This window comes from Chenopodium quinoa, unplaced genomic scaffold (genome assembly GCF_001683475.1).
Source record: "Chenopodium quinoa cultivar QQ74 unplaced genomic scaffold, ASM168347v1, whole genome shotgun sequence".
NCBI lineage: Eukaryota > Viridiplantae > Streptophyta > Magnoliopsida > Caryophyllales > Amaranthaceae > Chenopodium > Chenopodium quinoa.
The window spans coordinates 19,010-91,098 of NW_018743942.1; the positions used below are offsets into that span (position 1 = coordinate 19,010).

General features: G+C 38.1%; 2 protein-coding genes across 2 annotated transcripts; one reads left to right on the forward strand and one right to left on the reverse strand.

Moving 5' to 3' along the window:
• The first annotated feature begins 9,409 nt into the window (after nucleotides 1–9,409).
• Nucleotides 9,410–11,131, forward strand: LOC110688868 (F-box/LRR-repeat protein 13-like). Its single transcript, XM_021865627.1, has 2 exons — nucleotides 9,410–10,573; nucleotides 10,662–11,131. Exons 1-2 carry the CDS (start codon nucleotides 9,697–9,699, stop codon nucleotides 11,129–11,131), a joined length of 1,347 nt encoding a protein of 448 aa, XP_021721319.1. The 5' UTR covers nucleotides 9,410–9,696.
• Nucleotides 11,132–34,972: 23,841 nt separating this feature from the next.
• On the reverse strand, nucleotides 34,973–47,543 carry LOC110688800 (probable zinc metalloprotease EGY1, chloroplastic). Its single transcript, XM_021865556.1, has 10 exons — nucleotides 46,474–47,543; nucleotides 45,319–45,783; nucleotides 45,093–45,233; nucleotides 44,472–44,573; nucleotides 37,938–38,149; nucleotides 37,294–37,344; nucleotides 36,922–36,991; nucleotides 35,554–35,622; nucleotides 35,424–35,474; nucleotides 34,973–35,347 (listed from the first exon to the last, which is right to left on the reverse strand). Exons 1-10 carry the CDS (start codon nucleotides 46,852–46,854, stop codon nucleotides 35,189–35,191), a joined length of 1,701 nt encoding a protein of 566 aa, XP_021721248.1. The 5' UTR covers nucleotides 46,855–47,543; the 3' UTR covers nucleotides 34,973–35,188.
• Between the last annotated feature and the right edge of the window lie 24,546 nt (nucleotides 47,544–72,089).

Consider the following 72,089-nt stretch of genomic DNA (forward strand, 5'->3'; position numbering starts at 1 on the left):
CCGAGCCCAGCCCGAGCCTGACCCGCACCCAGCCCACAGCCAGCCCGCACCTGCTGTTGCTGTGGCGTGGTGCGGCTGCGGCTGCTGCCGTGGCGCGGCGCGGATGCTGCTGTGCCTGGCCGTGGCTGCAGCACGGTGTGCCGGCTCGTCTTGCCCCTAGCATTCAGATGCTCGGGGCACTCCGATGCTAGGGTATTTTCGAGAATATTGTTGATTTATTATTATTTTGCGTGTCTCGTCTTTTATTATTTAGACTCGACTTCCGACGATCGGTTTCAACGCTCTAAGCTCGAATTACCGACGTCTAATTATTTAACACTCGGGCGACGAATTAATCTCTTCCGAATTAATTTGTCGAGTTGGTTCGCATATATTTGCTTGGGTGTGACCCGAAGGGTTCAGTCAAGATTAAGCTGTAATATTAATTATATTAATATTACTGATCGGAAGCGGCCTCCACCCAGGCATTCCGATCACTTGACCTTACTGAATATATTAGCTTTCTAATAATTCTGAACCCGCTATCAGAATAATACACTTGTTCGAAGGACACTATTCCTTTCAAAGAGAACGGTAATGCTTGCTCCTACCAAGAGGTGGTACGGACTCATCACTAGATTCCACATACTCATGTCGCTTCTTTGGGTATGAAAAAGGTACTTGGGCATTTAAGAAGTACATTTGGTCATTAGGTCCAAAGGTTCGATCTTTTGGGATCGTAGGAATTTTCACATTTTTCCTCCTAGGTTCTGATCGAGGATAGATAGGTCGTTAAGCTACTACCCTAACCAAATTAATCATTTATAATACCTAAACCTACACTAAACTAGTTAGTGGCAATTAAAGGGTCGAACCACTAGGGAAGCACGCTAATTTAACATGAAATATCACTAATGCAAGAGTGAAAAGGGGATTGTTTTTGTTGGCTTTGTTGAGTAGAACACTAAAACTACAAGTAAGCAAGAAAATGATGATTAAAATCAGTAGAAAATGACGCTAGGGATACGGAGGTGTCCAATATGATTAGAAAAAGGAGAATAATGGTGACTATCATGAAATATATGCCAAAGAACACGAGATTCTACCTAAACAATTCATTCTCATGCAATAGTCTAGGCAATCAATGAAAGAGGTCTACACTAATAAGGATCATTCTCATGCATCCTATTAGTTACAATCAAATCAAAAGAATAAAGAAGCACAATCCATAAAAAACTCCACTTTAATAACTCATTCTCATGCAATCATTAAAATAGAGATGACCCTAGTCTAGTTCAAATCACTTTCATGCATTTAAACTAGAAAACATCAAATAGTGTGCAACAATACTCCCAAGCTAATAAAAATCATGTCTTTCATCAATATATGGCATAAGTTCAATCCAACCATCATCATTCATCGAATATCAAATCATATCTTCCACCCCCTTCCCCTAGATAAAAGTTTAGCCTAGAGAAGGGAGATTAAACATAATATCAAAACTAGAAATAAACCCAAGAAACTCAAAACAAAACATGATTAAAATATATGAAATCAATAACAACTAGATAAGCTAATAAGATTGACAAGATTAAGTAACAATAAAACAAATAATAAAACTAAAGTAAAGGAGAAGGGATTACTAAAGAAAGGATTAATGAAAGATGAAAACTTGAATTCTTGCTTGATTGATGGAAGATTAAAACTTGAGCAAAGTTGAATACAATAAAGGAAGCTTTAATAACAATCTATTTTCTCTCTAGATTAGGCTAATGTTCTCCAAATTAAAACTAAGTTAATCCCCAAAAATTACATCAAAACGTTCTAAGATGGGACTTATATAGTCCGTACAGAGCCAGCTGAAAAAAGGAGAGGTCCGATCGAACAAAGGGAAGGTTCTGCCGGACTACAGGGTAGGTTCGGCCGAACCATGGGTAGGTTCGGTCGAACCTCCCTAATCCTGGTTTGGTTGAACTTCTGTGGTTCGACCACTCCTGCAAAATTGCCAAATTGCATCTTGTCCCTGCCTCGACGTTCGGTCGAACCACTGAGCAGGTTCGGCCACACCTTGGTTCGGCCACACCTTCAGGAGGTTCGACCGAACCTCTTCTGAATCATGCTTCCTTCAGCTTCCCTTGAGCTTAGCTTCCTCCTCTTGAAAATCCCGATGGTTCCTACAAAGCATAAGCATGGAAATCACAATAAAAACAAAGCGAGAAGACTAAGAAAAGGGAAGATAAAGGAGAAAAGAAAAGAGGAAGCAAAACTAAGTAAAAATGCTTAGAAAAAGGACCAAACAAGTGCAAATGAGGGGAGAATTCTTGGAGAAAAAGGATAAAAGAGTGGCATAAATGCCACTCATCAGGTTCATACTTGCGCTCCACATAGTGCAAGTCCCTCTTAAGGCTAGACATGGTTGCCAACCATTTCCCTTCATGATGATGCTTCTCATTCCACATTGTTCCATCTTCCTTGATCACATCCCCATATTTGTCAAAAAGAGGTTGGTATTTCTCAATTCTAGGCAAATGGGCCAAGGCTAGAAGAACCATCCAAGGTTGTTGGGTCAAGACTTCCTCACCATCCTTCTCATAAAGGGTCAAGGCCAAAATAAAAATTCCAGTCATGAACTCACTAACTGAGACTCCACTATCTTTCAAGTAATGCATGTTAAAATATTGGTGTCTCATTGGATCAATCATTTTCATCTATTTCACACATACATGCAAAACAATTAATTAAGTGTCAAATCACACAAACAATCCAATTCAAAATCCATTTGCAATAAGCATTTCATAACTCAACCAAACATAACTCAAGATTACCCAACCATGGGTAATAACTCAAAAATTCGGACCTCTAGACCACACTCTAAGGTGTTTTAACACCAACTTTAATGCACACATAATCGCATACTCAAGTTTCAAACAATTTCAATTCTTTTTATTTTCAAAAATAATATATATGTACTTGAATCAAGATTAAAGGACGGTCGAGCCCACATCTCCCAAGAAAGTTACCTACGACGTTGAGGCGAGCCTTTCCTAGACAGAGAGTCGTACCCATTTGTAGACACCCATTTGTGTCTCCCCAAAACCAAACTCAGTGATGAGTGCCTTTCACGTCGAATCATAATCGAATGAAACGAAAGTGTGGAAAGGTCTAGTGTTGCGGACAGTTTCTTTTCTTTTCTCTTCTCCCTGTTTTTGAAAACTTTATTATAAGAAAACAGTCAATCCAGTTTGGTTGGTCCATGATATGGGTCTAATAGTGGTGTAGTTGGATGGGGCTTGCAAAGACCTTTCCAATGATATATTATAAGCCCAATTCCGATGAATATTGAGGAAGTTATGACCAATTTACTAAACTGGGCCCGGTTTGAGTTTTAAGTACAGCCCAATGATCTAGGGGAGGGCCTAATATGATTTATCATTCCTAATGTAATTAGGAATGGTTTTGGTCTTCTAGAACATTATATAAGGTTTTATCATTCTTAATTCAATTAGGATTCTTTAGAGTTTTAATTAGATCAAATAGCATTTTCGACTGAAATTATATTATTTTATCTTCCAGTACGGAATTTTTATCAGAATTTCAAAAACGCGTTAAAAGCCGGTTTGGCGTCCAACCCCAGGCCTTGGCGCCTGGAACCAGGATTGGCGCCAGACGCCAGCCATTGGCGCCTGGCGCTAGCCACTGGTCCTGGCGCCAATGAGCCAGGGCTGGCGCCAAATTGGTTCTGTGGTCTTCAGACTCTGTTTTGATAAATTATCTTTTTTTTGGCTGATTTTCTCTATAAATATCGTATCAAAACTCCGTTTTCATTCACGGAATGTCAACACGAATACACCAACTATCTACACTAACTCTCATCAAGATTTTCTTGATTATTCTCTCTCTCTCTCTTTTTCTAAACTAGCCTTTTCTCAAATAAATAATTCCGCATTCATTAGATCTAGAAACACCTAGCCATATTCGAAGTTTCCTTCGCCCTAAACGTGAAAAGTTTTTAATTTCTGAGGGTTTGGTCCCAAATCTCTCTTTCAATTATTTAATTTAATTGCTTTGTTTATTATTTTTCTTGAAGTTACTAACGTGTGTATTTTGTTATTAGAAAGAGGTACGAGGCATCCAAGTAAGTACTTTAATGGTTTAAATGATATTATGATGTAGAAATCATGTTTAGATTGTTATGATTCCTAGTATCATGTCTAGGGTAACTTTAATATCAAGTATGATTAAAAGTACGATGCTTCCTATATTCTTCCTAATACTTATTCATGTTAGTATCATGTTAGGGTTAAAGATTTGATTTTTATTGTTTAGTGACATGCTAGGGTTTGTTATTAATCTTGTTAGTATCATGCCTAGGATCTTGCTATGCTTTAACATGATTATAATTGTTATAATTTATAATTATTTAATTTATGATGATATTATTATTATTATTATAATTATTATTAATGATATTGATTATTTATTATGTTTCTTGATATGCTATTTATTATTTATTGCTTGATCACCTTTATTGCATGTTTAAAGGGAATTTGGTATTTGTAATCACGCTTAATAAAATTATTAATAATCTTGTTTAGGGTTAATTGTGATTATAATTCAAGTGATTGCCAATAATAGATTTGTATGTGCATTAATATTCAACCAACATAGATTAAACAGGTTTAGGGTTAATCATATCGATTGCATGTTAATCAGAAAGCGCACATGAATACGAGCATAATAAAGTAGAGGCCTATTATTAGGGCAGGTTCAATCTCTTTTAGGTTGGATTTGTACCATCATCCCTGAACCCTTATTTGGTTCATGACCTTATGGAGTTGACGATCTCTTGGATCGTTAAGGGGTGTAACCTTCACCTCGTGAACGGTTTACAAGTTCCTTAAAAACTTGTTGGCGACTCTTTTGCTCTATCTTCTTCTCTTTTGGACGCCACCGTACTTTAGTGTATGATCACAGTGGGGTTCAAGTTAGTGGTATTTTAAAGGCTTGAAACTATTCCCTACACCATTATAGGCCTCCATAGAGAACTCAAGAATCCTTTTTCTCCTTCATCTTTCCACAAATAAGAAAATAGTTTTTTTTTTTTTAAAAAAAATAAAATAAAAGTAAGGCTTTTAACTCACACACAAATGCGAAACTCTATCTATCCTATATGCCCTCTTAAGTCTACCCACAATTTTAATTACTATTCCAATTTTAATCTTTTTAGGACCTTGAAAACTGATACCACTTTGTAACACCCCCAAATCTCCCTCTACGGAAATACTAGTATGATACGTATAATTATACCGTAGAGATAGACTTAGGCGTATTACCGCCGCGTGATTAAGCAAGGCTACTCAACTTACTCAAAATAGCAATACTTTGCAGCGGAAACTTCAATACTCTTCTTTATTAATAATAACCATAATAGTAACCAATGTTATGAGTACTCCAAATAGATACAAGACCAAATTCCTAGTTTAGTGAAAACCAATTCCTCATATTAAAATCAATTCCTCTCCCAAGTGTGCACACCCCCCAAACTAGTTTCCTTATGTTACAAGGCTATTCTTGAGGAAAGACCCGGTCATACAAAGTCCAAGGCCTTATCAATAAACCAAATCCGCATAATGGGATTACTAACATGCTTATGAAAACAATAAATCCATGATTCAATAAATCCTCTTTTAAATCCAATAATTCAACCTTTAATGAAAACAATCCAAACTCCTTTTCAATAAATCCAACTTGCTTTCAAATCAATCCTTTTTAAACATGAATAATAAATTAATTAATCAAAACATGTTATAAAAATCAATACTCCAATTCAATCATTAAAACCAATCCTTTAAACATACTTTTAATTCATAAACCATAATTCAATTCAATTTAATTCAATTCATCATAAAATGGGTGATTCTTGAGCCTAACCACAAGGATTTTTTGAGAGGAACAACTTTTTGTGAAACGTCACTACCCTAAAAACTGACCAGAAGTTCTCGAAAATTGGCTTCAAAGATGAACAGGATGATTTGTGTAAAATTGAGGAGAAGAAAAGAAGAGAATTGGTGTGAAGAATGTGAGAGGTATGAAGGGATATTTATAGGCTAGTATGAGCATGAATTATGGTAGAAAAATTTAGGAAGAATTATGGTAATTAGGGTTTAAGAGATTACTTGGAGAAGTGAGCAAAGATTTAAGGAAAGTTTTGATATTTGAAGGGATTGTGTATAATTGAATATGGAAGGTATGTATGTCATGAAAAATATTTAAGAAAATTGGGATTTCTTGGGGAATAATTAAGAAGAATGAATGGCAAGAAAATATAATGATTGGATATCACAAAGATGGAGAATTAGAATTATGGAAAATAGGAGATTTTAAGAAGATAATTAAAAATACAAATTACCAAAATATTTTCCCAAAATCTTCATGGGATGGCCGAAATTTTTGAGCTTTCCTAAGCTCATATTTTCGGCCCTCCTATTTAGTATTTAGGAATATATTTTGCTAGTTTTAAGGAATTAAAAATAATTGTGTAAATAATATTTATTATAATAAATAATTAAATAATAAAATACCAAATATTCACCAAATAATTTAACTAAATAAAAATCAGATTTTCACATAGGAAAATCCGAAATTATTAGCTAATTAATTGGGATTTTTGGACCTAATAAAATATAGCTTTTGCCTTAATTAAAATATCTGAAATATCTAAATAATCCGGTTTTTAAAATAGGATAAATGGATAATAAATCTTATCCAAATTAATAATTTGTTTTTAAAATACTTTTGGCGCCAAAATTCAAATATCATTTTTGCTCCAAGAATTAAATAGTAAGTTGAATTACTAAAATACCCTTTTTAGAAAATAATAATTAATTAGGAAAATATATATGAAAATACGGGGTATTACATTACCTCCTACGTACTATTGCCAATTGGTTTTAGAATGGAAGCTCCAAAAGCCTTGTTTGTGGACCAAACTCTCATCCTCCTTATTCGGGTTGCCCAGACCCATTTCATGTTGTTTCAAAATTTAACATGGTATCAGAGCCCAGGTTGCGGGTCTCTTCTAAACTGGATATTTAATCGCTACTGGATAAGGATTTACCTTGACAAGATGTCCAGCCCCTAAGAGGATTAGTATGGAAGCTCCAAAAGCCTTATTTGTAGACCAAACTCTCCTGCTCCTTATTCGGATTGCCCAGGCCCATTTCATATTGTTTCAAAATTTAACATTGTCTGGTAGGTTCATGGATGATCATATTGATCAAACACCCTTAGAAAATGGACTCGAGAAATTCAATAATGACATATTCATGGGGAATAAAAAGAATTAGGAGATTGGATGGTGAAATTGCAATTGACATGATTTTGCTAAGCTTAGGTTCAAGGTCAATTGATGATGTATTTGAACTACCTTCTTTGGTTATGCCAAATACCAAGGTTAATACTTCTTCCAACACAATTAAACTCGACATACATGCTAATGCACCTAAACTCCTTCGTGTATCTTACTTTTTCAAATAAAAAAAATTGTCAATGTACTAATTTCACTTTAGACATATACGATTAAGGCCCTATTTGGTAATTATCTTGTAGCTGATTGTATTACCTGATTTGACTAGCTGGCCGGTTATATTAGCTGGTTTGACTAGTTGGTTATAATTAGTTGATTGTATAAAAGTGTTTGGTAAATAGCTATTAATTGTTAGCTTTTTTAGTATATTTAAGAGACAAAAAGCTAAATGCTCAATAAAATAATTTTAAAAAGCTTTTATAATGAGATTTTTTTAAAAACCCTAGGAGCGGAATATCCAATAGTTCAGGTACAAACCTATGGGGCATCTTTTTCCCTAGCTTTTTGAGCCCAAAAAGCTCTTTTAATAAGTTATTTACCAAACACCCAAATTAGTTTGTTTAATAGGACAAATATTTAATTGGGCAAAATAAGCTAAAAACTCTATAAAAAGCTCTTTACCAAACAAGACCTAAATCTTCTTCGTCTTTGCCTTGAACGCCTTAATCCCATTAGAGGGATCGGCTACATGAACCTTTTTTTTTTTCGACTACATGAACCTTTTTTTTTCCGATTTGTTTATGTCACAAATTTAGTTGTTAATTGTGCAAACATATTTTTTAGGAGTATAAATATCTACACTATTCTTAAGAGCTTAAAAAAAAAAGTAATTATGGAGTGACATTAATGAGGACAAATAAATTAGAGGGTATAATTATCCAAATAATATTCATAAGAGTTATCTAAAATGTTTTACTCCAGCAACCAACATTGCCATCCTTTTGGTCAATGTATTGGAGAGGAGTCTTATTTACCGTCATACACAACTAACAAAAAGAGTAAATACAACATGATATCCAACACTTGGTATTTATATACTCCGTGATTGTCATTTGATAAACAAACTAGTTATTGGCCCGGGCGATGCACCGGATCATTATAAATATATTACTTTAGTCGAAGTTTGTTTGTCAGTGAAAGCTTAAGTGACGTTTATTTTTTTTATATGATAGCTTAAGTTGTGTGTTGTTTGTATGAGCTGATTTCATTATTAAAATAACGGTTTGACTTAAAAAAATACTTTTTTTTTTTTGCATTTAAATAAAATCTCTATAAATTTGATGTCAAAATTATAATACTCCATAATGCACAAAAATCTTTTACTGTATAACTACAATTTTTAATATCTTACAAACTTTATTATTGTGTAATTATTAAGGATCGGAGTTACATTTCAAGGGAAATTTATATAAGGTGTTATGCATATGAAGAGGTTATCAATTAAATTAAACATTAATACATGGCTAATGTATGAAGTTTTTCAATTATTAATGGTCTTATATGATTTGGTAATACAGCATATACCAAATGGCAAAATCGGTGACACATGGCAAAATAGCATGTCTTGCCATGAGTTTTAATAATATATATTGATATATTGATATATTGATTATTATATTTATCTCTATGATTAACACAGACCCACTCTTTAAGGCCATGTTCTCTTGCTTAATTTCAGTTCAGTTCAGCTCCAATCAGTTTAGTTTAGTTTAATTTATTTCCTAATTTCCTTCTGTCATATACGAAGTATAATTTATTTCAGCTCTAATAAGTTTAGTTCATTAAATCAGAATAAACCCTATTATTTTGTTTCAATAGGAAGAAATCGAAGGAAAAGAAAAGAAGAGAAATGGAGGGAGACAAAATCTTTTATTTAGGTAAAAGATTGGGGGAAGAAAGGGGAAGGAGAGGGGGGGATCCATTTTCCCTTTCTCTATAATAACCATAATCTCTCCAAAATTAGAGGGAAAATGGAGCTCACCTCCCCCTCCCTTTCTTTTCCCTTCCCTTCCTCCATTTTCCCTTCCTTCTTTGCTATCCAAACAAAGCGTAAGTCTTTGTACCTTCCAAAAAAAAAAGGACCCACTCTTTATTCAAATAATTCTTTCTACTCATGAAAATTAATGGGTGATTTGGTTTCTAAAGTAAAAAATCCTACTGTAAAATCTTAAAAGCCAATATAGTGAGTAAAAAGCGGGATTTTTGGCTCCCACTTCCTCATTTTGGTGCCAAAAATCCAAAAATTTCCCTCCCAAAATCCCCTCCTATTTAACTATTCAAGGGTCACACTATTCTCAATTTCTCACTAACCTACAAGGCTACAATTGACCTATGCAACTCCAGTAAAAATAATGGCCAAACACCAGCGTAAAGAAGACCGTCTGAGTTCACTTCCCGACGCAATTCTCATCAACATACTCTCTCTTCTCCCAACCAACACCGCCGCTTCCACCTCCGTCTTATCCCACCGATGGCGCTACCTTTGGACCGGCGTCACTCGCCTTGATCTCATCCTTGATGATGCACCAAACCTCACTGACTTCCTCAGCAACATCCTACTACAACTAACATCCCCGAAACTCCACTCTTTCAAAATCGAGTTCGATTCGGGTGCCTTCTTACATGATGATGATGACCCTGATGCTGATGCTGTAGAGTCCTGCTTTCATCATATTTGCTGCCGAAATGTCGAACAGTTCATTTTCATTGACACACGTGTAGAGGAAGGGCACTTTCGAACGCCTGATTCCTTTCTTAGTTGTCAATCTTTAGTAGATTTGCATTTGTTTGGTCCGCTTAAATTTGATTATAAAAGTACTCAGTTTTACCTTCCGAATTTGAAGAAGCTTTCCCTGATTAACCTTTCAAATGTGCCTGATTGGGTTTGGTCTTTGCATACATTTGTCCCGTTCTTACAAGATTTAACTCTGGTGTTTGAGACGACGTCTAGACTACCGCCTAATGTAGTTTCTCCTCTGAATTTGCATTTCCTCAATTTGAAGTCGTTGACGCTAGCTTTAATTCCTGGTTTTATTCAGGTTTCTATTGATGCACCTGAAATAACACATCTTGTTATTAGTGGTTGTGTTTTACCTTATACCTTTCGTCGTATTCCAACTGAATTAATCAAAGCGTGTATTGAATTGAGGAGGGAGGATAAGGAAGAAGATGAGAATGATTACGCAGAGGATTTTAACTGGTTTTCTGAATTTTTCAGAGGAATGTCTAGTATTACCAACCTTGGGATTGTAGTGTTCAGGAGTATTAATATATTCTCTGTCTTGAATTTAAATCCACCCATGTTTTTTTAATGTAGTCCGCCTTGAGGTGACTTTGGATGGGTCTAATTTTAGTGGGAATGATTTGTTGGTTTCGCTGCAATGCTTCCCTAACTTACAGCATCTTTGGGTGAAATTTGATGTGATGGGTTTTATTGACGAACTGGTGCAGACAATGTGGCGCTCACCTTATATTGTACCAAGCTGTCTAGTTAATAAGCTCGAGATGATAAAGATAATTGGACTACCACTTAGTGGGATTGCTGCTGGGCTCATGTTGCTGAGGTACATTCTATGCAATGCAAAAGTTTTGCGAAAGCTTTACTTTGGTGCTTGGTTTGATGAACATTCTCAAGCACAAGAACTCTGGAAGGAACGTAAGTTCTGTAAGTCCTTGTTTAAGCTCCCAAGGTGCTCGCCGACTTCTAAGGTTGTGTTTTCGGGAAGGTTTATTACATCATCAAGTAATACTTTCAAGAAAGGAAAGCTTACTTGTAAAATGACCTAGCCAGCTTCATTGACTATATTCTTCCAACATTAAAGGATGCATTTTGTTCGGCAGGTACTCACAACTAAATTTCATTTTGAATTTGCTTTGATTAATTTCGATTGGTTTATGCTTACAACCACTTCTCAATGTGTTGGATTTGTGTCAATTGTTAAAATGTTAGCTTGCTATGAAATTGTAATTTTGCTTTTCTTCTAGTTTCGGTTCTTTTGCATCTCTATATTTTTTATATGGTTATGTTATATTTTCATTCTTGAATTTTTTCGTTTTATGCATGTCAATTTTAGATGGTACAAACATAAAATGCGATGATTTGTGTTTGTTGTCACTCAAGCCTTATAACTTGTCGTAACAATTGAGGGTCTTAAAGCCACAGATATGTGTTAAAAGTTTGCTTCAAATTAGATTAGAAAGGATGAAAAATAGTAGTCAGTAGACAGAGTTTGCTATACAACATATGCTCTACATGTACTCTCTACATAGTTTGAGCTACAATGAATGTTGATGATAAAGCTTTAGTAACTAACTAGTATTAGTTGGACTCAAAGGGGCTTGTTGAAACTTCTATCTCAAAAAATAAATAACCATTTAACGAATTCTGTGAAGCCAAGCCAGAGTATAAGGAAGTATTAGATTTTGATACGATTTGCAATTTTCAATCTAAATTGTTAAATATGACATGGTTATGGCATGCTCTATAGTCTATACTAGTCAGTTAATGGATGCAAAAGAGTATGAAGTTTTAGAATGTTGTTCAAAAAGATGTATCCATCTTTAGTGTTTTTAATTGGCATGTGAGTATTGATTAGGGGATTTTTATCCTCCAATCACCGTCTGACAAGTGGACCAACCAGGTTCCGCCACGTGTCCTTCACGAAGGCCAACAGGAGCCTGCCACGTGTCAATCACAGATACGTCCTCTACGGACCAATTTAGACACGCCACGTGTCCACCCATGCCAAATGGGAAAACCGGCCATCAAGGCCCAATCCAGTCTAGAGGCCCGATCAGCCCTAGGTTTACCTTAAACCTTGAGAGTGGCACGCTTCTCAAGGCTATAAATACTCAATTAATCCTCATTAATTAAGCAGTAAATCCAGGAATCAAGAAATCAAGCAGAGAAGAACAGAAATATTACGGAACACCAACAACCGGCTAATCTCGCTAACGACGCAGATTACCAACACTAAGCACTCTCACCTAGAGAGATCTTATTACTTTAATTTCCGTATTAATTACTCCTTAATCAGGTACTAACTTGACCGTTGGAGGCGGAGCTCTCAGGAGTCTCCGTTATTTTGCAGGTACAGGCGTCCGGTTCCAGTCTCGGAATTGTAACTCTCCCGCAGGACATCAGAAAACCCCGAAACATTTGGCGCCGTCTGTGGGGAGAGTACTTCAGAGATGGTATCCAAGTCTGTACCGACTCCAGAAGAGAGGCGTCCCCTAGACGACCCTCAAGTTCAGTCGGACCATGATACCGAAAGTGAATTTGAAGTTGAAACTCATACAGCTCCAGACGGGACCCTAAGGGCCCGACGTACCCGTCATACCGAAAGGAGGGAACGAGAGCATCTTCAAACAGGAAGCGAGCCAGCAGGCGCACCGCTTGCTCGGCAACAGCCGACTGATGGGTCTGCTCCCATCACAAGGAACGAACTCATGACCTTCATGAGGGACTTCAAGGGAGAGATTCAAGAGTTGATCAACAAAAAACCGCCTGCTTCAGTCAAAGAGCAGTCGGCCAAGAAACCTTCCACTTCACTGAAGAGGAAGCCAGTTCAAGGGCGAGAGGCGACTCCCCATCCTAAATCCAAGAAGCGGGAGCCACCTGCTCTTGATTTTACAAAACTCCGTTATCCTACGGGAAATAGGAAACCGGTTCGTCATATTCAGGCGGACGGGTCAAAGCAAACGTTCACAGATGCTCGGCTCCTGCTAGAGCAGAAGAAGAGTGACCGATTATCAGAGTCGGCTTCTACTTCAAATTTTCAAGACAGTTTGCGAAATGCCTCGATGAGGCATACTCAGTCGTACCATGAGAGTCAGTCAGGCGGCACCTCCCGTCAGTCCGGCTTCCATAGTGCCCAGGCGGTACCAAACTTACCATTTGTGCCGCAACAACAGTATTTTATGCAGCCACCTCCATTTGGTGGACCTGCAGCAAAAAACGTCCAACCTATGGACTGGCAGCTACGGCTGCTTAGACTTGGTGAACAGCCATCGGCTTTCTCCAAGGAAATTACTGAAGCCGCTCAGCCGGCCAAAGTAAAAAATGTTCTAGTAGGCGCCTATGACGGCACTACTAACCCAGAAGACCACCTGATGGCATTCACCAACCTGATGTACCTTCAAGGGTTGGATGATCCCACTTGGTGCAAGTGTTTCCCAGCGACTCTCAAGGGAATTGCACAGCAATGGTTCGGCAACCTGCCGACTGGTTGTGTAAACAGCTTCAGGACGCTTGCTTACTTATTTGCCTCCAACTTCGCTATGAACATCCCTGCGAAGAAAACGACCCTTGATTTGGGAACAATTCAGCAGGGCGAGAAGGAGGGGCTTCGTTCTTACATCAGGCGGTTCAACCTGATGAGAATACAGATTCAAGGGTTACCGGATGAGGTAGCTTATACTGACTTTTTTAGAGGTCTTAAAGACGGGTCTACCTTCAAATTTGATTTAGTTCGAAAAAGGGTGGCGACTCTTCAAGAGGCCTTGATTGAAGCAGAAGCCTATATACAGGCGACTGATCTGTGTACAATAAAACAGTCGGACGGGAAAAGGTTCGACAAAAGAGAGGGACGACAGAAATAGTCGTCCAACAAAGATGAGAAAAGAAAAGAGGTCTGGGCGGCTGATTCCTCTAAACAGCCGGCCCAGAAAAAGAAAAAAGAATTCAAACCATACTCCCCAAAGTATGTGTTTAACAAGGATAACCAGTTTATCCTAAAAGAAATAAAGGGACGGTTCTCAATTGAGAAGCCGCTCCCCATGAAGGGTTCTGCAAACAACCGGAACCAAGACAAAATCTGTGCTTATCATGATGACGTTGGTCATCACACCAATGACTGCATCAGTCTCATGCGGTACCTAGACCGCTTGGCTGATCAAGGTGATCTTGACACTTATGTCAAGAAAACTACGGGGAACACTTCCTCAAAAAAGCAGTCGGCCAAAAAGAATCAACAGGCCGACAGTTCCGATACAGATGATGCAGTCGTCTACACCATTGCAGGCGGCTTCTCAGGAGGCGGCCCCACTATTAGGGGCAACAAAGATAATATAAGGCGGTTAGATGTAAATTCCGTTCACCAAGAACGGCCGTCCAAATATACATTTCCTGAGATTGTCATCACTGAAGAGGATCTAGGAGGAATAAGGGGGCCGCATGACGACCCTCTCGTTATTGAATGTAAAGTGGCCAACCAGAGAGTTGGCCGAATCCTCATAGATACCGGGAGCTCCTCAGATCTCATCAGCAGCAAATGTCTGTCAAAACTAAAATATCAGACGGACTGCATACATCCGGCCTCCCACCCTTTAATAGGGTTTGGAGGAGGAGTCGTCCACCCACTGGGACGAGTAGATCTACCCATTCGCCTGGGCGAAAAAGGGGAAGGACGACACATGGTAGTCCGGTTCCTAGTAGTAGAGGAACTCTCGGCCTACAACATGATTCTGGGTCGACCAACCCTGAATAATTCCAAGGTTGTTATAATCCCGTCTCTTATGCTGCTTAAGTTTGAGAGGGATAATGGAACAGTCGGCTCCCTAAGGGGAGATCAGAGGATGGCCCGAGAGTGCTATCTCTCGGATGTCAAGCCCACTGTTATGGCCACTAGGTCAAGTGGAGAAAAAACAGACCTTGACAATGTCAAGGAGAGTGCGCCTGTTCAAGAAACAGGCGACAAAAAGAGAAAGGCGTCCCAGACAGAGTCCGCAAGAAAAGCAAGAAAATAGCAATCATTGGCAGAGGAGCGGCCGGATGAGTTCCGCCCTCAGCCGGCTGGTGAGCATGCGGACCTGATATTAGACGACTCACGTCCTGACCGAACAGTCAAAGTTGGGACGACTGCTCTGAGAAACCTTGGTGACGACTTTCACAACCTGTTGAAAGAATACAAGGACATCTTTGCATTTGAAGTCCATGAAATGCCAGGCATTAGTCCTGATCTGGCAGTACATAAACTCGCTGTGGATCCGAAAAAGAAGCCGGTACGGCAAAAGAAGCGGAACCATGGTGAAGAAAGAGGTCAGGCGGCAGCCGCCGAAGTCAAAAAATTACTTGATGCAGGGTTCATTCGGCAATGTTACTTCCCAGACTGGGTTGCAAATGTGGTGCTTGTTAAAAAGTCGAATGGCACCTGGCGAATGTGTGTAGACTACACAGACTTAAACAAGGCGTGCCCCAAAGACAGTTACCCTTTACCTAAAATTGATAACCTGGTCGACTCAACAGCCGGCCATGCCTTGATGAGTTTCATGGACGCCTATTCTGGTTTCCATCAAATTCCCTTATGGAAGAAAGATCAGGAGAAGACGGCCTTCGTCACTGATCAGGGGTTATACTGTTACACGGTCATGCCGTTTGGTCTTAAGAATGCCCCGGCTACCTTCCAACGAATGATAAACACAGTGTTCTTTGATCAGATTGGGAGAAACGTCGAGGCATATATTGATGATATGATTGTCAAGACTAAACTTCAGAAAGATCATCTGACGGACCTCCGAGAAACTTTCGCCACACTCAGGCGGCACCATGTCATGCTCAATCCCAAGAAATGTGTATTTGGAGTTGAGTCTGGGAAATTTCTCGGATTCCTTATCAATCAGAGAGGAATAGAGGCGAACCCTGAGAAGGTACAGGCGGTCATTGACATGCAGTCGCCTCGTACCGTCCGAGAGGTTCAGAAGTTAACAGGTTGTCTGGCGGCCTTGGGGAGATTCCTAAGCCGATCAGGCGACAAATGCCTATACTTTTTCCTGGCAATTAAGAAAAAGGCAAGGTTTGAATGGGGGCCGGATGCTGAGGCCGCCTTCCAGAAATTAAAGGTTCACTTGCATTCCTTGCCGAGGCTGGTCAGCCCTTTGCCCAAAGAAGATCTCTACATGTACCTGGCCGTCTCTGATCATGCGTTAAGCGCTGTGCTCCTTGCTGAAAGGGACGGCTGTCAGCTCCCGGTCTACTTTGTCAGTCACGTACTGAAAAATGCCGAGTTGAGGTATCCCCTAGTGGAGAAATTTGGTCTTGCACTCTTCATGGCTGTTAAAAAATTGAAGCCCTACTTTTTGGCACATGCAGTCGTCGTGTATACCGACCAAGCTATCAAGCGGCCCCTTACCATCATGGAGTCGTCAGGACGAATGATCAAATGGGCCATAGAAATACAGAGCCTCGAAGTTACTTTCGAGCCTAGAAAAGCAGTGAAGGGGCAAGCCTTTGCTGACTTTATTGTAGAGATGACTCGTCCTCCTGACTCTCAAGTTCCAGACCAAGTCTGGAAGGTATATGTGGACGGAAGCTCTACTTCAAATGGTTGTGGAGCAGGCGTCGTATGTCAATCTCCAGAGGGCGACAGGTTCGAGTATGCTCTACGCTTCAGTTTTCAGGCTTCAAACAATGAGGCAGAATATGAAGCTTTACTAGCCGGGATCCGCATGTGCAAGGCGGCAGGGGCAAGAAAAATAGACGCCTGTTCTGATTCACAATTGATAGTGAGTCAGTACAATGGCGAATACGAAGCAACCCATCCGGCCATGATCAAGTATTTACAGGCGGTCCGACAAGCAGTCGGCTCCCTTGAGGATTTCCATCTGATCCAAGTGCCGAGATCAGAAAACAACCAGGCTGATGCACTGTCAAAATTAGCATCATCCGCCTCCTCCGATACTCCTCGAACTGTTTTTTGGGAAGTAATGGAGAAGAGAAACATCGAGGAAAACCCTATTGGAATCCTAGACAGAAGCTCAACCTGGATGGATTCAATCAGGGCATATCTGACAAACGGTACACTGCCGGATGATCCTCAACAGGCGGCAGCACTGAAAAAACGAGCCTCCTGTTTTGAAATGATACAGGGAGAACTTCACAAGAGGGGGTACCTTCAACCCTTCTTAAAGTGTGTTACTCCTGAAAAGGGACGAGAGATACTAGATGATCTGCACTCTGGTTTCTGTGCTTCCCATATAGGTGGTAGGATGCTTGCTCAAAGGGCAAGGCGGCAGGGCTACTTTTGGCCTACTTTGGAAGCAGATGCAATGGAGATGGTGAAAAAATGTGACAAGTGCCAAAGGTTTGGCAAATTAATTCACCGTCCGGCTACTGACCTCACTACCATTCACAGCCCACTACCGTTTGCTAAGTGGGGCATGGACATTCTGGGTCCATATACGCCTGCTACAGGCGGCAGAAGGTATATACTTGTTGCCGTTGACTACTTCACTAAATGGGTAGAGGCGGAGGCTGTAAAGGGAATCAAGACGAAAGATGTAATTTCATTCATTTGGAAAAACGTCATCACTCGGTTCGGGGTTCCCATGTCTATGGTTTTTGATAATGGTCCCCAATTTGAGACGCCTGTTCTCAAAAGCTGGTTGGGAGACCAAGGAATTGCACATTACTTTGCATCTGTCGGCCGTCCACAAGCAAACGGCCAGGTAGAAGCCTTTAATAAAATCATCTCAGACGGTCTCAAGAAAAAGATTGAACGAGCAGGCGGCCTATGGGCGGATGAACTACCACATGTTCTCTGGGCCATTAGGACGACTGAAAAAGGGGCGACTGGAGAAACTCCATTCCTCCTAACTTATGGTGCAGAAGCTGTTCTTCCAATAGAACACTACGAGCCGACTCTTCGAGTAATGCTGTATAACGAAGAGGCAAACTGGGAAGCCATGCGCTTGGCATTAGACTCACTTCCTGAAAAGAGGGGCAATGCTGTTTTGCGCCATGAGATCTATCGCCTGAGAATGACTAGATCATACAACAAAAAAGTACACAGGCGTCCACTCAAAGTAGGGGACTTTGTACTTAGAAAAATGGAAGCAGTAGGTAGGGCTAACGAGTCTGGCAAACTAACTCCCAACTGGGAAGGACCCTACCGAATCTATGAGGAAGTCAGGGACGGTACCTACCGTCTGGAAACACCAGACGGACAACCGTTGCCTCGAACTTGGAATGTAGATAACCTTAAAAAATATTTCTTCTGAGAGATGTATTTAATTTTGTATTACGAGGGGCATGCCGTCTGTACCTTTACAGTCGGCTACTCTCCATTGAGTTTTTCACTCTATCATTCAGAGGGGCATGCCGTCTGTACCTTTACAGTCGGCTACTCTCCATTGAGTTTTTCACTCTATCATTCAGAGGGGCATGCCGTCTGTACCTTTACAGTCGGCTACTCTCCATTGAGTTTTTCACTCTATCTTCAGAGGGGCATGCCGTCTGTTCCTTTACAGTCGGCTACTCTCCATTGAGTATTTTACTCAACACTTAGCTAAAAAGATTAGGGCCTGTCCGACCCTGTGCCTAACAGGCGGCTACCCTTCTTTTACTTAGCACCTACGTTCACCAAGAACTTTCCAAGGCCACCGGCCGAATGATCAGACCAGGCGCCAAGCCAACTGATCAAATCTACAAAACTAATACGACCTGTCCCAACATCATAGCAGGCGTCCGACGGCATCCCTCCGGATGAAATTCGTCGCAGAGAGCAGCTCCCTTTTGGGTGGAACATTGTTCTATAAACTAATTACACGGCACCTATACGATTGTCCCCAAGGGCAACCACGTAGCCGTTTTTGAGACAAGGATAACTCTATCACTAACCAAACCAGTGGTAGCAGTTGACATCTGAGTCAGATGACCGCCTGTATTACTTGGGATAAATGCAGGGGGTACCTATTGAGTTAATAGCCAACAAACATTGGCGAATCAAGGGGTCTAGCCGGCCTACGCCGCCTGGCACCTCTACTTCTCAAACAAAAGAGACGGCGACTGAGTAACCCCAACGTTAACTCATAGTCACTCCTTCAAATTTGGTATGGAATCTAAAAAGTTTGAGTCGTCCGCCTGTTTTAAACAAACAAGGGCACTCGAACCCCTATTCCTACTAAGTAACCTATTGAGTTAATAGCCAACCAACATTGGCGAATCAAGGGGTCTAGCCGGCCTACGCCGCCTGGTACCTCTACTACTCAATCTTGATTGTGACGAAGACTAAGTAACTCCTATGTTAACTTAATAGTCACTCAAACTTAGTATGGAGCCTAAAAGGTATGAGTCGTCCACCTGTTTTTAATAAACAAGGGCTCTCAACCAATACTCTTGCTAGGTTAACAAATTACGAGTTAAAAGCCAACATTGGCAATAAAGGGAAACAACCGGCACCCGCCGCTTGTTATCCTACTTAATTCCTTGGCAACTAGGAAATACTATTTACTTGGTCAGACCAATTGAATAAATAGTTCGAATACCGATTGAATAAATGGCCGACTGATCATCTACCCTGGAAACAGACCACCAGTCGTCCAGGGGCATAGGCGGCATACTTACTATTTGTACCTGTCTTAACGTTCGGCCATACACAACAGTCGGTCTAGTGAACAAAGGGATATTAGATATGGAATACTTAGACAAATTTGAACCAAAACAAAAATTTGATTAAAAATGGGCCGGTCATTAAAGACCAGCAGAATATTCAAAACCCCGGCCCCCTGGCCGGGTAATTACAAAGCAAACGGCACGCAGGCCGTGGAAAAAATATTTAAAGCTTAAGAAGGGGGCAGTTCAGTATCAGCAGCTGCCGCCTGGTCAGCACTCTTCTTGCTGGACTCGGCTTTAGCGGCACCCTCTTTTGATGCCTTACCCCCAAGTGGCACAAGCGCCACAACCGGCTCTTCCTCCTCCAACGCACCTTCCAATGCCTCTTCTTCAGCAGCCGCCAGGATCTGTTGATTATATGTTTCCGAACACTGGCGGTACGTTCTTTCCCATGAGGCAAAGTCGGCACTGGGGAACAGTCGTTCCCAGGTCATGCGCTGGATTTGAGCGGAGTCTTCCACCATCTCCCGGACGAGCTCTTTCTTCTCTTGCTCGGCCTTTTCCGAGAGCTCTTGGGTAAGACTCTTCTCTTGGTTCACCAGGCGTTCTTTTACGTTGGCCAAAGATTTCTCCATGGCTTCGTAAGAGTGCATTTTTTGGCGAAGAGGTTTCAGCTCGGCCTTAAGGTTTGTGACGGTCTCCTCCAGCTCATCAACCTTCTTTTGGGCCGCCTCTAACTGAGCCCGAACAGCGGCGGTAGCCTGCGCCTGATAATAAAGAAGATCAATGGTCAGTACTTCATTTTGGGCAATTTGAAACATTGCCTTATCACAGCTGGAGGCGGCCATAGCTTTTGCGGCCTTTACCTCTTTGTTTTTCCGATCAATCGGCTTGCGAAGGCTGTTGACTCGGAGCAGGGCCTAAGTACAAAGAAAAACAGGCGTCAGCTTTCAAACAAAAAAGATAACAGGCGTCCTGGAACTCAAATACTCAAAAATATGCTAAGCATACCTCAGCAAGGACCCCTGAAATCCCATCAAGGTCAAGGGTACCGGCACCCCTGACCGCCTCCCTTTCAGATGGAGGAACTACTTTAACCATGGACTTGGCTACCTCAACCAAGTCAAGCCCCTGAGGGCCGGCTGCATTAAGCGAAAAAAAAAAAAAAAAAAAAAAAAACAAGTCAGACCTAGTCAAGAAGGAAGCAAGTATGAAAGTTTTTACAAGTGATTGTCCATACTTCTAGGCGGCCCCGCCGGGGTTTTTGAAGAAGTGGCCGGCTGCTTCTCAGCTGCCACAGTTTTCCTGGAAGACCCAGGAGAGCTTGCAACAGTCGTCCTCCGGGCCTTGGGGTACCAGACTGAAAACAAAAAGAGTTAGTATATGCATAAGACAACTAAAAGAGGAAGAGTTTTCGAAGCTTACCAAGGGTGCCCCCTTGTTGGGGGAGTCGGCATAAGACTGTTTCATGAGCGAGGCCCGCAACATGGCCGCCGCAGTCTTGGATGCTGTTATTTTACTCATGGCGTCAGCTGCAAGAAATAAACAGCAAAGTTAGTAAAAATCCCAAGTAAACAAGGCGTGAAAAAAACAGAGTATTTGTCAGGCCGGCTACCTCTAGAGCACCGACTGCTGAGGCCACAGGCGGCCAAAAAAGTACTCGTCATAGAGCCACTTGAAGCTCGGGACGCAGTTTAGGGGTACTTGCTCTCGTACCCCTGAAGTAGAGTTCACCCTAGTCTCTACTTTGAAGAGTCCTCTGTCTAGGATCTCTCTTTTAGCCTTTGGGGGAACAGGCGGCATGCTGCGGCCGCCTGCGAGAAGAGGCGGATCCCTATTCCACTTGTTAAAACGTTGGTTCAGCTCCGTGTCTGAACCCTCAATGATAAGGAAGGTGTTCCGCCAATCCTTCCATTTGTTCGCCTTACCTCTCGTCATGAGGTAACCCCTATGGCTTGTTAATTGGTACCAGCCGGTACCTCCCGACTTAGGGGTCCGGCTGAGATAGTTCATGTGGGCGAAAGCCTCAAAGCTTGGCTCCACCCCGTACATTTCGCACCCGGCCACATAGCCGAGTACGTTTACCCAAGAGTTGGGGGCTAACTGCCATAACCCCAAATCATACCCATCTAAAATCCGCTGAACAGCCGGATGTAATGGGAAGCGCAGTCCAGCTTTGATGGCCGCCACATAGCAGCCAAAGCAGCCGTCATCATAGCTGGTACCAGCCGGCCAGACGACAGTGTCTTCTGGATCCGGCACGAACAGTAAAAATTCCGGGCCCATTCTGTGGTTAGCAATAAAGCTCGCCACGTTGTCTTGCATGGTTGCGATCCGGCCCCGGGGTACCATGCAGTAGTAGGGGGCGTTTTCCTCTCTGTAAGAGGCGGACGGCTCCGCCCAATTGTCCCCCTTCTCAACTGCATGAGAAAGTCTCGCCTCTTGTAGGCGGCTATGTCTTTCTTCTGAGCCAGGAGAACTGTGGCCAGAAGAGCTGGACTCGGACTCGTCCTCTGACGAGTCCGAAGAGGACGACTCCTCCCCTCTCCCAGAGGGGCCCGCCTCCTCTCCCTTAGAAGGGGCAGGAGGAAAATTAGACATGTCAACGGTAAGATAGGAAGGGACCACCTTGGCCCCTCTCTCAGAACTGTCGGCTTGGTAGTCGCCTCGTTTCAATTCTACATCTGGCGCCTGGTCAGATGTTTCACTAAGGAGCACCCTTTGGGAGGAGCCGTCTGAGTTTGATATCATAGCAGTCTGTTTCGTTCTGGCCATCACGTTCTGCATAGACACAGATACAGTCGGACTTTGTATAAAGGGCAAAGATGGGTCCAGAAAACGGCAGGCGGCACTCCTAGTCCTAGATTCAGCCGTCCCCGGTGACCGGCTGATCACTAACTTAGGTCGTGTCGTGTGCTTCCGTGGTGCCATTTCAAAAAATAAAAATAAAATTAAGAGTAAGAGAACTGAGTTACCTGAACGAGTGACGGTTGATGAAGTCCTGGAAGTCCGGTGCAGTCGGCTTGTCAGAACAGGCGGTAGGCAGAAAAGGTCCGAAATGTCGGAGCAAGTTCAGGGGTCCGAATGTTCTCGCAAAGTTCTCAAATGTGAAAATGACCGAAGTCAGCACTTCCTTATATAGGCAAGGTGAGAAGGTGAAAGGTCGCTTCCAAATTCAAAATTTGGGCGGGAAAATCTCTCGGCCGTTTGCAAGGTGACACCTGTAACAGGCCGTCGCCTGTCACCGTGCGACACCTGTCACAGGCGACACGTGACCAGTCACGTGCCACCTGTGAGGGGCAAATGATTAGGGGATTTTTATCCTCCAATCACCGTCTGACAAGTGGACCAACCAGGTTCCGCCACGTGTCCTTCACGAAGGCCAACAGGAGCTTGCCACGTGTCAATCACAGATACGTCCTCTACGGACCAATTTAGACACGCCACGTGTCCACCCATGCCAAATGGGAAAACCGGCCATCAAGGCCCAATCCAGTCTAGAGGCCCGATCAGCCCTAGGTTTACCTTAAACCTAGAGAGTGGCACGCTTCTCAAGGCTATAAATACTCAATTAATCCTCATTAATTAAGCAGTAAATCCAGGAATCAAGAAATCAAGCAGAGAAGAACAGAAATATTACGGAACACCAACAACCGGCTAATCTCGCTAACGACGCAGATTACCAACACTAAGCACTCTCACCTAGAGAGATCTTATTACTTTAATTTCCGTATTAATTACTCCTTAATCAGGTACTAACTTGACCGTTGGAGGCGGAGCTCTCAGGAGTCTCCGTTATTTTGCAGGTACAGGCGTCCGGTTCCAGTCTCGGAATTGTAACTCTCCCGCAGGACATCAGAAAACCCCGAAACAAGTATCATCGCCCTTAATAATGTATGCAGCTCATTAAAAGTCAATACGTAATGGAAAAAAAATGTAAAGAGAAGGATTTTAAAGTGAAAAATTGCTTGCTTCTGTGTATAATTTGCGAATATTTTTAGTTTTTTACTAGTGCCGTAACTTGGATTTGGAGGGATGCTGCTTGTAATTTAGATGTTAATGTTGGAAATAGGTAATGCAAATGGATGCTCGCGCCCGATCGGGCGACCTTAGCCCGATCGGGCGGAGGTGACCAAGGAAAATAGGAGAACTCTCGCGCCCGATCGGGCGGCCCTCGCCCGACCGGTGGCGGACTCGAGTTTTTGACGAGCCCGATCGGGCGGCTTCGCCTGATGGCTCGCCCGGGATGGGGTTTCTAGATCGCCCGATCGGGCGGTGTTCGCCCAATCGGGCGCGACACCAGGATAAACTTAATCTCGCGCCTGATCGGGCGGTAGCTCGCCCGATCGGGCCCGCCTTTTTCCTAGGTCGGTTTGCTTTGCGTGTTTCCTTTTTGGGGACTCATATAAATACGAGTCTTGCCTTTTCATGAGATTCATTCACTTTCTAGCCGAAAACACAAACCTACCTTTTGAGATCTGAACAGTTCTTGAGCAATTCCACTCTTCGAGTTCGGGTGCACGGATTACGGAGAGAGTTGCATTAAACTTGGGAGCGTGCGTCACTAGGAAACTTGTACCGGTGGTGGCGTATTTCGCTTCTAAGGCAGTGGATTTTGTTCCACAGCGCGACTGTGAGTTTGGGATCTTCAATCCAGGAAAGTTCTAATCTTTTTTGTTTGTTATTAATTTCAACAGTTATTTTACCAACAATTTAGAAGCGAAATATTTTGATTTATTCTGTTGATATCATGACTAGCAATTCTCAAACTCGTCTATACCTAGATCTGTCTAAGGTTGAGTCTCTTGATAGAATTAATAATAAGAGATGGTCTCAAAGGATGTTGATTGCTTTTGAACAAGTAGAAATTGATTATGTTTTGTTTAGGGATGCTCCAAAACCCATTGAGCAAACCAATACCATGATTGAAATTCCTAGTACTCCTGTTTCTGGGAATAAAGAATCTAGCTCTAGTCAAAGGATCACTACTGTTATTGCTAATGAATCTGAAATCAAGAAATTTGATCGTGATAATAAATTTGTTAGAGGTCATCTTTTGAACAGTATGAAAAACAACATATTTGATTTGTATGTTAATATGAAATCTGCTAAGGAGATGTGGGAGTCTTTAGAGAAGAAATATGGTGCTGATGATGCTTGGAAAAAGAAGTATGTGACTGGAAATTGGTTGAATTTCAAATTGGTTGATACAAAGCCTATTATGGACCAAGTCCATGTGTATGAAAACTATGTTGCTGAAATTCTTGCTCAGGGTATGAAGATGTGTGAAATCCTTCAGACTAATGTTTTGATTGAAAAATTACCTGATTTTTGGTCTGATTATAGAAATCACCTCAAGCATAAAAAGAGGGATTTAACCCTAGAAGAACTTGTGAGCCACATGAAGATTGAGGAAGCCAACATTCTTAAGGATGTTTCCTCTAAGCCAAAGAGTGTGTTAGCAATCAAGGCTAACCTTGTTGAATCTGGTGCTGACTCTGACAAGAAAGCAGGTGATAATCGTGCCAAGAAGGGGAGCTCTGAGAAGAAGGGAAATCTCCAAGCTAAGGGCAAGATTGGAAAGAAAGTCACTGTCAAGTGTTGGTCATGTGGTGAAGTGGGGCACTTTGCTTCACAATGCAAAAACAAGAAGAAGAAAAATCTGAAATCGAGTGGAGGAATCAAGGGTCATGCTCATCTGGTTGAGAATGAGGATGAAGATGTCATTGCTGCAGTTGTTTCTGAAGTCAACCTGGTTGAGAACAATAGTGAATGGATCGTGGACACTGGTGCATCTAAAAACTTCTGTGTTAACAAGGACCTATTTGTGAGTATGGAAGATGCAAAGGAAGGTGAACAAGTCTACATGGGAAATTCAAGCAGCTCTGAGTACTTGGAAAGGGTAAAGTGGTTTCGAAGCTGACTTCAGGAAAGACCTTGGCTCTTCACAATGTGATGTATGTTCCTTTTCTTCGTAGAAATTTAATTTCTGGTGCTTTGTTGAACAAAGTAGGAGTTAAGTTAGTTTTTGATGCTAATAAACTTGTGTTAACCCGTAATGGGGAGTATGTTGGAAAGGGTTACCTTAGTGGGGGCCTATTTGTTCTAGAGATTTTAATTGTTCCTTCAATGAATAAGATTTCTACTTCTGCTTATATTGTTGAGTCCTTTGAATTATGACCTAGTAGATTGGGTCATGTTGGTGCAACTAAATTGAAACAAATGAAAAATTTAAATTTGCTCCCAAATATGTCATTAGATGGATTTGAAAAATGTGAAGTATGTGCGGAGTCTAAATTCGTGAAGAAACCCTACAAATCTATCACGAAGAGAGAGACCAAACCACTTGAGCTAATTCATTCAGATTTAGCAGACTTTAAGAACTTGAAAAGTAGAGGCGGGAAACGCTACTATATCACCTTCGTTGATGATTGTTCGAGATATAGCAAGGTGTATCTTTTAAGGACGAAGGATGAAGCTGAGTCCAAGTTTCTTGTGTATAAGGTAGAGGTAGAAAATCAGTTGGAGCGGAAAATAAAGAGAGTTCGCTCAGATAGGGGTGGAGAGTATGGCTCCGATTTCCTCAAGGACTTATGTGAAAGTGAGGGAATCATTCACGAAGTATCGGCCCCGTATACTCAGCAGCAAAATGGTGTGGCAGAAAGGAAAAATAGGACCTTGAAGGAAATGATGAATGCAATGCTCCTAAGTTCCGGGTTGCCAGACAATTTTTGGGGTGAAGCGGTTCTATCAGCTAATTATGTACAGAACAGAGTAACTCACAAGAAGTTAGACAAGACTCCATATGAAACATGGAAGGGTTATGCCCCAAACTTGAATCACATGAAAGTGTGGGGGTGTCTAGCTAAGGTGGGTTATCCATCGTTCAAGCGCTCAACTATAGGTTCTAGGACCTATGATACAGTATTCATTGGCTATGCTGAGAATAGTGTCGCATACAGGTTTATGAGTCAGGAAGATCGCTCTATATCTGAATCTCGTGATGTAGAGTTCTTTGAACATGTATTTCCTTTGAAGAAAATCTTAGTTACTAACGATGTTTCTTCAGTTTCTTCATCTGCAGAGCCAGAAGATGCTTCGCCTAAGATTGAAAGTGAGATTCAACCTAGGAGAAGTAAAAGGCAAAGAGTGGAGACAAGCTTTGGACCTGATTTCCTAACAGCCTTTATAGCAGAGTGCGGAAATCTAGGTGAATTTGAAGATGATTTAGATGAGATCATGCTGTGTCTACAGGTTGTGGATGAAGATCCGAAATCGTTTGAAGAAGCTATGAGTTCAGTAGATGCAACCTTCTGGAAGGAAGCTGTAAATAGTGAGCTTGACTCAATCATGTCAAATGTTACCTGGGAGCTTGTGGACCTGCCAAAAGGGAGCAGAGATATTGAGTGCAAGTGGATTTTCAAGAGAAAAATGAGAACCGACGGCACCGTGGAAAGGTTCAAAGCTAGATTGGTGATAAGAGGATTCACTCAAAAATTTGGCCTTTATTATTTTTATACTTATTCTCCTGTGACTAAAATTGCCACTATTCGTGTTTTGTTTGCCTTAGCTTCATCTTACAAATTGATTGTGCATCAGATGGATGTTAAGACAGCTTTTCTGAATGGCGATTTGGAGGAGAAGATCTACATGGAGCAACCTCCGGGTTTTGTAGTTACTGGGATGGAGAATAAGGTGTGCAGATTAAAGAAATCCTTGTATGGCTTGAAACAAGCTCCGAAGAAATGGTATGAAAAATTTCATAAAACTGTTCTTAGTTTTGGTTTTGTTGTCAATGGTAGTGATGCATGTGTGTACTCTAAGATGTTTGGTGCGCAATGTGTGATATTATGCATGTACGTTGACGACATGCTCCTGTTTGGCACAAACATGTATGTCATAAATGAAACTAAGAAGTACTTAAATTCGAAGTTCGAGATGAAGGATTTGGGAGAGGTAGATGTGATCCTTGGTGTTAAAGTTACTAAAACCAAGAAAGGGTATTTTCTGTCTCAGTCTCATTATGTGGAGAAAATTCTGAAGAACTTTAATTGTTTTGATTTGCCTCCATTAAGAACTCCCTTCGATCCTTCTGGAACTTTGGTGAAAAATGTGGGGGACGGTGTGTCTCAAACTGAATATGCTAAGGTGCTTGGTAGTCTGATGTTTTTGATGAACTGTACTCGCCCTGATATTGCTTTTGCTGTTAGTAGACTTAGTCGCTATACTCATCGTCCTAGTGAGCAACATTGGGTTGCTTTGAGGCGTGTGCTCAGATATCTATGTGGAACCGTGTCTTGGGGATTGGATTTTGTTGGTCATCCTTTGGTTCTTGATGGGTATTGTGATGCAAATTGGGTAACGGATAGTGATGAAACAAGCTCTACAAGTGGCTATGTGTTTACCCTTAGTGGGGATGCAGTTTCATGGAAGTCTGGTAAGCAGACGTGTATAGCTAGATCAACAATGGAAGCTGAGTTCATCGCATTGGATCTTGCTACACAAGAGGCAGATTGGTTGAGAAATTTGCTTATTGATATTCCCTTGTGGGGGAAGCCGTCACCACCTGTGTCGATGCATTGTGATTCATAAGCTGCTATATGTGTTGCCAAAAACAGCGTTTACAATGGTAAGAAAAGGCACATAAGAGTCAGACACGAGTCTATGAGGCAGTTTATTGTGAATGGGGTTATTTCGTTGGACTATGTTCGAACAGAGAAAAATCTGGCAGACCCTTTTACTAAGGGATTAAGTCGTGGACTAGTGGTGGAGTCATCAACTGGTATGGGTTTAGGACCTATGTTGTAATGACTTGAAATGGTAGCTATTCTAGCTATGTGACATGATACATTGGTTTTAATAAATCTGGAACCTGTTTTGGTTTATTTGTTTCATTGGCATGAATCATGTGGATTTGTTATATATGTATCATGTGTTTGAATCTATTACTCTATAAGAGTGGTAAGTTTTACCAGCTAGATTCTGCTAGGATGAGTTTGTCTCTTAATGTCATTAGTCCAGTTGTTTTCTGAGCAGGGATAGATTGAGGTTCTTAAGAGAGTTAAGACCTTTGTCCCAGTAGTTTTTAAAACAGGATAGATAATGACACCGAAAGTTGAAGGGTTGAACTTATGTTCTTAATGTTCTAGTTCCATTGCATGTAATTCTCTGGTTTGCAAGGTGCTTAAACATGTTTAAGCCTGCAGGGAAAGACCTTTGAATTTGCTGGGAACGTGTGTGAATAACACATAGGATGAACACCTACGTGAGTACGAGAAGTGGCCTCTCTCAAGGGAAGACTGGAATATTGTTTTCCTGAAGTACTCATGAGAGCCCAAGTGTTCGCCAAGATTGGCGGAGTTGCTTAAGCTCTAAAGTCAAGGTATGTGTATTCAAGGTCCCTTCCTCGCTCCTAGGAGTTCAAATTTTAAGATACTCACTAGGGAAGTGTTGAAAACCTTGTGCACTAATGTGTTAGTTCAAACCTTTGGATACTAGAATTTAAGTACTAAGACTTTCATTTACTATTCAGATTTCATGTTGAAGATCCGCTCGCATTAGTGGGGGATTGTTGGAAATAGGTAATGCAAACGGATGCTCGCGCCCGATCGGGCGGCCCTAGCCCGATCGGGCGGAGGTGACCAAGGAAAATAGGAGAACTCTCGCGCCTGATCGGGCGGCGGACTCGAGTTTTTGACGAGCCCGATCAGGCGGCCCTCGTCCGACCGGGCGGCGGACTCGAGTTTTTGACGAGCCCGATCGGGCGGCCCTCGTCCGACCGGGCGGCGGACTCGAGTTTTTGACGAGCCCGATCGGGCGGCCCTCGCCCGACCGGGCGGCAGACTCAAGTTTTTGACGAGCCCGATCGGGCGGCTTCGCCCGATGGCTCGCCCGGGATGGGGTTTCTAGATCGCCCGACCGGGCGGTGTTCGCCCGATCGGGCACGACACCTGGTCTGGAGAAACTTAATCTCGCGCCCGATCGGGCGGCAGCTCGCCCGATTGGGCCCGCCTTTTTCCTAGGTCGGTTTGCTTTGCGTGTTTCCTTTTCGGGGACTCATATAAATACGAGTCTTGCCTTTTCATGAGATTCATTCACTTTCTAGCCGAAAACACAAACCTACCTTTTGAGATCTGAACAGTTCTTGAGCAATTCCACTCTTCGAGTTCGGGTGCACGGATTACGGAGAGAGTTGCGTTAAACTTGGGGGGCGTGCGTCACTAGGAAACTTGTACCAGTGGTGGCGTATTTCGCTTCTAAGGCAGTGGATTTTGTCCACGGCGCGACTGTGATTTTGGGATCTTCGATCCAGGAAAGTTCTAATCTTTTTTGTTTGTTATTGATTTCAACAGTTATTTTACCAACAGTTAATGTAGAAGCCTATGAATTTTCTTTTTGCCCAGATTGTGAAAAGTCGGTATCTGTTATATGATCTTCTACTGACTCAAGTAGCCAATCTTTGTGCTTACGCTAACTTAGATGATGACCGAAATCTGTTTTTATCTACGCATTACTGTCTATATGTTTAGGGATAAACAATACATGGTGAAGCCATCTAGTTATTAAACTTATATTCTATTAGTCATGGAGACTAACACTTTGTTTGGATAGAAAGAAATGGAAGGAAAAGAAGAGAAGAGAAATGGAGGGGGATAAAATCTCTTGTTTGGGTAAAAGATTGGGGGAAGGAAGGGGAAGGAGAGGGATGGATCCATTTTCCCTCACTCTATAATAACCATAATCTCTCCAAAATTGGAGAGATTTGGAAGGAAAATGGAGCTCACCTCCCCCTCCCTTTCTTTTCCCTTCCCTTCCACCATTTTTCCTCCCCTTCGTTTCCTTCCTTCTTTGCTATCTAAACAAAGCGTATAAATCTGAGAGATGGTAAAAAAAAAAAAAAAAAAAAAAAAGCAATCTAATTTCAGGGGGTTCAGTCATTAGTCTCATTACACACGTGACATGGTCGCATTAATTAGCTGGTGTCTTCATCAATGAATCAGGTAAAGACTAAGGCAATACACTTAAAGCATTAGCTCAAGCAGATGATCACAATTGGACAAACTGTATAATAGCTCATTGTTGGCTTACTGCGTATAGACAATTCAACTCTTACAAAACTTAGATTGCGGTGCAAACAGCAGACTAACCTTCTTACTAAAAAAAATTGCAGGGACTTGAAGATCTAGAAATGCAGCTGGTGATATCTTTTTTTTTTTTTTTTTTTTTTTTTTTTTGAAAAACGGATGCTGGTGATATCTCAGACAAGGATGCAAGATCAAGGAACGAATGTCTATATAAGACCATCATTTTGCTTTCCCCTACCATGGTCTGTAGTAAATTGTCCTAGAACAAAAACTTAGACTTCTGCACTCTATGGATGAATGTATAAAATATAATATAATTACTGTTGTCCCTCATACAAGACTTCTTGCTGTAGTTCGTACTACTTTCACTTCATATATCGTAGCTTGTTTTCCAAAATTAACAAAATAATAATAATAATAATAATAATAATAATAACTAAGACTGGGTGTAGGACTCACACGACGATGTGCAAAAGTTGTATCATGGTAAAGGCTATACATACAATTGTTGTATGTGGTCTTTACATACAACTTTAATTTGTCTTATTTTTATTGGTTAGAATAATGGGTTTATGTTCCATTAAATTCAATTTTATATTTGTCTCCTAATTTTCTCAACTCTTGATAATGTTTCAAATTTCTAATAGTATTGTATGTGTATCAGCTCTCGTTGTATTGTTGAACCGTATTTTTTTAAGTGTTACACTTTCTATTTCCGGCCATGTTTTTTTAAGTGTTATACTTCCTTTTTTGGCAAAAAACTACATTAAAAGATTATATCTCTCTGTGTCTAAAAAATAAATATTATATTTATTTCATGGTACCCATCCAAACCCACCAATACCTTTTTTATTATATCGTTTCTCTTACATTCATTACTTTTCAATAAACTATTAACCCCATTGTAGAAACCCACTTGTGTCTCCCCACAACCAAACCCGGTGATGAGTACCTTTCGCGTCGAATCATAATCGAATGAAGTGAAAGTGTGGAAAGTTTAGTGTTGCGGATAGTTTTAATTTCTTTTCTCTTCTCTCTGTTTTTGAAAACTTATTTTAAGAAAACAGTCAATCCAGTTTGGTTGGTCCATGATATGGGTCCAATAGTAGTGTAGTTGGATGGGGCTTGATAAGAGTTTTCCAACGATATATTATAAGCCCAAGTCCGATGAATATTGAGGAAGTTATGGCCAAATTACTGAACTGGGCCCGGTTTGAGCCTTATATGCGGCCCAATGATCTAGGGGAGGGCCTAATACGGATTTATCATTCCTAATGCAATTAGGAATGGTTTTAGTTTTCTAGATTCTTCTAGAAGGTTCTTTTCATTCCTAATTCAATTAGCATTGATAAATTGACTTTCGTTGACTTTTTAGAGTTTTAATTAGAATCAAAGAACATTTTCTGAGGGAAATACGATTTTATCCTCCTGTACGGCAATTTTTATCTGATTTTAAGAAAATGCGTGAATTTCTGAATTAGCGCTAACGCCAGCTGTAGCGCCTGGCGCTACGCTTGGCGCCTGGCGCTAATGTTGGCGTCTGGCGCCAATAGCCAGTGTTGGTGCTAATCAGGTTTTATTTGCGTCAGAACTCTGTTTCGATATTTTATCCTTTTGGCTGATTTTCTCTATAAATAGTCTTCTAAAAACTCCGTTTTCATTCATCAATTCTCATCAATTCTTATCCTTTCTAATTCTTTCTTCTCACCAACTCTCATCAAGATTTTCTTGATTATTTTCTCTCTCTCTTTTTTAAACTAGCTTTTTCACAAATACAAAATTCCGCATTTACAAGACTTAGATACACCTAGCCATATTTGAAGTTGCCTTCGCCCTAGACGTGAAATGTTTAATTTCTAAGGGTTTGGTCCCAAATCTCTATTTAAAGTATTTGATTTAATTGTTTATTATTTTCCTTGAATTACTAACGCGTGTATTTTGTTATTAGAAAGAGGTACGAGGCATCCAAGTAAGTATTTTAATGGTTTTTATTGATGTTATGATATAGAATTCATGTTTAGGTTGTTATTATGATATTCCTAGTATCATGTTTAGGGTAACTTTAATATTAAGTATGATTGTTATGATGCCTTTTATGTTCTTCCTAATATTTATGATTGTTAGTATCATGTTAGGGTTAAAGATTTGATTTTTATTGTTTAGTGACATGCTAGGATTTGTTATTAATCTTGTTAGTATCATGTGTAGGATCTTGCTATTATTATGCTTTAACATGATTCATGATTATTTTTTTAATTGTTTTAATTATGATTATCATTGTTATAATTGTTATGATTTATGATTATTATTATTATGTTGCTTGATTTTTATTTTTATCGCTTGATCACACCTTTTATGCACGTTTAAAGGGAATTGATACTTATAATCACGCTTAATAGATAGTTAATAATCTTGTTTAGGGTTAATTTGATTATAATTCAAGTGATCGCCAATAATAGATTTATTTGTGCATTAATATTCAACCAACATAGATAAACAGGTTTAGGGTTAAACCTATTGATTGCATGTTAGCCAGAAAGCGCACATGAATACGATCTGAATAAAGTAGAGGCCTATTATTATGGCAGGTTCAATCTCTTTTAGGTTGGATTTGTACCTTCATCCCCGAACCCTATTTGGTTCAAGACCTTATGGAGTTGACGATCTCTTGGATTGTTAAGGGGTGTAACCTTCACCTCGTGAACGGTTTACAAGTTCCTAAAAAACTTGTTGACGACTCTTTTGCTCTATCTTCTTTACCTTTGGACGCCACCGTACTTTAGTGTATGATCACAGTGGGGTTCAAGTTAGGAGATTAACGCTTGAAATATTCCCTACACCCATTATCTTTCTTTTACAATTTTTTAATGGAAATTTTGTGTAGAACTCCTCTAAAGATAAGGTCATTTGTGAACAACTACCCATTTTTGTTATTTGCTTAGAACTACCCGCAAGTTTGGAAAAGTTTGGGTAGCACTATCCACTTACGTTTTTTGTCCAATTAAAACGTTATTTTGGCCTAATTTTTCACTTTTTTCAATTACAATATCCAATTGATGCTAAAATAAGCAAAAACCCCAATTCAATTAAACCCCAAACCTTAGAAATCAAAATCCCCAAATAATACGTAGCTCATGAACCCTAAAATGAATTCTAATTAAAACCCTAATTAGGTTAATTAAGGTAAATTAAAACCTTTATACAAATTGGGAGAGTTAATTGGGTGCAAAAGTGAAAAAAGTGGGATCCGATAACGTCTTAATTGGACGAAAAATGTTAATGGGTAGTGCTACCCAAACGTTTTCAAACTTATGGGTAGTTCTAAACAAATAAAAAAAATGGGTAGTTGTTCACAAATGACCCTATCTTACGTGGATGTCATTATGACTGGGGTGTCAGTATTAGGGTAGTTCTACACAGAATTTCCTTTTTTAATACTCCAATTACCCCACTTACCTCTTATTTTATTTAAATCAATTAAATTGTTTAAAACTATATGTCGGTCAAAGTGTAACACTTAAAAAAAACGGAGGGAGTACATTGAATACTAGGTTGTTGAAATTTCAATCTCATAGGAATAATAACCGCTAGTTAATGCCTGGGCTATGATCAGATTTTTCAATTAATATATGATTAGATTATTTTTATGCATATTATGAAAAATAAAATTTGTATAATAATTTACTTAGTTGACAATAACAGGAATTAACAATATATAACAAACCCTTTATTTTTTTTTATTTTTTTTTTGTTTATTCAATCAAATTGAAAATAGGATTATGTAAGATTTAAAATTTCTATCTTATCTTTATTCTTGATAAAATTATTATTTATTTCCATATGAAAAAAATAACAAAAAAACAAAAAAGTTTTGGAGGGAAAATTATTAATATGGTGTTGACCCGTGTAATCTAAGAATTATTTGCATATTACTTTAGTATATTACTAGTAGCATAGATACGACTATATTATGAGGATTCTATGAAGCCGAGCTATGTACCTTAGAAGCGAATAAAAAATATATGAGCTATGTATCTAATAAGCGAATAAATATATAAGAATAGTCGAACACCAACTCCTCAATTATTTTAGTTAAGGAGACTAATTTTTTCAAAAGCTATAAAAAGAGAATGCTGAATATACTTTTTTTTATATATATAAAAGAGGCCATTAGGAGACTCTTCTCAGGAGGGGTACTCCTAAGAATGATGAATATACTTGAGTATATAAATCAAAATTACAAAATTTTTGTACATCTCTAATCCCAAATATTGACATCTATTGTATAATTCTTGGACATTTATTCTTTAATAACGTACATGTACGAACAAAGTCTCTGTGTTAGCTAACATATGCACACTCCAAATCAAAAAGCAGATGATTTTTCATTTTCAGTTGTTCTTAAGAATGCAGTTTGTCGCAAACAGATAATCAGAGCGTGGTCACAAGACCTACACCCAACTCCTCAGCTAGCTCATCCCAAACAGGAAGCAGTGTCAATACAACCAGGAAAGTAGCTGCTACTACCACAGCTTTCCTCCAACTCCCCACCTCCGTCACATCATTTAAACATGGTTTCTCCGGAGTTCTCTGAACATGGTTAGTACATACATTAGTTTAACAAAAGACTGAATAATCGTTCCAGTTTACAGGTGAAGCATTTTACCTGACATATTAGCACGTATAGCCCCCATGGAAGTGATAAAGGCCCCCCTAGCTGAAACAAGAATTGTGGCACATGTGATAGAACATCAACAAATTACAAGTTTTTTCAATGAATATAAGAAGAGTCATACCACTCCTAGCCCAAGCAATGCGTAAGTTGTCAACCCAAAAGCAATGAGTGCATTCTTTCCAAAAGCACCCTGTAAAAATGATATTTGAAAAAGCATTGAGCAATTACAAGTTTGAACTATCCCACAATACTTGAAGAAGACACAAGAATAGTTTGGTTGAGTGAAGTCATGAAGACCATAATAACCTGATTTATAGCAACTAAAGTAACAATTAGTTTAACCATTTTACTTTAAAGGGCACCTGATCAATGCCGATAATGAAACACATGTAGCAACCCCAAGTAGATCACCTATCTTCTAAAATGGGAGACTTGTGCAAATATTTCCAACTACTTGTACAAAGATGGTTATCACTGAACATTGCTGCAGTAGAGAAGGCTGTAACAGCCGAATCACTTAACTAAATCAACCACATAAAGAAGATAAAATCAACCTGGCATAGCTATAATCACTTAATCTTGTTACACAATTTCTCTAGCGCAATAAGACACGCTGAAGACAAATACTTCAAGAACTAAAGATGCAAAAAGAATCGCCTGGTCATTACTGAAGTTATAAACGCCTTAAACGGCATATGTGATGTTAACAGATAGTCCCAACACTAAATTCCAGTGTATTAACTGATAACACGATTTAACAAACCTTGGGATACTGAAATATGAATCCTCAAACTCACATCATTAATTAATGTCACCAAAATAAAAATGAAACAAAAGAGCTGACAGATTGTTCATAGGTAATAACCTCTTCCATTGTTTCTGGAGCTTTTGGTTGCTTAGTACTTTCTTGTTCAACTATAGTGATTTGCACGTGCAATGAAGCAAAAGAGTAGAACAGCCAACATAGTTAGGTTGGTTAGTGTATAGCGTATCACCACCATGATCAGTTTTTGTATTATCATGACCACTAAGACGTATGAAGAAGAATAAAAAAACCAGAGTGCAGGTTTAAATGATTCTCAATCATAAATCAGTTTCAACAGAACTGGTAGCAATTCAAATGATTCCCAAACTGAAAAAAGGCTGTGTAATTTCCTACTCCTTTCATCTTGCCCAAAGTGAGAACCTCTCTTGATCAGTAAATGTTATGTTACCCACAAGAACAAATGAATGAATCATTGAACTCTTCAAGGAAATTAGGGAAAACTATACACAAGTTATGGGACTATAATATAATATTGACCCTTGAAGACCCTTGACACTCGGATATCAAGAATAACAACATTTCAAAGCTTCCTAAATTGCCAAGACAAAGACATATTTTAGGATACACATCGGATTATCCAAAATGTTCAAGCCAAGTAACCTAGCTCGCTTATTTTGTCAACCAAGTAGTTCAGCGAAGAGAAGAGACCAAGGTATATATTACCTGCACTGCTCTCCCACCATCAAGGCACCCAACTGGAAGCAAGTTAAAAGCAGTGCTAGTCAATCCACACCTGCAAATAGGATTAGGTTAAAATTTTCAATTACTACCTCCATTTCATATTTTTCGCAACTTTTGCCAAAAATGGATGCTACACATTATTTGCAACTAATTTTTTCTTTCCTTTTAGGCTGTCATTTCTCTCTATCTCTCTCCTCATCACACGCATTCCTATTTTTCTCTCTATCTTACACTCACAAAAAAAATTTGCCTAGGAGTTCGTGAACCCTGCAAAGTTGCAAAAAATATGAAACAAAGGTAGTAAATAAGCATATGTGGAAAACATATAAGGGATATTGGAACACAGAAATTTACCAGCCAGCAATCATAAGCGGATGGATTGAAACTGAGGCAGCATGCATTGCTCTGCATTATCATAGAGCAAGTCAACAATATTTAAGAATAGGAGCATTACAAAGTTGAAATATAAAGTATAATTGAATTTATTTCTCAATTCTTCAGAAAACTGAGCTGCACTTGCACCGTGAGCAATGTTAAAACAAGTTCAATCTGTACAGTTCCCTGTGCCTTAAGTGGGCCTAGCTGCGCCTAGTTGAAATGAGGTGTACATACCAAAAAAATACAAAAATTGTGAAAAAACGGTTGTGCACCTCAGAGGGTAAGCTTAGGTGCGCCTCATCCACATTTCATCACAATCACTTTTCCTAGTCTAGCTGCCTAAAGCGAAAGGCGTATGACCCCAAATGCCTTCAACTTGCCACCTAGGCACTCTATACACTAACCTTGAGATGATAATAAGCTAATTTTTAATATGGGTCATCTTCTCATCTATATCAGTAACATAGTTATTTCTTCAAATTACTAATCCGTAAAAAAGATGGAACATATAACAAGCACCAGAAAAAATTTCGCCAGTGTATCAGGTATACTAGAGACTAAGAAAGTTACTAATCAATTAAAACAATAGTTTCAAAAAAGCACTTCAGGGGAAGACATACGTATAACCAAGAGTGGCTCGACTTATAAGTCCAAGAAGCAGAGAACCTTGAAATAGGGTACTAGGCACTTGTACAAAAACCCCGGAGACATCAGGATTCAAAGACAACAGCAAGCCAACAGCAAACATGGACAAAGATAATGCAGCACCAGCAAAGGGGCCAGCCAGTGAAATATCAACTTGAGTCCTTCTATCTGGAAGGATAGATTTGAACTGGAAAAAAAAAAAAGTCAGCCAATCAGCATTCAACTCTTTGCACCTTTAATGATTGCACAATGAAGATACTGGTACAAAAATTGTACAAGTTTTACTTCATCCATTTTACATCACAAGTAGTAACAGAAAAGGCAAGTATATAAAGCTAAGGCAGATTTCTTATTAATATCAGGGGTTTAGTGACAGGGTTTTATTATTAACAAAAAGCCAATCTGATTTGAGTTTTTTTTGTCAAATTTATATATTATTACATAAAATGCTATTTCTAAACTACTGAACAATTAAATGCATCTAAAGCAATAAAGTATTTAGGTAGGTTTGCTAAGAAAACAAAAAGGATTGTCAGTGTGTAGAATCTGATAGTAGCCATGTGCATACACCAGCAACCAATATACACACACAAGCTCAAAATTTCATGTTTATGGGGGAAGGAAGTCACGTAGGAGAGAAGAAGCCATTGAAGAGTATGCTAAAGCTTGGAGAGGAAGACAGAAGAACAAGAGGTTTATCATTATTCTGTTATGTTATGGAAATGGTACAAGCTTAGAGTATCTATATTTACAAGCTAATGCTAATAACAAAACATAAACTAACTAAATCAACGTGACTAAATCATAAATTACAACACTCCCCATCAAACTGGAAATGGATGTTTAACCAAATGTAGCAAACTAGTTCCTTTGCAGTCTGCAGTACACCATGAACTCATAAACTTGTTGTCACTTGTCAGTACTTAGTGAGATAATATATCTGCTAACATCAACTCTCTTATACCAGCCAGATAACAAAGTTAGTGTAGACAGAGTGTTGATCGAAAAAATTGATACCCATGATTTAGAAAATACATGAATTCCCACATCCCCCTTCAAACTGGAATGGTTACAAAAGTATTCCAGTTTGAACTTCATTCATTCATGTAGTTTGAAAAGGCACCGAAACATGACCACCATTTCCTTGACATGCTCAACTACTAATGGAGTATATATCTTGTTGGAGACTAAAATACCAATCTCCAAAATAATTAATTCCAGTTGAATTAACATCACCAGATAACTACTGTTGTACACTGTCCCATGTCCTCAAAATACCACCACAATCATACCACGTAATTTTGCACCAAACTGCAATGCAATACTGAATAAGAAAATGAAACATTGCTGCCACACTTCATATATACTGGCACAGCCGAAAGAACACTTCATAATCACCATATACTCATCAATAATTCTTGCACAAGAAACAACCAACTCCATCGAACAAGAAACGATTGATTTAAGGAAGAGAACCTGGCTATCCCTTTGTTCTTTGAAAATGATGAAACTCATAAAAGCACCAAGAACCAAACCAATCTCCAACAACTCAACTTTCAGTTGAGAAACAACATTAAAAATGCTGATTCTTATCCTATACTCCACAAAATTCAAGAAGCAAACCAACCACCAATTGCATAATAATACACCGTAACTCCAATGTAAATGGTGAAACAAGAGGAGAATGAATATGGAAGAAAAATTGTGTTTGGGAATCAGAAGATATGTGAGACAATGCAACTAGAAAATGAGTTTCAAAAAAAAAAAAACCCTGAGAAATGGCCTAAATGGGCAAGAAAGGACCTAACGGGTCATCAAATTTGATCACTATGGATCAGTAAAAAAGACCTCTATTGGGCCACAACAAAGATCACTATGGATCACATTAAAAGGCCTCTATGGGCACCTATGTTACTTGAACTCTTCATTTTACCTCAAGTACCCATGTTGGAACCAACTTGGTAATTTGGTAGGACACTTGGACACTTCATTTTAGTTCAAACTCATAGAATTTTTTTCACAAAATCAAGTGTCCGAGTCGGGCACTTGAAAACGTACCCACCTGAGTTCGAGTAACATAGATGGGTACGACAAATCGACCATCTATTAGGTCTGAATATTGACCATCTATTGGGTCAAAAATTGATCACAAATGATCATCAGAGAATGCCCACCAACTATGGGTAAAAAAAAAGGCCTCTATGAGCTACAAATTGTTCACAATTGACCTTTTTTATCACACCAAAACTTTAAAAAGCATCATCAATTCAACCCGAAAGATCCACCAAACAATGTCAGACAACTTTTGCTACTACTCAATATCCACAACAACCAATCATACTACTTTGAAACAATCCCAAATTGATGTTATCAAGCCAACATTCAACAACCAATATCCATCATCATCCAACAATGCAAATCACTTCAATTCAACTTTCAATCAAACACTACCCAAGTCAAATCATTAACCACAATCTCAAACCGCAACAACAATAAGTATCATCATTTTTAGATTAAATAGCATGATTGATTCTTCTACATCTACTTTATCTTCAATAAGATTTGATTTGTTTCTTCCGGCACCCTTTTTAATAACATTGCCATGGAAAATGGCAATGTTTATAACTTTTTAATATTCATTCATCTACCATGTCCAGAGTAGAAGTTTCACTTCCATAATACTTTTGGGAGTTTAAGCCACTTTCCCTCTTCCTTGACCACGTCCTTATTGCCATTACGACAACTCAACAACATTTATTGATACTTATGCTTATCATGTGTATCTTTTATTGTTTAAAGGAAATTTCGGCTTAAAAACCTATTGCTCTTCTTTTTTTTCCTTTCTATCATTGATGCTCATGGGCTCCAAGAGAATCATTAAATCCATCAACTGTCATGGAATCCAAAACCTTATTTGAGTTTAAAAAGCAACCAAAAATGTGGTTAAAGAGATTAGAATTCAAAGAACGGAATACTTTCTATAAACTATGCAGGATTGACTAACCTAGCCTCTACATTTGGTTAATAATGTATAAAATTCTTGTGAAAAGATGGAATTTTTTTTCTAGACAAGAATTTCAAACTCTCCTTTTAGAGTTTGAAGGCAAACCTCCCTTACCCGATTTTAAGAGTATCCCATGCTTGTTTAGAACTAGCTAAATCAGCAACTTTCTCAAATATATCATCATCCAAACCTTCATGCAGTAAGTGCATATGATTTATTTTTATCTTGCTTTCCAAATATTCTTTTCCAGTTTGGTTGAATTTAGACACATCTTCATGTTGGGAGTTGGGTGTACCATTTTTCAACAATCTCCAAAACCTCTTGTGCATCAAGAATTGTTCTCATCCTATAAGAGCACTTATCATAATTTTCTTTAGTAAGTCTAGGTTACTAGGATATTGAAAAATTATAACATTATTTTTTGTTACCAAGTTTTGTTAATGGGTTGTGGTACCAATTTTTTTGTAAGTGTGGTGACGCACAGATATTTCACATTATAAAATAAAGAGGGAAACACATGCATTTAATACAATCTCTCAAATGTGTGTGAAATAAAAATGAGTTTAATTAAATATCTCTTATAATAGAAAGACTGTGTGTTTATTCAAAAGAGCTTGATAAAGTTTTCTACTTTTGTTATGAAATATTAAAAAAAAATCAAAAATAAAACAAAGGCCATCAAATATGTCAAGATTGGGCACATATTAGTATAAGATTAAAAGAGCATAAGACAAGTATGGAGTATTTTAAGAACATGGCAATTTGGTATGATTTGTAATTAAAGTTGTAATAAGATAAAAAAAAATGAAAAAGAAAAGGATCATTGGTAAAAGGTTTTGTCGAGAATTTGTTCATTCGTGAAATTTCTTGCAAAACATAATTTAGCATTTCATGGTACTAATGAGAGATTGTATCAAAATAGTAAAGGGGATTTCTTAAACTTGATTGAAATGCATAAAACGTTTGATCTAATCATTCATTAGCATGTTCGGCGTATTACTAATGATGATATACATGTTTATTATCTTGGTCGTGATATTCATGCTTATTGTAACTAATACCAATTTATTTCGTTTTAGTTGTAGGTGGGTAGTAGAAACTAGTGGATATTAAAATCTTAGTGTGTTATACGAGCTTGATAAGGTAATTATTTTACTTTTATCAATCTAAATGAAACCGATATTTTGATGAGATAATGCGTATTATTTGTGTATAAGTGTATTATGTGATTTAGGGAAGGAAATTGACTTGTTACTTCCCTTTTTCAAGCAACCGTTTTAGCATATACACATATCATTTGGTCCCATTTGGGTTCTTATTTCTAATGATGGTTGTTATTATCTTGTTAAAGTAAAGATTTTCAAATAGTCTTCCAAAGATCATTTATGTGAAAATTGAATAATCGGAATTAAACTACCTCCGTTTCATATTAGTTTCAACTTTGGGGTATTATTTGTGAGATGTAAATATTCCAAAGTTGCAACTAATATGAAACGGAGGTAGTACATAGATCTTAAAAATATATTAGGAAGGAACTAATTTTATACGATTAACTATAACTAAAAACAATTAAATTATTGTATTATGTGACCTATGTGATGGTACACATGCAAAATTAATTTTCTATAGTGCTTAATCACTTAGATTGAAAACTCCTAGATGGTAAGTTGGTAACTGGTAAGCCATCATAGGTTGGGTCCCCTATGGTGTTGACCATGTTGGTGGAATGACATAATATGTATTAATTTTTTAAGTTGGAACCGTACAGCATGAGTCTAGGCTTATTCTAATCCTTTGGGAAAAAAAAAGATATTGGGGGTATGCATACATAAGAACTAAAGACTTGTTCACTTCACATAAAATACGGTGATCTCATCTGATTTTAATAATATTTTATTGGAAAAATGAAAACTAATAATCTCACCTTTAGCGTGTCTTCCATAAACTACCTCACCTTTTGAAATTTCAGAAATAATCCCACCTTTGACCTCCCTCTTCCATTAACAATCCTTTTTACCTACAACCTATTAAACAGGTTATTATTATTTTTTTTTGAACTCTCTCCTTGGCAACCAATCCATCACCATGACAACACCTGAACGGTCACCCCCACCCAACACGAAACTCTCTAGCCACATCCAAAAACCCTTTAACCACCAAGAAAAACCCCACCCAACCTTGGAAAAAAACCACCTAACACAAGAAAACTCAATCCCAAGCCCCGAAAAGCACCACCCAGCCCAAAAAACACCACCCCAAGCCACAAAAAACACCACCCAGCATCGAAAAACACCATTTAGCCCCAATACTTAAGCCCCAGCCAGAAAACCTCCACCCCCAGCCCCAAAAAAACCCCCCTAGCCCTCAAAACTCAACCACCAGAAGACACCCGAAACGACCCCTAAAATCCCCACCACGAAGACCTACCCGAGATTCCGCACCCCTCTCTCCGCCGCACCCCACTCCTTAGTCGCCGAATTCTGGTTGCAAGGACGCCTAGATTGGGTGTTCAAATTATGTTATCGTTGAACTCCAGGACTTTGCGAAATTGATGGTCATAGATGAGGTGTGCAACTGATGGTGTTTTCGGGCATGAGGATGGTGGTTTTAGGGGTTAAGTTCTGGTATTTTGGAGGGGTAGGTTGGGTTGCCGGGGAAAGCAAGGGCAGGGATGGGGAGGGGGGTGCAGCGGAGGGCTAGGGCAGGGGGTTTTGGTTTTTTTTTTTTTTTTAATTATTAAAAAATAGAATAAACCTATTAAAATCTGATGTGTCTTATAACCTAAGAAAACCGGTTACCAAAACAATCCAAATGGTCAGGGATTGTTAATGGAAGATGGGGTCAAAGGTGGGATTGTTTCTGGAATTTGAAAAGGTGTGATGTTTATGGAAGACACACTAAAGGTGGGATTATTAGTTTTCATTTTTCCTATTTGATTTGGTTTGATGTGAATTTTAATTATTTGATCTGATCTAATTAAGGACCGCATTTTTTATACTCATCTATAAAGTAAAGTATTATCAAAAATTACAAACAACCAAACAAACAAATACGCAAAGATATAGAAGAAACCGCTAACACATTTCCATACAATCAGCCTAACACATTTCTTAAAAGGGAATACCATATCTATGCTATTTCTTTTTTTTATCTAAAGACAAAATAAAATTAACTCTAGTAAAAAGCAGAGATCAGTCAGGTTACAATTGAGACTTAGTCCATTATAAATCTTTAAAGTAGCGGTAAAATTCCATGACCGACAGTTTTAGCTCCTTAACCTTTCTTCCCTTTTTGTGAATTGATAAATACATTATCTTCATCTTACTGAATCATACAGATTATGTAGGTTTTATCCTTTGGAGGATTAATAAGAAAGACAGCTTTATATAGAAAAGCTGTTTGAAATTTCAGTCAGAAATGTTAAAATTTGAGTAAGAGATGCTTATTGACTACAGAGGTATTGTGGAGAGCTCAATAGTAGGCTTACAAAAGCACGTGTTCTTACCTGTGTGATTGCACCAAAGCTACCAAGAGTTATGTTGGGAATAAAATAAGGAATGCTAAGCTTCACATTTTTTGGAAAAGCTGCCAGATAATGCCCAATTTCCTACAGAAAGGGAAAAAAAAGTCTTTAGTTAAATATAAGAAAAATACAAGTATGCAACAAGGTCACAGCTCACCATTGTCAATTACTTTGATCTAAGATACGATTGGAAATAAGTCAAGGTAAGCAAATGGTAACTAGCTTTTAGCCTACCATCTGATTACAGAAAATTGTATGACAGTTTCCAGTAATTGACTTTGACCCAAGACTAACGAGACTGGTGATAGAAAACTCCATGCAATAGGAACTTAAATAGGTGGTTGAGTATTAGCTGAAATACTTAAAAGCTGAAAGATACAGTCTTTATATCTACCCACCCAAGAAAATGAAGTTATAAAACAAAATCTCTTTCCTTTAGCGTCATCATAAAAAACAAAAGATGCTATGAAATAAGTACATAAACCCTCAATTCCAGTTTTAAGAGTAATTTCTTTAAGATTGAGCATAAAAGGCTAAATTTAATCCTTCTCATGAATCAAAACCAAATGAAGAACCAAAAGACAAGGTAAATAATGTCTTTACATGAAACAGCTGAACTCCCAAGACACCATAAGCTAGAGGCAAAGCAGCATCCACAAATGGAAGTAGCAACTGCATGTCTGGAGGCTCAATTGCATCAGGATCTGTGAAGTACTTCACTACCTCTGGAGGAAGACGATTTATCTGTGAATTTCCACAATTGTGACAGTAAGGTTGATATAATCTGGATATATAATTGTTGCCAAGGAATTAATGGATTTAAGCATACCTGAGATGCAATGCCTAGCTCAACTGAGGAACCAATGGTGAGAAGGAACAAAAGTAGAGCAATTACATACTGCCAAAGTGTCGTAGGCCCAGTTTCAGAGACCTCTTTTCGTAGCATACCAAAACTAACACGAGGTCCACCACGAGGATCAGGACCCTCTGCATTAGGTTCCTCCACCATAAAAAGATTGTACTTGTCACCCATGAGTTCTGCGAGCTGTTTTTGAAGCTTCTCAAACACATCCTCCCTTTTCCCCCTCAAGTTCCCAAGGAAAAGAATTCCTTCACCAAGATCACCAAATGGCTCTTCTTTTGTCACCCAAAAGGTAGAATAACCAAATAACTTTTCCTTTATCAGCTTCACATCAGCTGGATCAACCTTTTCCGGTCCTAAAAGTTCCATTAACTTAAAAGAGTCGACTTGAAAATTGTTGTATGGTGTTCCTACAGGAGAAATTGGTGGTGGCTGCAAAGATAATCATATTAATGGGATTTCGATTTCTTCCCACCAAGGGCATATAAAAGAATCAATCGGAAGATTCAAAACAGTATGGCTAATTACTTAAGGAATTCTTCTTATATCCTGCAAAATCCCGGCCCCTAACAAAGTGTAAATTGATGATGTTATGCAATCCATGACTGCCAATTCTAAAGTACATGGTATTTAATATGGAGGGCTTTTCATTTCTAAAATCACAAATTGATTCCCCAACTAATACACGATCAGTTAACGGAACATCTTGCTTAAGCAACCTACCGAAGCCGAAAGGCCTAGTGTAAGGATCAGCTCCACAAAGGAGAATCACTTCCCCTAAATACATCAAATTACATTTTTTTTTGAGGAGATACATCAAATTTCTTGCACAACTAAAACTACTGAAATTCAACATTCAAATCCTATAATGGTAAGGCATACACCTCTTCAACTGAACTCAGATACCACTCAATATTTAGGGTGCATTAGCAATTGGCATACCAACTAGTTATGTTTTCAATCATCAAGACAAAACAAATACTAAAACATAATGAAATTACATTTTTTTTTTTAGCATACACCCCACAAATTCATTCAAGAAACTATGAACAAAAACATAACGTAACCGGGAGCATAACGCGCATCATGCTCACGAGTGTAGGATATAAAAATTGTGCTCACCTCCGAAGAAGAAAATGAAGTGGACTTATTTTCCGACCTTAACTCAGCAACACCCTCCTCTTTATCTTCCACCACTCTCTCTTTCTCTTTAGTCGCCAAATTTGATTCATTTGCCGAATTTCCGCCATCACCATCTTCTTCACTACCTCTACTATAACACATTAATCGATCAAACAAGCCCCTATTTTTCTGGGTATTTAACAAATTTCTCTTTAACCCCTTTTGGCACAAATAACAGTTATTATTATCAAACTTTAACCCAAAATTACCATTGAAATTTTGAGGTTTTCTGTGTATGTTGGAAGAAAATGAAGGAACCCCATTAATGGTGGTTCTGAAATTAAGAGTAATAAGACTGCCGCAACTAGTAAAAGTTCCCATTGATTGAATACAAGCTCATAGAAGAGATGATTAGTATTGTAAAAATGGTGTTTTTGACATGATTTTTTGAAATTGAGATGAAGTAGTAGAAGAGGTTAATAAGTTATTGAGGTTTAATTTTCATGGTTGTTCTTGCACGTTGGCTGGGTTTGGACAGTTTATCTTCTTTTTCTTCTGGTTTTGATTTTTTTAATTTTAATTTAATTTTATTTTTAAATATCTTGTTAGTATTATCATCAATAATCAATAATAGAAAAATTGCTCAAATTAATCTCAACTTTACTCCGTTTGTCAAAAATACTCCACTTTCGTTTATTTTTTATTAATCCCAACTTTATACTCAATCCGCACCCTACCGATCATCGAATTTTATAAAGCAAGCTATTAGACACGTATCAATCATGATTAGTCCAAAAAAAAAATTAAAAAAATAAAAAATAACTCAATAAAATAAAAACTCAAACCTTACTCAGCAAGTGGCAACCCCTGCCACCTCAAACAGATGGCAACCCCTGTCGTTTTCGACAAGCTTCCTTCCTTCCCCGTCGTTTGCACCCCCTTCTCTCTCTGCTAATTTCCGCCCTCTCATCCCTTTCCCGTGGAATTCTGACCGTCTCTCTCCCATCCCCTTCAATTTCTGCCCTTCCACACCAATTTCTGACCACTCATCCTTCCCCATTGAATTTTGACCGCCTAGTTGCCTTTTCCATCGAATTTCGGCCACCCGTCCCCTATTCCAGCTGCCTTTTAAGGTGGCTGGCGTTTAGGGTGGCTTCCCTTTTTATTTTCAATTTTTATTTTTCAATTTTGATTTCTTTTATATTTGACCAATCACGTATTGATACGTGTGCAAAAAAAAATCTAACTCGCAAATGTTAACCTGCTTAACCAAGTGCAAGTCACTTGGTAGTGTTTTGGACAGATATGGTATAAAGTTGGGATTAATTTCAATGGACAGAGCAATCATGGCGATTTTAACCTTAACGAGATTAATTACTTTGTTATAGGTTTTAGGGGTCATTTTAACCCTTAATGATGCAAATTGAGCTCGGATTTAGGAAAAAAATATGTAAAAGCTACCTTTTGAGAATTCGAATTTATATAATATAAAAAAAATGACAAAGTAGGGTTTTACGTTATTTTTAGCCAAATCCGAGCTCAATTTGGTTCTTTAAGGCCAAAATAATCATTTAAACCTTTAATGAAACATTTCTTTTTAGCTCTCAAATCAAGAAAAAAAAAATTAATTGGTGTAAAGTGGGTCACACTAACGGTGACTGTATTTTGGCCATAACTTCCTCATTATTCATCGGAATTAGGCTTATAATATAACGTTGGAAAAGTCTTTTCAAGCCCTATCCAACTACACCATTATTGGACCCATATCATGGACCAAACTAACTAGGTTGGACGTTTTCCATAAATAGAGTACGAAAGGAAATATTTTCAAAAACAAAAATGAATTATTTTTATTAAAACATTTTAGAAAACAGAAGAATTCACGAGACTCTACACATTTCACCTTGCCCAATATTCAATGACATGAAAGGTACTCATCACTGGGTTTGGTTTTTGGGGAAACACAATCAGGTGTCTATAATTCCCCCTTTTTTATTTTTCATCAATTTTTAAACCCTAACTCTTTCTCTCCTAGTGTGATTTTATAGTGATGATTGAAATAACAATGATATAGATATTTGCTATTCAAGCTGTGCACTAGAGATAGATTTGTATACTATTAATAAAGCATGTATATGACTTGAACATAACTAGACCTGACAAACGGGTCAATTGGGTCGGGTTAGTTCGGGTCGGGTAAATTCGGGTTGGATCAGTTCGGGTTGTGTCATTTTCGGGTTAATCATTATTCGGGTCGAGTAAGAGTTAATTCGGGTTTTGGGTCACAGGGACGGATCTAGGGGGCCTGCCTGGGCCGTGGCCCCCATATGATTAAAAACAAAATTACTCAATTAGCCCAAATAGCAAAACACGGATAAAAAATTAAGTGGGCTTCAAATCTTCAATATTTGTTTTGCCGCAGTCCAGCTATTCCCCTACTCCGTATTTTATTCTAATACCTATAGCTACAAGGCTACAAAGTTTAAATACCTACTATTGCAACTTTGTCAGGTATCATCCCCAATCAATAAAAAAATAGTTTTTTCTCAAAATTTGTGCTGCTCCGTGATATTCCATACAAAAAAGCTCAATTCATCATCCATACTTTATTGTATAAGGGATGTTTGTTTCTTAAGTCATTTAAATTGCATAAATAATTCAATTTTGTATAATTGTATTTCATATGGTGACAATTTATTATGTTCTTTTAGACTTCGACTAGATTATTAGTTTATTACTAATCAAATACGAATTATTCGTGAAAAAAATACGAATTACCTTAGCAATTAGCATTGAATTTGTGAAATTATATGTATATTTTTATTGAGTGTAGTTAGTGATGATTAGTTTTTTTCCGATATCATTATTAGGTTGAATGATGAAGAGGAAAACAATTGACTCATATTTTACAAAAGCAAAATCTACCCCTGAAATAAATGTTGATAACACGCACCCTCATGGTCTAACCAGTGCTATTGAATTAGATAATGTGGTTCCAGAGTCATCTAATCAAACTGTAGATGAACAATCAGATAACCCTACAATCAATACAGGTGTACTATATTAATGTGTGACCCGGCTTTGTGTAAGCCAATTAGTAGTTATAACACTGCATAGGAAAAAAAAAGATATTATAGCAGCTTTCGCAGCCAATTAGTGTTAGTTGATTTTCATATTCTATTAAGATTGGCCCGGTCGATAAAATATTTTTGGATCCGTCCTTGTCGGGTCAGTTACGAGTCAACGGTAATTCGGGTTAGGTCGGGTATTGGGTCAACACTTCAAGTTGAGTTTGGGTCTGGCCAATTTGGGTCGGATTAGTCTTCGGGTCCAATTATCGGGTCAAGCTCATGTCAGGTCAATTCGGGTCGGGTTGGATTCGGGTCGACTCAATTTGGGTCAGGTCAACCTTCGTCTATGTCGATGTAGAAATTTGACGAGTAATATATTATAATTATCAATAAGTATAAAGTATAAAAGTTAAATATTAATTATATATTCATGAGACAATTCCAACGCTACTATATACACAAGACTGTATTGTTTCATATGTATGATCACTATCATTGAATTGGTCATAATTCAAATTAGATAAAGTGAATAGTGGAAAAAAATACAATGTAACACTTAAAATAAGAAGCTAAGAGTAATGGTTATAATGATAACAATCTAGTTTTCCCTATAAAATGGAACTCTTTATGAATTTCGATCGAGTACTAAATTACACGCACATTTCAACAATTATATACACAATACTATACTGTTTAATTTAGTATAATTTCGATAAGTGTTTATTTGGGTAAAATAATTAAGCCCTCAATCAGTTAGGTCATTTTAAGTATTTGTTAATTTTGGATCGGGTCATTTTGGGTATAGTTCGGGCCGCTTCAAGTTTCAGGTCCGTTTAGGTCAATCAATTCGGGTCAGATCACTTCGGGTCGAGTCACTTCGGGTATCGGGTCAATTTCAGGTCAGGTCAATTCGAGTATGGGGTCAACTTCGGGTCGATTTAATTCGGGTCAGGTCAATTCGGGTATTGAGTCAACTCCACTTCGGGTTGGGCCAGCTTTGTGTTCGAGTCAATTTCGGGTCACGGATCCGGTCATTCGGGTCGGGTCAGAATTGCCAACTATAAACATAATTTAATGTAGTGTAAAAGAAGATAAAGATTTTTAACAAATTATAATTAACAGAAGAATGGTACATTGTTAATGGTCTTTTTATGAAAAGAAAAGACCATAAGTGGCAAGTGATTCTTGTTTCAGATATCGAAAAACTACATACCAAATTTTTTTTTTAAAAAAACTAGGAAAAAATAATATATAAAAGATAGTATTAAATTATATAATAAATAATTTTATTTTTTTTATTAAAGCCAATTGACATAAATCCTCTAAGGAAGATCTGACTTATGAGTGATAAAAGAAACATGTAATTTGCGGGGATACATAGGACAACGACGAATATAACTAGACAAGGAAGATGACCATTGAGTGGCAATATCAGCAAGGATGCTAAATCGTTAATAGAAAATTAAAATACTTAGATGAACTTTGGAAACCCCCTCCTTGACCCCCATAAAAAACAAGTAAATAAATTAAAATTGAGAGATAAGATAATATAATAGATTAAAGATGAAACTAATCCCTAAACAACACCATTATCAAATGCCAAACAAGATTAATCCTAAAACCAAAGTAACATGAAATGGTGGCAAGCCTAAATTTTATACATAAAAAAAAGTCTCATAAATAAGCTTAAATTCCCCCCCCCCCCAAAAAAAAAATAAAAAAAATTTACCTTATTATAATCACACAAAAGCAAATGACCTTATTATATAATCAAGGGTCCAACAGAAGTTTCAACCATGAATAGAGCCATGAATAAAACAAAGAAATTAGGTACAAAATTGTAGGTGATTTTGCCTTTTGATCTCATAAATTTGATGATTGAATATAATCATAAGTACAGTAATCAAAGGCAAATCGACTAATCAGAAGACTAAAACATAGAAAAATAATTATTTCAAGTAATCTAAAGATTTAGGCCGGGCTAAAGAAGCAAAATAAATCTTGCTTAACACAATCATATACAAAAATTTAAAATATAAAAAATATGAAAATCCAAGGAACAACAAAGACACAGTAATATAACCTTAAAAGTACAACAAGAAAAGATGTAGTAGTAAAAAAAAAGTAATAAAAATGGCAAAAGATGATTGAAAAAGAAGGATAAAGAAGATGGTCAAAAAGAAGAATGTGAGAGAGAGTACAAGGTTTGTTTTGAAAAAAAAAAGAAGGGAATCCTCTCTTTATGGTTATATCCCTTGTAAAAAAATTGACAGTTCAAATGTGATTTCATTATTGAAATTATGTAATAGTTGTATTTTAATTCATTAGCAAACATCATATATATATATATATATATATATATATATATATATATATATATATATATATATATATATATATATATATATATATATATATATATATATATATATATATATTTATTACAAAGTAATGACATAGAAAAATATATTATAATTTTAGACCTACTTAATAAGGTGATCAAACTCTCCAAGCTCTATGCGCTCAATATCATTAACCAATGCTTCATAGTGGATTTTAATTTGCTCAACGGTCTTACCCTGAAGCCTTATAGCGATTTTTTCAAACAAATTATTTTCACTAACATCCAATTCCCCAAGAGAGTTCTCAAATATCTTAGGGAAATTCTCTTTGGTAGACCTCTAATAATAAAAATTCTCAGTGGTAAAATGCAAAAAAAGTTATTATCTTTGGTGAACCATATTTTAAAAAGTTTATTCAATGATAACATTAAGCAAGGTAATTGAGCATTTTAAGCGTAACTATGGTTAACCATGGTTAAGAACCACCACCTCCCCACCACCCCGCCACCACCACCTCTATCCCTCCCCTGTACGCAACCCCCTCCCCCACCCCGGAACCGGCCCACCGCCTGAACCTCCTGGAAGAACGCCCGAAAATCGCATCAAAGACACCCAACAGCACCAGTAATCGAAAGGAATAGGCTGAATTTTTGCCTGAAATAGGCTGAATTTTTGCCTAAATAACTCGCCTGAGAATCTGCCCAAATATTCGCCTAAAACCACTTGAAATGTTCGCCTGAAACCGCCCCAAAACCTCCCTAAATCTACAGATTTGTGGTCATTTCTCCTGTAATAGGCCAACGTTGAAGCCATCTTCTCTCTTCGATTACAAATTGTAACACGATTCTGTCATTGAATAGATCTCGCAGCTTATACGAAGTACTCTGCTTCAATCTTAACGCTTCCGACGTTGAATTTAAAGCGGCGTATTAAACTCTTCCTAATCCTATTGCTCAAGCTCTTTACTCCTGATTATTAGAGTTCAAAATTGGGGGCTACGAGGATTGGCCGATTGGGGGTGGTGGTTCAATGGGGAAGGGGGAGGGGCGACGGAACGGGAGGAGGGCGGCTAGCCGACGGTAGGAAGGGATGTGGGGGCAGTGGTTGGGGTTTCGGTGCAAAAGGGGATTGGGGTGGCTGGGTTCCAATGGGCGGTGGGTCGGCTCAACGCCAGTTGTCCGGTTTGGTCTGGTCTGGTCAGGGAATAGGGGCTGGGGGAGGGGAGCTGCGAGCAAAGGAGGGGGAAGGGGAGAGGGAATGTTGGCAGCTAGGATGGTGGGGAAGGTGGTGGTTTTTATTTTTTATATTTTTTAATTAATTTTAAAATGGGGGTATTTTAGGCATCACAACTTTTTTTTGCTTAGAATGGTTAACCATGGTTAAGAAATGCCTAATTACTTTGCTTTATGTTACCAATGACTAAATTTTTTAAAATATGGTTCACTAAGGATAATAACTTTTTTTGCATTTTACCACTGAGAATTTTTATTATTAGAGGTCTACCAAAGAGAATTTCCCAATATCTTATTTTCCTCCTTTGTCCATTCTCCATTATTATTCTTCTGGTGGCATTTAGGCGATTTTTTTGAAGGTCGTTTTGATGATTTCTTGGAGCTAGAACTTGAATTCATTGCTTGGTATTGTTTGTAATTGATGACGGGTTTTTTACTTTAAGTGAGTGTGGAAACTAAGATGTTGTGAATGCATAAAAAGAACTAAAGATAACTATATAAGCAAAAATTACCTAGGTTAATATGGTATATATTCCGTTTTGATTTTGCTTTAGAAAATCTCATACGATACGTTCTTAAAATTTAAATCAAAAAAATCATGTATATGCTGATTTTTTAAGATATATTTTGTATCAAACTTTTTCTATGTGTCCTTCGGTATCACAATTGATTTTCATTGTATAGTTTTGAGATTTTTAATAATCATATGATTTATGTTACCAAAGAAAAAGTAAAATTTAAATGTGTCATGCTTATACTAATCATGTTATATTTCAAAACTAACAACTCAAAATAAAAATAAAAAAAACCTTCTGACTTTAATTTCTAATATGGTAATTTTAAACAACAAATTGAATTTAAGGTGTAAAATAAGGAATAGATTGACTCTAAATAAAATAACAGTTTTATGAAATATTAACATTATATTGGTAACCGTATGAAATTGCACTTTCTCACTAGTAAACGGAAATAATACATGTTATCTATGGTAACCTTTTGTTCTTAATTTATATATTGGTTTATAAGGTATGCCCAAACCTTTTCAATAAGTTAACTGAGGTTAGCTTTAAATTTCAAAAAAAAAAAAAAAGGAGAGGAAAAAAAAAACCTAACTACCACAACCCTAACCACCGAAACACTAGCTACGAAACATCTTGTAAACACCCAAGGAGTGTACACTTAATTACTAACAGTGAGTTAATAGAAGCATGTCTTAGAAATTTGAAAAGACATGGGCACACCTTAGAAGCTTTATGACTTGAGGGGCATAACTTAGAAAAACCCTTATACATTAATTTATAGTTTAATGAGGATTGTAGCTAAAAACTAGAAAACATTTCTAATGGTGGTTAACAATTTTATGGTTAAATTAATTTCTCTGATTCTCCTTCATTGCTCTCTTCCCACACACCTACTATGCCCTCATTGTTTGCTAAGATCACCATCCTCATTCATGGATGGAACATATTTAAAAGTAGTTTGGTGGGATATCGCATTTGTAGAGCAGAAAAATATTAGGAGTTAGGAGATGGTATGTTTGGTTTCTTTAGGTGCTCACTCAATAATGGGTGTAACTCTTGCTAATTTTAAGAGAAGATATGAAGTGAAGAGAAAGAAATTGAGGTTGATTTTTTACTACTAAGTAAAGAGAAGGTGTTTTTAATAAACTAGAGTCTCTCATTGGTCAACCCGCCTCTACTACACAGGCAAGATCCTTTTAAATTGGGGGAAAGTGTAAGGCATCCCCACCGACCCCCAGGTTTCCTCTACTGAGAATTGGTACCAAAACCTCATGGTTGTATGATAATAATTTATCCTTACCACTAGACTAAGTATTACTTGGTGTGATTTTTTTTTTTTTGGTAATTATAGATGGCGGTGAGCACTAGAAACACCACCCAAACATTATCCAATTTAGAGATTACCGATCCCAAATATTCTTGAGAAGTATTGATTTAAATCAAACCTAACCCGAAATCCTGATTGACCCAAACTTAATTTACCCCGTTAAAACCTTAATGCAATCCGACCATTAAAAGAAGGTGCTTGAATTCAACCAGATATTTTACCGACCTTACACATTCATGTTGATTTATCAATGATCTAACCCATTAATAACTATATATTAAAAGACAAACCAACAATATCATGTGTCATCTCTTGGTGTGTCTTTAGTTAATTTCCTTTTTTTTTAAAAAAAAATTATTGATTAAGGAAACAAAATATTTACATAAATTATATTATTTTTGTATACAAAAAGACACACCATCAATGACACATTTCATCTCTTGGTGTGTCTTTAGTTAATATTTTTTTTTAAAAAATAAAGTATTAATTTTAATACGTAGTAATTATTATATTAAAGATTTCACAAATGTTCCTGAAAAAAACTTGGACAACTATAAACCAAAAATCATATTCTTAAAATAATTTGTGACCTTTATGATAAGAAAAAAACATTGCTCAGATTGTTTTTGCCTATTTTTGTTTTAGTTATGTATAATAAGCTACAACTAAAAAATGCAAATACCAAATCAACATATATGCTGGTATGAAAATCAAAGCTTAGTTCTCATTAACGGTTTCAACCCTAATACTACCTCCGGTCCAAATTACTCGCAACTTTTGGGTATTATTTGTGAGATATAAAATATTCCAAAGTTGCGAGTAATTTGGACCGGAGGTAGTATATAAAATACAATTTAACCCTAATATGATAGAATTAGGAAAATAAGGAAAAGATATCAAAAGATATTAACTAGCCCCAAAAGACACTAACAAAATATTTCTTAAACTATATCCTCAATACTCCCTTTCAAGTTGGAGCATGGGGATCGAAAATGCCCAATTTGGAAATAAGGTGATGAAATTGAGTCTTCCCAAGCGCCTTAGTAGAAGATGTAGATACCATAGGCCAAGTTGTTTCTTGGTTTTCCAAGAAATAGGAGAATAACCAGGAACACAAGCCAACTTGTCAATGAACGACGAGTAAGAGGACACGCCGCCTAATCTGAATCACACCAACCCTGTAAAGTCAGGTCACTATCTACACTTAACAAAATACCCTGTCATGGGGTTCCCTTCTAATAACAAACTACCCTTAGAGCCGCCTCCCGGTGCTCAATGTGAGGCTCTTGCATATATTTATAGAGAATATGAACAAAATACGCCAAATTTGGTCTAGTAACCAAGAGATAAATTAACCGTCTTACCAGTCTGCGATAAGAATCAGGATTCGCAAGTAACTCACCACTAACAAGGCTAAGCTTGTGATTTTGCTCAATCGGAAAGCCGCTTGGCTTTGCCCCAACCCTGAATCTGAAATAATATCCAAAGTGTATTTGCGTTGACACAAAAACAAACCGGATTTACTACGAGCTACCTCAATGCCCAAAAAATACTTTAAAGGACCAAGATCCTTCATTCGGAAACAATCACAAAGATAAGCATTGAATACAGTCATTGCATCGGAATCATTCCCAGAAATAATAAGATCATTAACATAAACTAAGACATTAAGTTGAACATTGCCATTAGTATATGTGAAAAGAGAATAATCAGAGTAAGACTGAATAAAAATATACCCTTTCAAAACTGTATTTAGTTTTGCAAACTAACACCTTGGAGCTTGTTTCATCCCATTCAAGGACTTACTTAAATGACACACCAAACTCGGATCCGACCTCTCAAAACCTGGAGGTCATTCGTACACCTCCTCATCCAGATCACCATATAAAAAGGCATTATGAACATCCATCTGATGAAGATCCCAATTTTTAGAAGTGACTATAGCAAGAAAAACCCAAACTGTAGTCATTTTTGCAACTGGAGTAAAAGTCTCATTATAACTATACCTTCTTGCTGATGATTACAAAAAAAACCCAAATGAGACTTGAGACGTTTATAAGCTCATATTTAATACACTTTATTAGATGATTTTAATGTTATTTTAGAGTATAATTTATATATTTTTAATGATTTATTATTTTATTATGAGATTAAATTTTGTCACACTCAATTTATTATAATGAATGAATTACACTCAAAATAAGCTCATCTAGTAACATTAATTAAAGATTTTGATTCCCCTTGCAGTTCTTATAGTGGCTTATTTATGTTTTCCCCTCATAAATATATTTAATTAGTATTTTATACTTTTATGTTTCTTATTTTATAGGTTAGAGCTCAAAAATCAAAGGGTTGGAAGTGAAAGAGGAAAATGAAGGAAAAGCCCACTATATACATTTTCTCACGTGATGCTTCAACAAAATATTAGTGGGTTGAAAACCCATTACCTCAAGATTCCAAAAGAAAGTGAGAAGCGGTAGCAATACAAACCCAAAAAAAACCCTAAAAAAGGGCTACTGTATTAAAGGATGCCTTACACGGAGGATAGAAGAGACACAGAGACGCAGCAAGCAAGGGATGTGAAGGAGGAAGCAGCCCAACAACCACTAGGCTGACGACTAGCTTTGCGGCGAGTCGTGACTGGTGCAAAAACCCGATTACATATCAAGCCATGAGAAGGATCACTATTATTGAGATAATAAGTATGTTCTTTTGGGTCGTCATTATTTTTTGCTAGACTATGATCAATGATCTTTGGGCTAGTTAAATAGTCCAAACCCCGCTAGAATGGATCCTGTGAGGTCACACAAAAAGGGTATTGGGTTAAGCAAGTTGGAGGCCCATTAATGGGCCTCATGAGCAAGTCACTAATCATGAACTGGATTGGGCTAGCATAGTTAAGTTAGAGTTAGGATTTTGGGCTTAACATGGACTCTTATTTAGAGATGTGATCTATAAATAAGATCCATGCCTAGGGTTGCACGATTAAGTCATAATCAACTTACAGTAGATTGTGAAACAAGGCAACCAATCCCAAAAACCCTAATCCTATCTCTAACTCACGACTCTCTCTCACCCCCCCCTAGACCGTACGGCTGGCCACCCGTAGGTGGTGCGTGTGGTGGTTCGTGGTTGGTTTGTTGCTCTCTCTTCTCCGTAGAAGGTCAATTGAAGGGTTCAATTGCAACTAACTAGCATTAGTGGAGGTCTTAATCCGTGCCCGTGGACCAAGTAGAGGAATTACATTTGAGGTTTTTTGTCTCCCTTGTTCTTGCTCGATCATACGTGGAATCGCGCTTTAGAGGTATAAATTTTTATTCTTTATGTGTTATGCATGAGATCTTGGGTTAGGTGCTTTATGAATATGATTCATGTTTTTCCGCAATTAGTACCTATATAAACTCCTATAGTGGTATCAGTCAGCCTATGCATGTACATATATTGAGTAATAATTCTTTGATAATCCACAATTTTAATTCAATTAGGAGAGAGAATAATTTAATTATGGGACAATTATTATTTTAAATTTGATTTAACACATGGAATCATTAAAAGTTGTTTAATTTGCTCCGAATTAGCCAACAATAGATCCGAATTATGCCTAGTATGTTCGAAAGTTCGAACCCCCCCTTCCCCCAAACCCTTATTTTCAAATTTTTCAAAACTCTAAACCTCAAATTGTGAATTTTGTGTTTTGGTTTTGATTTAATTCACTTGCTATATAATTAATGATTTTAATCTATTTGATTTTATGTTAAATTATGAATTTTTCATGATCAAATTATTTAATTTAAGAGTTAAATTGAATTGGAGATTAAATTCATGAAAAACCCTAATTTTGAGACTAAATATGATTTAATTTTAGAATTAAAAGGACCACATTAAGTTAATTTAATTTTAACAAAAATATTTTGTTTTAATTAAAATCAATAAAAAAAGGAAAAATGAGGGTTCTTGTGGCGGTAACCATGGCGGCGCAGCCATGGCGGCTGCCATTGTAGGTGGTCCGGAGGGAGGGGCGGGGTAGGGCAGCAGTTCGGGTCAGGGGTGCAGCAACAACAACACCGTGCAACAGTTGCGCAGCACTGCAGATGCTGTTGTGCGTCGCTGCTGTGAAGTGTACACCAGATGGTGTACGACCAATGTGGCTGGCTTTGGCTGGCCATACCACGGTGGCTAGCACACTGTTTTTAAAATAAAATTTACTTTATTTTATTTTATTTTATTTTGATAAAATTAGATTTCAAAATTTAAAAGAAGGATAAGTTTTAATTTTGAAAAGAAAATTACCAAAATTAAAGTTGTTAGTTTTGTTACGTTTGAATAGTTATGGAGCAAAATATTCTATTTGGATAATAGTTGATTAAATAATATGATTATCCCATAATTATTTTAGGATAATAATTGATTTAAAATATTGTGATTGGCTAGGCAATTAGGATATAATCTCCTAAATTTTTTAGGATAAGTATGGGAAATAAATATGATTTATCTTCCACAATTAAAATATGATTTAATTCTTTCTTATACTTAAATTAGAATATATGATATTTTATGATTGATCATGAAAAATATGATATTATCTAATTGAAGTCATTAATTAAAACATGAGATATTTAGGAGCCATGTTTCCTTAATTGTGAACATTTGATGTTGTAGTTTAGGAAAGCATGATGAGTGATTTATTATATGGTAATTTATAATATATGATATTATCAATTGCTATATATATATATACTAGTATGGCCCATATATTCTAAATACGATCTGCGCATCGTGACATATTTTTGTAATTTAAATACGATATGCATAACGTTAAGTATTTTTGCAATTTATTTTATCCTATTTAAGTAGTAGATAGGATAGAATATTTATACAGGTTGCAGTTGCTCCAAGAAGCCAATGGAGTGGAGACCCAAAGGAACAAAATGGATGAGATCCATGAAGATTCAAGTGGGAGCCTTTTTTCTTTATTAGTTTTCTTAGGACTAAGGGGCATACTATGTCATGTTTTATTTATGCATTAGAAGATTATGCATGTTAGATTTTATTAATGCTTGTGATGATGCGCTAGAGTTCACTAAATTAATCACAAACATAATGACTCTACATCCCGGTAATATTGAGGTTGCTTTTCCAATTAAAAACCCGATAAACCTTTGATATTTATGATAAGTTATACCAAAGCTGGGTGTCATTTTATATCTTGGGAGAGTTGAGGTAAATCAAGTTTTACAATTTTAATTGGTCTTACTCAACAAGGTTACCTAAAGAGTTTAGAACCTTGAAGCAAAGGGTAATAATTAAACATGTGATGATTAATTATTCAACCAAGAATTACAAGAGTTGTAATCAGTAAAGAGTTTACTCACCTTGAAAATGTAATGGTTGATGGTAGGGCCAAAGTCTGGTGAATTATTGCACAAATAAAGTGTAGCACCCCAATAATTCTATCTTCAAACCTGTGAGGACCCTGAACAAAATTCAAGAGAATTACTGGCGTGCTACCGCCACGTGTTCAAACGTTAAGGCTTTTTTAGAAAATGGCAGCGGAAAAACTAAATCAAGTATATATAAGTTTCAAAACCAATAACCAAAACCAAATTAAATCTTACAACTTGGAACCCTTAAGGCCCTTATTCAAAATTTAAACCAATAGAAATAGTATGAAAGTAAAGTTGAGTTTAAATAACTTTAAAAGTAAATAGCAATAAAGATAAGAAGAGCAACCAACACTCCACTCAAAATCCCACCATCTAGAAACGGATGTTGCATGTGTAAGAACCTGTGGTTAATCTGCTCCCCAATATTACAAGTGTAAAAATTGGATCGTCACAGGGTCATTGAAAGGCGAAGGTCATGACCAAAGAAAGACACATAAAGCACGCAATCAGCAAAGCTGAGTACATACAAGCTGCAAAACATAAAAGAAATCCCTAACATGCTACTAATAATCAAGCATAAGCATCATTAAATTATAGACTCAACACATGACTCAACTATCAAATTTATTAAGACTTCACTATCTGATATTAACTACTCATTTATTTATTTCATTAGATTACGCAATAGACAAGGTTGTCCAACCCATGCTCCATTTGGAACATCAATAAAAGAAAAACCCCATGCCTCCTTTCGGAAACATCAATAAACATCCAACGACCACGGGCTCGACTCCGTGACCGTAGTTAGTATGAGATCTCACCTAACTCCTAGTTTTAATAAAATATATTTGAAATAAGAGACTCTTAGATCAGACGACCACGAGAAAAGTACACGGCTTATACCCCGTGTACCCCAACCCCTGATTTTCATTACTCCAGAAGTGCACCAATCCAGAGTTTTATTTCTTATCCATCTTGCACTTTACGTGATTTACAGTTTTAGACTTGGTGATGACTCATATGCAAACAATACAATCAATCAAATATCAATTCAATCAAGTAAACAAGTTTCCAATTTCATTTCTTGATTTATATGTGACAAGCAACATTTATTATTTATTCCTTTAACTACCTCGGTGTATAAACACCTTGAGTGCATAAGGCACCCCAAAACCTTAACCTCATCTTATAAGACTTGAATTCTTCCTTTACTCATCCTATATCAATAAACATGAATGAGTAATAAATAAATCATCTCACATATTCACATACCTTTGCCTCTAAGCGCATCTTGCATAATTAGAGCACAAATAATACTTGCAATATAAAATAGTGCACATCATTTAAAATTCACAATGTATAACCAAACAACTTAACTCAGTCAATCCTATACATGATACTAAGTTCTCGATCCGTCCTTAAACATGCACCTACAAGCAAGGTTTCATAACTTGAACGTACCTTAAGTAAACGAATTGTTTGGCCACTTTACCAACTAGAAATCATATTCTATAAAGTCCTCTCCTAAACCAAACAATAATAATTCAATCAATTCCCAAGCGATTAAATTTACAGCAATACCAAACTACTTTGAAATCCCTTAAACCATTGAAATAATACCTTTAAATTGTTCATAATAGTCAAAGCTAATAATTTAATAGTTCAACTATAAGTTTATATGTTAAAATCATGAAAATATAGCTTATAACATGATTTTCCAGCATAAAGTAAGGAATATAATCTGAAAATTAAGTTTAAGATAATAAATAACCTCATAAACATCTCTACTTAAAAAAATTATTATTTAGTAGATTAGTATGTTAAAACCCTAAAATTCCATCATAAAACCATGATTTAAAACCTTTAAAACCAAGACTAAAAATCTGGAAATTTAATTCAATAGTAGAATGTATAAACACAACAATCTAAACTTGAAATATATAATTAGAATTCAATTAGTTTCATAAAACCTCAATCAAACCTTCAAATACTCAATTTAAACCCTAAAATAAACATAATTCAAATCTGAAAATTAATTTTAATACTAACAATAAAGATTATATGCTAATATAATAAACATAGGGTTAGTCCAATCCCCTAACACGAATTAAGCCCTAAAATCCCCAAATAATCAAGTTTAAAGCCCTAATTTCACAAATTATGTAATCTGAAAATTTAAAATACATATCATAATTTATAAACTTGATAATTTCTCATGCTTTTTGTAGGGAATATTTCAAGCGTTAATCCCCTATCTTGAACCCCACTGTAATCATACACTAAAGTACGGTGGCGTCCAAAAGGGAAGAAGATAGAGCAAAAGAGTCGCCAACAAGCTTTTTAGGAACTTGTAAACCGTTCACGAGGTGAAGGTTACACCCCTTAACGATCCAAGAGATCGTCAACTCCATAAGGTCTTGAACCAAATAGGGTTCGGGGATGAAGGTACAAATCCAACCTAAAAGAGATTGAACCTGCCCTAATAATAGGCCTCTACTTTATTCTGATCGTATTCATGTGCGCTTTTTGACTAACAAGCAATCATTAGGATTAACCCTAAACCTGTTTATCTATGTTGGTTGAATATTAATGCACAAATAAATCTATTATTGGCGATCACTTGAATTATAATCACATTAACCCTAAATAAGATTATTAATTATCTTATTAAGCATGATTACAAGTACAAATTTCCTTTAAACATGCATAAAAAGCTTGATCAAGCAATTAAAAATAAATATCAAGCAACATAATAATCATAATAATCAATAATTATAATAATAATCATAATCATAAATCATAAAAATAATCATAAATCATGTTAAAGCATAATAATAGCAAGATCCTAGGCATGATACTAACAAGATTAATAACAAACCCTAGCATGTCACTAAGCAATAAAAAATCAAAGCTTTAACCCTAACATGATACTAACAATCATAAATATTAGGAAGAACATAAGAGCATCATAACAATCATATTTGATATTAAAGTTACCCTAGACATGATACTAGGAATATCATAATAACAATCTAAGCATGAACTCTATATCATAACATCAATAAAAACCATTAAAGTACTTACTTTGATGCCTCGTACCTCTTTCTAATAAAAAAATACACGCATTAATAACTTCAAGGAAAATAATAATCAAAACAATTAAATTAAATAATTGAAAGAGAGATTTGGGACCAAACCCTCAGAAATTAAACCTTTCACGTCTAGGGCGAAGGCAACTTCGAATATGGCTAGGTGTATCTAGATCTAATGAATGCGGAATTTTTATATTTGAGAAAAGCTAGCTTAGAAAAGAGAGAGAGAGAGAGAGAGAGAGAGAGAGTAATCAAGAGAATCTTGATGAGAGTTGGTTCATTAAAACGGAGTTTTTATGACGTTATTTATAAAGAAAATCAGCCAAAAAGATAAAATATCAAAACAGAGTCTGGCGCACATAAAACTGAATTAGCGCCAACGCTGGCTATTGGCGCCAGGCGCCAACATTAGCGCCAGGCGCCAAGCGTAGCCCCAGGCGCTACAGCTGGCGTTTGGTGTTGATTCAGAAATTCACGCGTTTTCTTAAAATCAGATAAAAATTTCCGTACAGGAGGATAAAATCGTATTTCCCTCAAAAATGCTCTTTGATTTTAATTAAAACTCTAAAAAGTCAACAAAAGTCAATTTATCAATGCTAATTGAATTAGGAATGAAAAGAACCTTCTAGAAGAATCTAGAAGACTAAAACCATTCCTAATTGCATTAGGAATGATAAATCTATATTAGGCCCTCCTCTAGATCATTAGACCGTATATAAGACTCAAACCGGACCCAGTTTAGTAAATTGGCCATAACTTCCTCAATATTCATCGGAATTGGGCTTATAATATATCGTTGGAAAGCTCTTGTCAAGCCCCATCCAAATACATTACTATTGGACCCATATCATGGACCAACCAAACTGGATTGACTATTTTCTTAAAAATAAGTTTTCAAAAACATAGGGAAGAGAAAAGAAATTAAAACTATCCGCAACACTAAACTTTCCGCACTTTCACTTCATTCGATTATGATTCGACGTGAAAAGTACTCATCACTGAGTTTGGTTTTGGGGAGACACAAATGGGTGTCTACAGAAGCCCCCACTTTGATTGAGTTTGGAGAAACGCAAGTTTCGAAAACAAAAGTCAAAGTATCGATAGGGACGGAGAATGATTCAGAACGTTCTGCGATCCTAAACCACTCTTGTAACGCCGAAACCTGCAAACTAGCGTTAGTTAAACAGATAAGAGAGTTAAGAAACGCGTATCTTGCATCTTCGAGCACACGTCTCTGAAAGTAACCGATTTTCTACCGCATTGCTGTTATTTTGATGACCTCCTGCCAAGAGAATGCCATCCCGCTTGAAAACTGCTACGCTTGTAACTGTTCCCAATTTAGAAGATTGCTTCACTTGAAACGATCCTCTCCCGCTATGATAATATTCCACGTCCAAGGGAATACTAACGAAGATAATTTCGCTCGAAATCACCTTCAATTGTTTGTGATAACTCTCCACAATCTAGGGAATGTCGTCGAAGATATCCTCGCTTGAAGCTATCCTCATTTGTTGCGATAATTTTCCAAAGAAATTACCGAAGATCTCTGCCTGTCGATCCTTATAAGCTCACTTGAACTTTGCTTCCGCTATGCTTGTACATTGACGCTTTTGTTGCTTTTGAACCTATACGTCGGTGCCTTTTGCTGAATGAACCAATATGTTGGTGCCTTTTTCTAATGAGCCAATGCTTAGGCACTTTAAGCTAAGTGAGACGATCTTTCATCAGGTCGATCACTTTATGCAATCAAGCCGATTACTAAAAATCGAGTCAAATTTCTTAGAGGGGCTAACTGGCATACCAAGGAACCCAAAATATATTGCAAAAAGGTGGAACAACCTCACTGAGTGGCTGAGTCTCCTAGCATCGCTGAAAAAGCATCAGCGCCACACAAATAGCCGTAGCGCCAGGCGCTGGGATTGGCGCCAGGCGCCAAGCCTGATTGTTGATGCCAAAGCCTAGCGCTTGGCGTCACAACGGGGTTTTCCTTAAATACCCCTTTCTACTTCATTTTCGTTGTTTTGCTCGTCGTGTTTTGCTCGAAAATTCGCAGAATTTCCTTTTCTTCGCTGTTGCTCGTTTCTCAACCAAATTCACTCAAATTTGTTGTCAATCAAAGCTCTTTTCATCCACTTTCCCGATCTATGTAAGTTTTCTTCGAAATCACACCGGTTTTTATGAATTTTGCACATGTTTATATTCGAATTTCATGAAATTTCGAAATTTAGAATGCTTAATTTTCTTTATTTATCAAATTTTATGCCATGAAATTGCTTGATTTTGTTTATATATTTACTTGGGAGTAATTTGAGACTTGTTTGACTCAATTTGGTGAAGAAATGAGCAAATTGCCATTGTTGGACCTCTTGAGGTCGAGAATGCAATGTGACTTGTTCTTGATGTTTTTGCTAGCAATTCTTGTCCAATTTGTCACAGTAATTACTATAGTATTGCAAGAGATTGTTTGATTGCTTGAAAAATGCCGTTATGCTCAATTTGAATTTGTGCTCTGTTTTAGTACTACGTACTCTGTTTTTTGCGAACATAGTATTATGCGGCTAGGAGAACCTTAGATACTATAGAACCTTAATTTATGATAATCCTACACAATGTAGCATGGCTAGACAGCGAGGCTCTGGTTCACGGTCCCGAGACACTCGACGGGAGCATAAGCCCGTGGTGGACGACGCCGCGCCGTCCACTTCGCTTGGTCGACTCCCTGAGTGGGATGAGCGGACCTTGTTCTTTTCCCCCGTCCACCATATTTCTAAGAGGGTGAGACGGGGTATCACCGTTGGGAGGATGCGCTGTCACGGCTCTGGCTGTGACGGCTTGGGCGATCTATACAAGATGTACATCGCCAGGGACATCGAGATGAGACTCCTATGGGAGTCTTGCGGTCTTGCTGCGTTGTTTGAGACCTCCGAGACGATGGTTGCCTCCGGAGGGGGTCACCACGTAGTGCGTGCTCTAGTGGAGTTCTTTTGGGACACCACCAACACTTTCCACTTTCCCTGGGGTGAGATGATGGCCACTCCTACCGACTTTATTCTCATCACAGGACTAGAGTTCAGCTCTGTGCAACTGCCGTTCGACAGTGGGATCGACATCTTTTCCCCCGAGGTCAAGGAGCTGTTAGGGCCGATTACTATTCGGGCTTGGGCTGAGGTAGAGTCGTCTCAGTTCAGCGCCAGGGGGATTCGCCGCTCGACTCTGGCAGCGGCTTTTGACGATGGTGCGACCACCCGAGAGCAGCGGGTGCGCATCTTTGCGCTTATTTTGTTGTCAGGGACGTTCTCCCCTGACAAGGGTAGTAGGGCGCTGCATTACTACCTTCCTGCCGTCCGCGATCTATATCGGATCGGGACTTATGACTGGGCCAGCTTGGCCTATGCTGACTTCATTCGTGCGCTGAGGGACTCGTGTCGACACCGGTCTTTTGGGACGAATGTAGAGGTAAACATTATTCCCTATGAACTTTAGGCCTACATTTTATCTAGCACTTGCTGATAATTTTAACTCCTTATAGATCTGGTTCTACGAGTACTTCTCTTCCGTTGCACTAGCGAGACCGTCGCCGCGCAGGTTTCTCGTGAGTGCTTCCTGGGGCAGCCGCCGTGTGGGGATGTCTACTGCGTATGTCCGAGACTGGATCATCGCGGTACAATTCTTTTCTTATTTGCCATTTTGTGATGCTTTAGGTTGATTCTCGCTTGATTGGTGCTCTTTGCAGGAGCCTGAGGTGCTGTATCGGCCGTGGGTCGTCCTGGCAGTCCCTAAGTTAGCCGCACAATATTTTGCTGAGCGTCGCTATTTCCTGGGGACTTATGGAGTGATCGCATACCTAGGAGAGAGGGTTGCTAGACAGCATTCCTCCGATACCTTTGTCGTTCCTTCTCCTCCACCACGTCACATGTTTGACGCCGCAAGGTTATTGAGCATGTTAGAGGGAGCTAGTACCCCTTGGCGATCTTGCACGATCCCTGGGCGATGCTATGCGGAGGAGTTACTGCCGTTGTTAGCTCCAGTTCCTGTACCAACAGAGGATGTGGCATACGATTTTTCTGCCTTTACCTTTCATTAAGTAGCCCCCAAGTAATGCTTTACTGACTTTGTTTTGCTTTATCAGGACGATGCTGCTTAGTTCGTACCACCCCGTATGTCTATCCATTACCAGGGGACATACGGGCCGATTGAGGAGATGATTCCTCCGGCTCCTGAGGACGAGCGCTTCGTAGAGCGGTCGATTCCTCGCCACCAGACTCGGGTAAGCCTATTTACTTGAAACTTTTGTCCATATATATTATGCATGTTTACGGACTTATTTCTTTGACAATTCTCACGCGAGGTGGTTTCGGCGATGGCACGATGTATATATGCCTTCCGGAGCCAGCTTGTCCGTTTGAGGAATGTGGCTACCTGCCGTCGGGACGACGCCGCTCAGGAGGTAGTCTTTCTTTCATATGTTTTGCATTACCGCTTCGATTTTGCCTTGTTTCTGAATTTAATTCCTTTTGCAGGGTCAGCCTTTTGCTTCTCGTACCCGCACGAGACCTGAGATGCAGAGGGATCCGGCGAGGTCTAGCTCGAGATGTCGCGGCACTACGTCAGAGGGTAGAGGCGGTCGCTCTGAGGTTGCCCATGCTGATGTTGCAGAGGGCTCGGGTTCTTCCTCTGAGGGTGCTCATGCTGCGCCGGTAGGCCAGGGAGAGGCTACCTCGGCTCTTAGAGGTGGTGGGATGTACGAGGTTGGCTCGTCATCGCAGCAGCCTCCGCAGCCTCAGCCTCAGGTTGATCTCGGGTGGACTGGTCCTGTGTTGAGTTTTCCTCCTCCTGAGGAGACTGGGGCTGGAGCCGGAGCTGGTGGAGAGGTTACTCCTCGTACGGCGTAGTTTTACAAAATGATGGGTGTACGTCCCCCGACGCCGTAGTTTGTACCTGTGCTTTTTATTATTTATTTGACTTTGTATAGAACTTTGCCTTTTAGTTAGAATCATTTTTTTAGACATATTTTGTATATACATACTATTATGAGTTTATTTATTTATCATGTTTTTTTTCATTTTTTATTACTGTTATTATTATGTGCATGTTTGTGTGTGCAAGAAAAGTGTGACAAGTAATTTTGCGCAAAAATTCCGTCATTGTTTTTATTGATGGAGGGTATCCGACTTTCTACCCCAAAAGAAAAATGAAAAAAGGAAAAGTCAAATAAAAACTTGGGTTTATAAAAAACTTGGAAATTAACCTAAATAAAATCCAAAAAAGAATAATATAATAACATAATAGTTATATTAATTAAAAAAGAATAAAAAGATGTTTAGAAAAAGATAAGGGAGCCGTAAAGTCAATAGCAGACTTGAATTAAGGTAAAAACGCGGTTTTAGAAATCGCGTATGACGAGGCAGATTGGCGCCAGCTGGCGCCACGAATTTGGGTGTAGCGCTAGGCGCTACACTTAGCGTGTGGCGCCAAGCTTTGGCGTCTGGCGCCAATCGTGGCGTCTAGCGCCAAGTAGCGCTGAATCCGTATTCTACCCCGATTAAAACTGCTCCTAATTCGTGCATAAATAGCCCCTCGCCCAGCCGATTCTTTTCATAATTTCTGCAAATAATATAATTCTTGGCCTTAGAAATAATATCATGTCTCTAGTCACCAAAAATTTTACCAAATACACCCATGAATGGTGTCAGTCTCTTAATGCCAAAGAAAGAAAAGAATTAGATTTGTTCCACTTGGGGGGAATTTATGATATCAAAGGGGTAGATCTTGACTTAGATTTTATTTATACCGCTCTAAAATATTGGAACGTTGATACTCATTGCTTTAGAATAGGGTATGATGAAATTAGCCCTTTGCCGGAAGAATTTGGTGCTATTTAGGTTTCCCTGCAATAGACCTCATAGTAATCCCTAGAATAGATGCATATTATTACAAGGATTTTAAACGCTTCTTCAATTCAAAAGAAAGGGATCTTCTTCCTCCTTACGAGTTCCTTGTCTCCCAGGAAGTAGACATATTTGATGCTTATTGGAGTGCTAGACCTTTATGGGAAGTAATTACCCAAAAGGTTCCTCCTTCCTTGCCCAATGATGTGAAGAAGTGGCTGTTGAAGAAACCTTCGAAGGACTCGAAGAAAGATCAGGGTAAAACTGATGTGAAGAGTCGTCTAGGTGACATGGTGATTCCTACCAAGGAGCGCTTAGGTGAAAGAATTGAATTCAAAACACCTGCAATGCCTAGGAAGAAAAGTACTACAAAAGATAAGGGAAAAAGGAAAACTGACACCATAGAGAAAAAAGCTTGGGTAGAAAAGAAGCATGGAGTCCTAGCTGAAGGGGAAACTATCTACTCTAAGATTGAATGTAGGTCCTCTAAAGGATGCCTACTAGCTAAGGTTATGGATGAGGAGAAGGAAGCAGACAAAAATTCGAAAAGGGATAGGAAAGAAAAGAAAGATTAGGAGCATTTCTTAATTTCAAATTATTAGACTTAGTTTATATTTTTAATTCATTTAAAGTTAATTTATTTCAGCTTTATTAAAATTCCATCAGTAATGTAATTTTATTTTATTAATGAAATTTCAGCTTTTAATTAATTATTTACTTTAAATTTATTTATTAAAGCAATGAAAACCGAAAAAATTAATTTTCCAGAAATTCTTCGAGTACGAAAGTCGAAAATTTTCCAAAAAACACCGAAATATGCCCAGAATTTAGCTGTGAATTGGCGCCGCTTATCTGCGACTGGCGCCGGCCACAGCAGTCTTGCGTCAGGCGACAGTGCCGTTGGCTGGCGCTGGAGTTTTCTTTGCGACGCCGATATTTCGCCGATCTTCTGTGGATTTTTAATTAATTCTGGGACGCAAGATTTTTTTAAAAAATAAAGTGGACGCACCCGTAAAGGGTTTCCTATGTATCCTTTCTTAAGGAATCAGGCCAAACGTAGCTCTCTTGAGTATCCTACTCCAGTAATTATGGGTAGTACTTCTTAAGTTGGTCAAGATTTGTCATGTTCGAGAACTCATTGCCATCCATATCAGTTAGTTTTGCTGCACCTCCTAACAGGATTGTTTTGACAATGTAGGGTCCAGACCAATCAGGTCTAAATTTTCCCCTTGGATCTAAAACATTTTTCCTTAATGCTTTTAACACCAAGTCTCATACTTTGATGTTTCTTGTCTTGACCTTCTTATTAAAATTCCTAGCCATACGAGTTTGATAACATTGAGTGTGATGTAGAGCTTCTAGTCTCTTTTCATCGAGTAGAATTAATTCTTCATATCTTGCCCTAGTTCATTCAACTTCATCGAGTTTTCTCTCTAACGCGATGCGTAGAGATGGAATTTCTAGTTCGACTGGTTGTACGGCATCCATTCCATAAACCAAGGAAAATGGCGTATTTCCTGTTGATGTACGGATTGACGTGCGGTAACCCCACAATGCGAAGTGAAGTTTGTCAGGCCAATCCTTATAATTTTTCGTCATTTTCTCGATGATAGTCTTTAAATTTTTATTAGCTGCCTCGACTGTTCCATTTGCTTGAGGTCTGTAAGGGGAAGAATGATGATGTTGAATGCCATATTTTTGTAGGAAATTCTTCACATTCGGCTTGAAAGTGAGTTCCATTGTCACTTATCATTTCATGTGGGACTCCATATCGACAAATAATATTTCTCTCGATGAAGAGTGCTACATGTTTTTCAGTGAGTTTAGTGTATGATTGCGCTTCAACCCACTTTGTGAAGTAATCGATCGCTACTAAGATATATTCGTGGCTTCCTGTTCCTGGGGGAGTGATTTTTCCGATGATGTCAATTCCCCACGTAGAGAATGGCCATGGCGATGTGTAGGTGTAAAGCAAGGATGGAGGAACATGTTGTAAGTTGGCGTAGATTTGGCACTTAGGGCATCTTTTTACATATTGATGGAAATCCCTATTCATTGTAGTCCAATAATATCCTTCTCGCATTATTTTTTGGACTAACATTTTTCCATTTATATGAGTGCCACAGATTCGTTTGTGGACTATTCTCATTGCTCTTTGTGCATCCTTTTTCCCTACACATAAGAGTCTTAATGCTCGTTTTGCTCTTTTGTCAGCGTGGAGAGGGTATTCTCCTTTGGTGACATAATTGAGTATATCCGTATACCATGGTTCTTCTTCTTCTTCTTCTTCTTCTTCTTCTTCTTCTTTTTTTTTTTCTTCTTCTTCTTCTTCTTCTTCTTCTTTCTTCTTCTTCTTCTTCTTCTTCTTTCTTCTTCTTCTTTCTTCTTCTTCTTCTTCTTCTTCTTCTTCTTCTTCTTCTTCTTCTTCTTTCTTCTTCTTCTTCTTCTTCTTCTTCTTCTTCTTCTTCTTCTTCTTCTTCTTCTTCTTCTTCTTCTTCTTCTTCTTCTTCTTCTTCTTCTTCTTCTTCTTCTTCTTCTTCTTCTTCTTCTTCTTCTTCTTCTTCTTCTTCTTCTTCTTTCTTCTTCTTCTTCTTCTTTCTTCTTCTTCTTCTTCTTCTTCTTCTTCTTCTTTCTTCTTCTTCTTCTTCTTCTTCTTCTTCTTCTTCTTTTTTTTTTTTTTTTTTTTTTTTTTTCTTCTTCTTCTTCTTCTTCTTCTTCTTCTTCTTCTTCTTCTTCTTTCTTCTTCTTCTTCTTCTTCT

Coding starts and splice junctions, on each gene's coding strand:
- LOC110688868 (XM_021865627.1), top strand. CDS start 9,697: ATGGCCAAACACCAGCGTAAAGAAGACCGTCTGAGTTCACTTCCCGAC. Junction 10,574..10,661: donor ATTTTTCAGAGGAATGTCTA/GTATTACCAACC, acceptor TTTTTAATGTAG/TCCGCCTTGAGGTGACTTTG.
- LOC110688800 (XM_021865556.1), bottom strand. CDS start 46,854: ATGGGAACTTTTACTAGTTGCGGCAGTCTTATTACTCTTAATTTCAGA. Junction 45,784..46,473: donor CTTCATTTTCTTCTTCGGAG/GTGAGCACAATT, acceptor TTATCTTTGCAG/CCACCACCAATTTCTCCTGT. Junction 35,623..36,921: donor ATGGTGGGAGAGCAGTGCAG/GTAATATATACC, acceptor TCATTTTTACAG/GGTGCTTTTGGAAAGAATGC.